At 42.3% G+C, this 71618-nt stretch overlaps 3 protein-coding genes and 1 long non-coding RNA gene across 6 annotated transcripts in view; 1 reads left to right on the top strand and 3 right to left on the bottom strand.

Annotated features, from left to right (window-relative positions):
- Window positions 1-20935: 20935 nt before the first annotated feature.
- On the bottom strand, window positions 20936-22347 carry LOC110005949 (uncharacterized). Its single transcript, XR_010666910.1, has 3 exons — window positions 22223-22347; window positions 22065-22114; window positions 20936-21633 (listed from the first exon to the last, which is right to left on the bottom strand). It is a non-coding gene; the product is annotated as an uncharacterized lncRNA (long non-coding RNA).
- Window positions 22348-29001: 6654 nt separating this feature from the next.
- Window positions 29002-36698, top strand: LOC109976572 (uncharacterized). Its single transcript, XM_065959071.1, has 6 exons — window positions 29002-29095; window positions 32807-33145; window positions 33235-33582; window positions 34384-34464; window positions 36249-36299; window positions 36571-36698. The coding sequence occupies exons 1-6, from the start codon at window positions 29053-29055 to the stop codon at window positions 36696-36698; spliced, it is 990 nt and encodes a 329-aa protein (XP_065815143.1). The 5' UTR covers window positions 29002-29052.
- Window positions 36699-37055: 357 nt separating this feature from the next.
- Window positions 37056-43127, bottom strand: LOC110004943 (uncharacterized). Its single transcript, XM_029275275.2, has 6 exons — window positions 42741-43127; window positions 42281-42610; window positions 41058-41420; window positions 39392-39535; window positions 39220-39266; window positions 37056-39138 (listed from the first exon to the last, which is right to left on the bottom strand). The coding sequence occupies exons 1-6, from the start codon at window positions 42799-42801 to the stop codon at window positions 39007-39009; spliced, it is 1077 nt and encodes a 358-aa protein (XP_029131108.2). The 5' UTR covers window positions 42802-43127; the 3' UTR covers window positions 37056-39006.
- A 17351-nt stretch (window positions 43128-60478) lies between these two features.
- The window catches only part of LOC110006028 (NLR family CARD domain-containing protein 3-like), an 11402-nt gene continuing 262 nt past the window's right edge, over window positions 60479-71618 (bottom strand). Inside the window, exons 1-11 of one of the 3 annotated variants that reach the window (XM_065958566.1) lie at window positions 71503-71618; window positions 69124-69231; window positions 68842-69009; window positions 68255-68321; window positions 67910-68105; window positions 65559-67359; window positions 64176-64349; window positions 63907-64080; window positions 63629-63799; window positions 63342-63388; window positions 60479-62500 (exon numbers count right to left, since the gene is read on the bottom strand). The exon at window positions 71503-71618 is cut by the window's right edge and continues 260 nt beyond it. In XM_065958566.1, the coding sequence (XP_065814638.1) occupies window positions 61902-62500; window positions 63342-63388; window positions 63629-63799; window positions 63907-64080; window positions 64176-64349; window positions 65559-67359; window positions 67910-68105; window positions 68255-68321; window positions 68842-69009; window positions 69124-69231; window positions 71503-71519 (3522 nt within the window). In that variant the 5' untranslated portion in view covers window positions 71520-71618 and the 3' untranslated portion in view covers window positions 60479-61901. Of the gene's footprint in view, window positions 62501-63341; window positions 63389-63628; window positions 63800-63906; window positions 64081-64175; window positions 64350-65558; window positions 67360-67909; window positions 68106-68254; window positions 68322-68841; window positions 69010-69123; window positions 69232-71502 lie in introns of those variants that run through there. The other 2 variants (XM_065958567.1, XM_065958568.1) reach the window with 2 other exon arrangements.

The raw sequence follows: 71618 nt of genomic DNA on the forward strand, positions 1-71618 counted from the left end.
TAGAATTAAGAGAAAAAAATCCTAGAAAGTATGAAAACATGTTTTTTCCTTATTCAGGGGACATTTGGTTGATTGCTGTCATAAATAGTGTTAGGTATTATTTTAAAGGAGTTGAAGTGCATTTTATTTACCTTTAATCTGCAGAAATGTTCCTTTTAAAACTGTCATTTTAATACTCTCTCGTTTCACACAAATGTAAAGTCCAGTGTCCCCGACTTTTACTCTATTAATAATCACTACAAATGTTCCAGGCTCTTTTCTTGCTGTGAATCGAGGCTTTTCTTCAACATCAACAAGGTCAGAATCAATGGAATTGGTTCCTCCCAAAACCTCAGGCAAATCTCCAGAAACGAGCCGGAACCAGAATAATTGTGTTGAAGATAAAGAAGTGTCACGAGGACACGTCAGAGTCACATCATCTCCAACACCAACAGTCTTTGTCTCAAAGTTCTCATAGATGGTGCATCCTGAAGAAAATAAATATGTTGTTGTTTAACAACAGAGAAAGATCATGTATGCTCTGTGCTAAAAATAAAACATATTAACCCTTAAAAGATCAGAATTAGACGAGAAGATTGGACATAAACTTACGAGCAAGTGTGAGCGTCAGTAGAAAAACAAGAACAGACTTCATTTTCTCCTTCGTCCACTTAATACAGCAGTAGAATGAACTCGTATGAGAAGCTGCTTCTCCTTCATAGAACCATATAAAGTAGGAGGGAACAATCACAGGGCAATCTGATTGGCCCTTCATTATGAGGGTATTACTTTACAACCACAGTGGAATTTTTTTTGACCGTCCTTCAAGCTAAAGCACATGAAACAATAGCAGCAGCAAGCTTCTGTTTCAAGTTTTCATTGTGGGTTTCTGTACCTGCTGCTGAGCGGAAACACACTAACTACAGTTTTCTTCATTTTTTTCCACTCTGTATAAAAGAAGTGTATGAACACTGAAGTCAACCAGTGAGCATCAATGTTGGCATTTTTGCAAATACTACAATGGTTCTTTGGAACCAGAAGTGACCATATCTGGACCTGGATGTGGATAAACATTAGTCCCTTACACACAGACACGCCTACTTATGTGTTTGTGGTTTATTGTCCCTTTTGGAGTATTCTGTGAGGGTGTGTGGTCTTTGATGTGTGTGTGTTTGGAAGTGCTGCGGTACGTTCTGTAGGTTGTGAGGTGTAAAGTATGTGTAAAGATGGCGGCCTGCTCAGACTCTGCGGCCTGGAGCTCTCCCATTAGATACCACCTGGATTTCCCAACAAAAGGAAATAAAACCTTTGACCATGTTTACTGCAACATAGCAGGGGTTTACAAAGCGTCCCTCTCCCCCACATTGGCCGGTCTGACCACATCAGCCTGCTTGTGACCCCCATATACAGACCTCTCATCGTAAGGATTAAACATCACGCTTTGTACCATCGGGGTCTGGCCTGAGGGAGCAATGCCCAGGCTACAGGACTGCTTCAATGAGACAGACTGGTACATCTTCAAACAAACTGCCACCAACAACAACCACACAGACTTAAATGGTAAATGGACTTCAGCTTATATAACGCTTTTCTAGTCTTCCAACTACTCAAAGCGCTTTTACACCACATGTCACACCTACGCATTCACACCCTTTACACACTGATGGTAGTGATGATCGTTATGTAGTATCATCCATCAGAAGTAACTAATCCCATTCAAACACCGCCAACGAAGCAGCGGGAGCAATTCGGGGTTAAGTGTCTTGCCCAAGGACACATCGGACATGTTGCCCAGCTGGGGATCGAACCCTCAACCTTCCGGTTGAGAGGCGACGACTCTACCAACTGATCCACAGCCGCCTTAAACACCTTTGCCTTACCTCTGCTGCACTCAGCACCTTCTGCATGGGCAATATAACCACAGAGATGAACATACATGCACTCCCCAACCACAAACTGTGGATGAATGCAGCTATGGTTAACCTGTTGAAGGCTTGTGAAACTGCTTTCCGCACAGGTGGCCTACAGTACAGCCGGGTCCAGACTGAGGAAAGGCATCAGGCAAGCGAAGGGCTGCTACAAAATGCGTATAGAGGAGCTCTGACTCCTGACGCATGTGGCATGGCATCAAGACCATAACAGGCTATGCAGGCAACAACAGCAGCCCAACACACACTGCCAACTCATCTCTCCCTGAGGACCTGAACCACGTCTTTGCCAGGTTTGATTGTAGAGACAATCTCAACAACCCATCATTGACACTGCAGGGAGACATGCCAGGTGGGCTGATGCTGAGCCCCTACTAGGTGAGACCGCCTCAGAACAACTTCATCCAAAACAAAGCCACTGATCGGGTTATAGGAAGGGCCCTGAAACACTGTGCAGGACAGCCAACAGCAGTGTTCACCAACCTATTTAACATCTCCCTGAAGCAGGCAACAGTCCCAACCTGCCTCAAGTTGGCCACAATTCCTCCAGTGCTAAAACAGACAGCAATCAGGTCACTGACTCATTGACCACTGGCGCTGACATCGGTTGTGATGAAGTTCTTTGAACGCCTTGTTCTGGTACACATCAAGAGCAACATGCCTCTCTCCTTGGACAAACACCCACAACACAACTGAGGACGCAGTGTCACTGGTCCTCCCCACTGCGCAGACACACTTTGATCAGCGGGATGCTGTTCATTCACTTCAGTTCAGCTCCGCTTTCAACCCCCCCCCCACAACCTGGCCACAAAACTGATCCCGCTGGGCATTAACACTCCTGTGCAGCTGGATCAATGTTTTCCTCACTGACAGGCCACAGACTGTACTGTGTCCATGGTAAAGCATGTCTCCACCTCCATCATACTGAACACAGGTGCACCGCAGAGTTGACCATCCTCGTTGGCTGAAACACCAACAACAATAAGTCAGCCTACAGAACAGAGGTTGAGAACTGGGAGCCGAGACAACAACCTGATCCTCAATGCGGTGAAGATGAAGGAGATTGTCCTCGACTTCAGGAGGCTGAAGCCCAACATTAACAGCAAGACAGTGGCGGTCGTGCACAGCTTCAAATACCTAAGTGCCCACGTCAGCCAGGACGCGACTTGGTCCATCAACACCTCAGCGATGGCCAAAAAAGCTCTTCAGAGTCTCCACTTCCTGACATGCCTGAAGAAGGTGTGACTTCCAAATCAGCTGCTGGTGAACTTCTACATGTCAGACATAAAGAAGATAAAAAAGATCCAAACGATAACACGGGGGCATTAGCTTTAAATTCAAAATAAACAATGGCAGGAAGTGGACACCTTGTGATGCGCTGGGCGGTTTTTACCACCCGCTGTGGCGCCTTACGGTCTGTGACAGAGCAGTTTCCGTACCAGACTGAGACACTGCTGGTCAGGATGCTCTCGATCACACAGCGGTAGAAGTTCATCAGTACAGCTGAAGACAGGTGGTGTCTCTTCAGTGTCCTCAGGAAAAAGACAATGGAGGTGGCTTTGAAGCATGCTGGCACAGCTGCTTGGGCGAGGGACAGGTTGAAGATGTCCGTAAAAACCCCAGTGAGCTGCTCCGCACATGCCCTAAGCACGCGCCCGGGGGTGCCGTCTGGACCAGCAGCCTTTCGAGCGTTGATCCGGCTCAGTGCAGCGTGGACGTCTGTGGAGGTGAGTGAGAGGGGCTGGTTGTCTGCAGGAGGTCTGGTCGTGGTCTGTGTCTCTCTGTTGTCTCTATCGAAACGAGCATAAAAGTGATTTAGCTCGTTCAGGAAGGAGACATCTGTGGTTATCGGGGTGGAGTTTCTGGGTTTATAGTCACTGATGGCCTGGATGCCCTGCCACATGCGTCTGGGGTCGGAGTTGGAGAAGTGTTCCTCAACCTTCAGCTTGTAGCAGTGCTTGGCCTTGATGATGCCCCTCCTCAGGTTTGCCCTGGATACGCTGTAGGCCATTGCATCATCTGATCTGAAGGCGGTGTTGCGGGCCTTCAGCAGGAGACGCACCTCCTTGTTCATCCATGGCTTCTGATTTGGGTACGTGGTGATCTGCTTCCATGTTGTAACACTGTCGATGGTGGTGTTGATATAATCCAGCACAGAAGAAGTGTAGGTGTCAATGTCTGTGTGAGAGCCCAAGGTAGCCTGAGAAGCAAACATACTCCAGTCTGTGTGATGGAACTTGTCCTGAAGTACAGAGTCTGTCCCCGCTGGCCACACTTTAATCGTTGTTACTGATGGCTTCACACGTTGGATGAGTGGGGAGTACTTGGGGATGAGGAACAAAGAAAGGTGGTCTGACTGTCCCAGGTGGGGGAGGGGGGTCGTGGTGTAGGCTCCTGCGATGTTTGTGTAAACATGGTCCAGAGTTTTGTTTCCTCTTGTATTGCAGGAAACATGCTGGTGAAATTTAGGGAGCACTGTCTTTAAGTTTGAGTGATTAAAATCACCTGCAACTATAAATGCAGCCTCCGGGTGAGCAGTCTGTTGTTTACTGATAGCGGTGAAAAGTTCCTTCATAGCAGCTTTAGCATCGGCATCAGGGGGGATGTAGGCTGCAGTTACAATAGTGGAGCTGAGCTCCCTTGGCTGATAGAAAGGTCTACATTTAACCATGAGAAACTCTATGTTAGCTGAGCAGTGTCTCCCAATAATGACAGAGTCTGTACACCAAGCTTTGTTAATATAGATGCACAGCCCTCCTCCTCTGGTCTTACCGGAGTCCTCTGCTGTTCTGTCTGCTCGGTGTGTGTGGCGACCGGCTAGCTTGATAGCATCGTCCGGTACTCCGTTGTTTAGCCATGTTTCCGTGAAGATCATGACATTACAGTCCATAATTCTCTTACTGTGGATGATGCGAAGTCGTAACTCGTCCATTTTGTTCACCAAAGACCGCACATTAGCGAGGAAAATGCTGGGTAACGGGAGACGGTGCGGTGTTAGCTTTAGCTTAGCCCTTATACCTCCGCACTTCCCCCGCCTTTGTTTACGGTCTCGACGCCGCCTGCGAGCACTTCCGCCAGGCCGGGTAGAGTGCGTAGCCTCGGGTGTTTTGGCGATCTCAGGGATGAGTCGAAGATTATTGATTAAATCGTCAGGGAGGTGTATTCCGATATCCAAAAGTTCCTGTCGGGTGTAGGATGTTAAGGCGAGGCTGTTCCGTGCAAACAGACCCGAAATTAACAATAAAATTACTGCAAAATTGCAAATCTGAGAGAGACGCTGGGCCTCGCGATGCGCTCGCGCCGCCATCTTGGTCATCTTGCAAGGTATCTGTGTTCCCCTTCTGTTGCTTCTTGGAGGTTTCTGAATCACTCTTTGTTTGGATCTCACCTGGGACCTATGTGCCTTAGGAGACCCTAACAGGGGGTAATGCCCCCCAACAACACAAATTCCAGGTTCACAGGGACATGCAAACCCCTTCACCACCATAAGGTGGCCATTCATTTGGGGCTCAGCAGGATTGTGGGCCGGACCGTCGTGGTGAAGAGGGAACTACGCTGGAAGATTAAACCTACGATTAACCAGTCGATCTTCGCTCCAACCCTCAGCTGTGGTCATGAACTTCAGGAAGGAGAAACTTTTCATCCAGTCAAAATGTGTTACAGTTTTACACTCTTCCTCCCCCTCTCATTCTCACCCTCCCTCTTCCTCTCTCTGCAACCTCTTCCCTTGTTGTTGTATAAAAAAAGGTGCTCACTTGTGGTCTTTTCATAGTGCTTACTTCCTGATCGAAGTGATAACAATTAACCATTGAGGTGTTTGGCTAATTAGCTCATGTCGTGTCATTTTGAATGGCAGTGTTCTGAAATTGCAAACGTGTGACTTTATGTCTGATTGTTGTGTCTTATGCAGAGAACCGTGTTCAGTGCATTTAAAAAGTCTCATTTTGAATTGCAAAATGTGTGTAAAGCAGAAAATGTGTTTAGACTTCTGGAGACTTGAGAAGAGGTTTTGCTCTGTGTGTCAGTTTACATAATTGTGCTATGCACGTCATTTTAGTGTGCTAGCAATTGGAAAAAACTGTAATAACTATATTCCCGTCCCCTGTTTTCTTGAGCTGCTGTAATGCACAAATTTCCCCCACGGGGGATCAATAAAGTTTATCTTTATCTTTATCTTTCTCTGCAAATATTTCTGTGCATGTGAATAATCTGAAGAATTTTCTACAATTCGAACTATTTTAGTATTATGGCAAAGCATACTAAAGATGAGAGTGCTTTTCATTATGCCCAACAGTGTGTAGATGGTTAGACAAAAATCTGGTAATATGAATGAAGTGTGGTGCCATTTGGTGCAAAAGTTTGATTTTGATAATGCTATATGTAGTTTTGGTTGCAGTGCTTCATTTTGCAGGATATATGAGGTATTTTGCAGTTTGGGTGTGTATTTTGATAAAACCAGCATAGTTTGCAAAATTGTTTTTTCGCAGTGGGAAAAAACTGTAAAGCAACACCTTTATTAAAAATGAAAGAAATAGTCAAGAATATTATAAAAACTCTGCAGTAGAAGAAGAAAAACAAGCCAGTCCTCGTGTCATACAGAGTTTATTAAAAACAAAAAAGCTTTAAAATAAGAAATGCAACATAAATCCTCAAACACATCTTTCCTTTAATACAATCATCTTTGCCTTTGAATCAACACAAAAATAAAAGTTAAAAGTTAACATCTTTAAAACGACACAGAAAAAAAGAGAAACAGCGGACCAGCTTCTCTCCCACACAAGTGTTCCTGCAACCGCTTCAGAGACCACTCCACTACCAAGCAGAGGTAAGCTGCTCCACTGTTTGTCCCCACTACAGTGCACCTTGTGTTACTGAACATTACCCGACACACAGTCAGCACTCCAGCTTCCGTCCACTTTTAGTGCACGACTGCAAATATTGTTTATCTTGCTAATACTCTACCTTTGGTGATACAACCAATCTAACAATGATTGAACACAGATGAGTCAAAACATGTAAAACCATACACAAAACATTACAAAGGTTATTCTCTTCTTATGGTCACATTGCTGTAAGATTTTACATTCCCCACAGTCTTATAATATACATATCAAATATTTAATACGTCTTAAATGAGCACATCTTTTTAGCCAGTCGGAGGAGTTCTGACCCCGGTGTAGATCGTCTCTTCTGTTGCTGCTTTGACTTTTCTCTTCTCTCTTTTGTCTCTCTTAGAAAAAGTCGGTGCAGAATAAACCAACAAGTCCTCAGCGCTCTGAGAAAATAACAAAAAATAGTTTGAAGTCAGTATGCTGTTGATAAAGCTGTGCAGAGTATGTATCATGAATTTAGTTTCAACAGCAACATGAGGGTGAAACTTTTGACCTGCGAGAAAGTTTGCATGAGCGCTATAAACGACCAACGGTATAAAGGACCGCATAAACGACCAACGGTTAACAGGTGGACAACTTTCTCGCCGTGAATCAGTCAAAGTCTGTCTAAGTAGTTCTGACAAATAATGTTAGCATGCGTTGCTAACTCATCAGGGGACAGTAAGGTTATTCATACAACATCAGGTCATTATATGGTAATGTCAGCTACCTGAGAAAAAAATAGGATGAGCCTGCAGATATTTCTATAAACTTATAAAAAGCAAAACAATATTCCAACAAATGATTCTCGTTGAATCATCTTGAAGTATCTCACCTGCTGGCGTCGTCGATCTGCTGCAGGATGTGTTTGCAGAACTTCAGCAGCTGTGATATCAATTAAAAACAAAGATGTAAGTGTTTAATTTACACAAAGATATAAAGTTAATATTTGCTTAATACTTTATTTTATTTATTGGAGATAATGTTCTGTTACCTTTGCTGGAATCACACGATTTAGTCTTGATGATATGAATCAGGAAAGCTATAATAATCAAGCTTATAGCCAAAGCAGCTGATAACAGAAACAGAGCTATTACGGCCGTCCGACTGTCGGCTCCTGAAAACATATAAAAACATATTGTGTTAAGATGTTTCACTAAAATCTTCCTGGTAGATTCAACTGTTTGAAATGAATGTTAAAAAATGATTCATATTGAATGCTGTGCAGTTACCTTTGATGTCAATCTTTGTCCCATTTCCAAACAATATCTCTCCACATGCGGCCACAGCACAGAAATAAGTCGAGGCGTCGGAGGAGTTGACGGTCTTTGAGAAGCTGTAGACACATTTCTGTGGAGAGTGAGCCTCTGGACTCTCCTCACATCCTCCAGATCTGTTTCCATGAGTGTAAATGACACTGGGATGATTTTCATCTGATCCGGCTCTGAACCAGAACACTCTGTGTTTCCCTGGACATGTGTTGTTTTCAGACTCAGAGAGAACAGAACACTGCAGAGTCATCAGGTCTCCTGGGTGGACTGGATCCTGTGAAATGTCTTGAACGACTGAGGTGATACTGGGCTCTGGTCCTGAATAAATTCAACACAAAGTAAATACGCTGGATTTGTTAAAAATATTCAAAGTAGCTGCAGTTTAGAATTAAGAGAAAAACATCCTAGAAAGTATACTCTATGTTTTTTGCTTATTCAGGGGACATTTGGTTGACTGCTCTCATAAATGGTGTTAGGTATTATTTTAAAGAAGTTGAAGTGCATTTTATTTACCTTTAATTTGCAGAAATGTTCCTTTTAAAACTGTCATTTTAATCCTCTCTTGTTTCACACAAATGTAAAGTCCAGTGTCACTGAGTTTTACTCCATTAATAATCACGACAAATGTTCCAGGCTCTTTTTTTGCTGTGAATCCAGGAGTTTCTTCAACAAGGTCAGAATCAATGGCATTGGTTCCTCCCAAAACCTCAGGCAAATCACCAGAAATGAGCCGGAGCCAGAATAATTGTATTAAATACTGAGAAGCGTTACGAGGACACGTCAGAGTCACATCATCTCCAACACCAACAGTCTTTGTCTCAAAGTTCTCATAGATGGTGCATCCTGAAGAAAATAAATATATGTCAGTGTTTAACAACAGAGAAAGATCATGTATGCTCTGTGCTAAAAATAAAACATATTAACCCTTAAAAGATCAGAATTAGACGAGAAGATTGGACATAAACTTACGAGCAAGTGTGAGCGTCAGTAGAAAAACAAGAACAGACTTCATTTTCTCCTTCGTCCACTTAATACAGCAGTAAAATTAACTCGTATGAGAAGCTGCTTCTCCTTCATAGAACCATATAAAGTAGGAGGGAACAATCACAGAGCAATCTGATTGGCCCTTCATTATGAGGGTATTACTTTAAAACCACAGTGGAAATTCAAGCCAAAGCAAATGAAACAATAGCAGCAGCAAGCTTCTGTTTCAAGTTTTCATGGTGGGTTTCTGTACCTGCTGCTGAGTGGAAACACACTAACGACAGTTTTCATTAGTATTTTCCACTCTGTATAAAAGAAGCATACGTATGAACACTGAAGTCAACCAGTTATTTGTGAAAGCATCAATTTTGAAGTCAAAAGACTTTGGATGAGTATGTCGACACACATTATCTGGTTGAGCTGCACGTGCCCAGGAAAATCTCAGAATCTATTTGTCTGGTCTGTTCTTGCTGTCCCCGAAAACACTTGAAGACAAATGTTGTATCAAGACGCTTTACAGAGAGCAGGTAAAGACGTTACTCATTGTTATGTTACAAAATAATATTAGGATAGACTACCTCCCATAATACATTTAGAGACTGTAGGTACCACGAGCAGACCTGATAACTGAAGGCTCTACCTCCCATAGTACATTTAGAGACTGTAGGTACCACGAGCAGGCCTGATAACTGAAGGCTCTACCTCCCATAGTACATTTAGAGACTGTAGGTACCACGAGCAGGCCTGATAACTGAAGGCTCTACCTCCCATAGTACATTTAGAGACTGTACCACAAGCAGGCCTGATAACTGAAGACTCTGCCTCCCATAGTACATTTAGAGACTGTACCACGAGCAGGCCTGATAACTGAAGGCTCTACCTCCCATAATACATTTAGAGACTGTAGGTACCACGTGCAAGCCTGATAACTGAAGACTCTACCTCCCATAGTACATTTAGAGACTGTACCACGAGCAGGCCTGATAACTGAAGGCTCTACCTCCCATAATACATTTAGAGACTGTAGGTACCACGTGCAGGCCTGATAACTGAAGGCTCTACCTCCCATAGTACATTTAGAGACCGTAGGTACCACGAGCAGGTCTGATAACTGAAGGCTCTACCTCCCATAGTACATTTAGAGACCGTAGGTACCACGAGCAGGCCTGATAACTGAAGGCTCTACCTCCCATAGTACATTTAGAGACCGTAGGTACCACGAGCAGGCCTGATAACTGAAGGCTCTACCTCCCATAGTACATTCAGAGTCCGTACTTAGGCTTGCATCCTGGGAGCGTAATGTTCCTGAAGGGTAATACAGCATTATCCTTAAGATAAGATTTTTCCTGATCAGAGCTTTGTAAGAGAGGAAAGGATTTTAAACTATATTCTAGATTTTATTGGGAGCCAGTGCAAAGAAGCCAATAAAAGAGAAATGTGATCCCTTTTCCTAGTTCTTGTCACTACAGCTGCAGCATTTTGTACTATTTGAAGAGTCTTCAGAGTGTTACCAAGGTAGCTGTCTAGTGTGCAGCCAGCCTTATTTTATGAAGCCATAAACTCCCACTACATATCTCTTGTTGAGGCCAAACAGAGCAGGTACAAACCAGTGAGAGATTAGCACCTCCCCTCTGGCTGGTGAAAAACACAATAAAAACACTTCACATTGCTGCCTTTTCCTAAACCTAAGTTGGTGTTGTGATACTATTTCTAATAAAAACAGTAGGTTTTGTTTATACCTTAAAGAAGGTAAAATAAAAGTTAAGTTGAACTTCCTGAGATTCAAACAGAGTGCAGCAACAGAAAAAAGCCTCTTTGTATTCACACCTCGATGTGAAGCCAAACCACAACGGCACTTGAGTTTCCATGCATGACTTGGTCTTCAGCTGTGACTGTGAATGTGTGTTCATCTGTTTGTTTGTGTGTGTGGGCAAAAAGTTGACCACAGGCAGAACACCTAAAAGTTTTAATGCACAGTGAACTAACCACTAGCATGCAAGAAATATCTCCTAAACTGTTTCTGCTTTATGCTTTCTCTCTCTCTCACTTAAAGTCAGTAACTTTATATGCACAGTTACGTCCAGCTACAGTTACAGCTCAAAAAGGCAATTTTTTTTCAACCTTTATTTACACTCGAGACATCACTGAGGGGCGGACTAGACTTTAGGGGTGGAGCATGCTTGAGCAAAGTACAGATTGCCTAGTGTGAGTGCGCCCTCAAACCTGACTGATATGGGCTCATGATTTTGGTTCTGGAAAGAAAATCTTTAAACTAGTCATTTATTAAGAATTCTATATTGTTTGGCCTGTAATTATTGAGATTACCCTTGTCACCTCCCTTATGTAGGAGCAGGTGAGGGGTTTGTGGAGCATGCTCAAAACGCCTAGTCTAGTTTGGGTCTGACTGAGGTAGGACGTAGGTCAAGCAGCAGTAAAATCAACTGCTGCTTGCCGGTTTCAGTCCTCATGGTTTCCTGTACACAAAAAAACAGGGAATGTGGCAGAACCCTAAACTTGCAATAAAATCACTCTGCCAACTAGCCTTTAAGAGGAGTATTGCAGCCCTAAGGAGCAAGCATGTTTCAACATTTAAAGGTAGAATATGCAATATTTTACACATAAATATAGCAGAAATCTAGTATGTCCTCTGAAAATAACTCTGAGTCATGACTGTCATGAGAGTCCCGTGGTATCTACACACTGTTTACATGGACGAGCCGGCTGGCCGGCTCATCCCCTTGCGTATAAAAGTTGTTTAGTTGAGGGACTAGAGAAAAGAAGAATAACATACTTTACTCACTGCTTATTTGAGTGTCACGTAAGTGTTTTTAGATCACGGTCATTTGGTGTAAATTCACATGCAATGTGAAGCTACCAGCAAACTAAAGAGCGCTGCAACGGGAGACGTGGAGCAGCAGTAAAAAACGGCGCACTAAAAAAGCAGACATATATTGTTAATTGACATGCGACATTTAAAAGGTTACCAATCCTGCCTTATGCTGTGATAGCCTATTTGGGTTGTACATAAAAGTAAGTTGTATTTAACTTCATCAAAAAAATTCAATATTTGTGTGTTTCTGAGCACAAACAATTACATTTGCACATGCTGTCTGACAGACGGCTGAGGTGCTTGGAGGGGGGTCTAGAATGTTGGTGGTCCTAGTGTTAATGGATCAAGCAAATGTGTAAAACTTAAAGTCTTGTATTTACTTAAAATGCTGCAGTGATGATGTCCTATTTGTGTTTTTGTGCAGAATCTTCAAGGCTCGATTGTAAAGGTGCTCTACAGATTTCTGACAGGTTGTTCTGGGACCAGGCAGCTAAACCAGAAGACAATATGGCACCCTATTATCTCAAAGAAAGATCTGTGGTTTCTGATTGAACATCCCTGAAGTCAACCAGTGGTGTGTAAAAGCATCAACATTTGCATTTTGACAAATACCCCGATGGTTCTTTAGAATCAGAAGAGACCATTTTTGGACCTGGATGTGGATACACAGTCATTTTAACGCACACATGCCCCCTTCTCTGTGTGTGGTTTAACATCCCTTTTGGAGAGTTCTGTGAGTGTGTTGAGTCGTCCGTGTGTGTATGTTTGCAAACCGTGCGTTGCATTCTATATCGTATAGGCTCCACCCTCTAAGGCTATTGCTATTGGATTTATCACTTGCGAACCTGCGCAGCACTAAAAGAGTTGTATGTTGCGGTCCACCCTCATCCACAAGGTGGGCCCCTCCCATGGCAACCTTTTTCTGGAGTGAGAGTCACCACCATGGTGGCGGGGCAGCGTCCTGCTCCCCCTCATCCAGGGACCTGCTGACGGCCCGTCTGGCAGACCAGTCCCACCAATGTGCCAATCAGGCGTCAGCAGCGACCAACAACCTGTCCAAGCCCATCCACGAGGAGGGCCCCGCCCCAGGTCTCCCCTGAGGTATAAAAGCGACTCAGACTGTGTCATCTGTTCCCTCTTTTCTTCGTGTTTGAACTTGTTTTTATGTGAATGTTTACATTTATATCAGACTCCAAAACAACACCCAGATTTCTTGCTTGATGTGTGGCTTCTGTGAAATTGATGGTAAATGAGCGCTGACTCATGATCCCTCCTGTTTGGGACCGAATACAGTTATTTTGTTTGAAAAAGGAGAAGGCCAAGAATAGACCCTTGGGGGACCCCACATGTAATCATTTCATGTTCAGAAACATTTTTACAACCTGAAATAAAGTATTTTCTGCCTTGAAGGTAAAGAATACAGCCGTGCAAGAGGAATGACACCACAGTGTTCTGTATTTATGACTTTATAAAATCATAGCAGCTTATATGAGTATTCATAGAGGCCAGTCTGACTTTGGGGCCTTGTAATACCCAGTTATGCCGTTCTTTCAAGCCAAACAGAGTCATAGCAGGTGGCGGGTCAACATGAGTCTGGTTCTGATCCAGGCTTCTGCCTGTTCAACATGAGTCTGGTTCTGATCCAGGCTTCTGCCTGTTCAACATGAGTCTGGTTCTGATCCAGGTTTCTCTTTGTAAAAAGCAATTTTTTTATCTTCCCATTGTTACTTTGCTAAATGTTTGTCTGCTGATGGATGAATTTTGTGTTTCTGTAAATATAATAAAGAGTAAAGTGCAGAGCGGCTGTTTTTGTAGAAAACATTTATTATGAATTGGTGCTGAACAAATAAAGATTGATTGACTGAATGATTGATTACCTCCAAATGATAACGAGACATTTGACAGAACCCTGAAAATGTAAAGCAGATTTAGAAACATGTATTTCTTATCCTCCCAACATGTGGTGTGATGTTTCCTCATAAACAAAGCGCTCATGGACTTACAGAAAGAACAACGCAGGAGACCCGGTAAGCCTGAATGTTACAGTCCTTTAATCCAAGGAGGTTTGACAAATACATTTTATTATGAATTATAGAATATCATTTGCATACACATACCAATACAGTCACAACCTGAGTGATAGAATATTCATAGCACCTCCTTAAGTTATCTAAGTGTAGATATTTGGAGGTAATCAGCATTTTCTTAAGCTTTAAACAAACTAAAATCAGCTAAATCAAATGTAGCCAAACAGACCTTTTCACTCACTAATTCAAACCAAAATCCTTCACAGCAGCACACATCCTTTTCCTCTGCGCTAATTTTGCATCCTTCACTGCACCACGGTCAGCTTTCCTCATGGTGAAGACCACAGCAGAGTAAACTTTAGTCTCCTCATCAATCTGGGCAAAGATAGACATGAACAGTTAAACGGACAAAAACATAAGGACAACATGAACATCTTTAAATGATTTACCTGTTGATTTTTCACCCTCTCGCTGTTTAATTGCAGGACGACAGCAGCTGGATAATGAAACAGAAAATACATGCAGAGTTAAAATGAAAGATGAAGAAGGTTTGATGATTTTTTGCTGCTTAGAGAACGAGTTCGTCTCATTACTTGAGCCAACAACCACAGCTGTTAGGAAGATTATAACCCGGCAGAAAAGTGTCTTCCTCCTTCTGAGAACACGTTGTTACATGAAATTGTATAATGCTTTTAGAACGGGTCATCGTCACTAACCTTTAGATTGTTCACTTTCTTCTCTCGGAGTTTGGAAGCAAATGAGAGAAACATTTCCAATCAGAGAAATCACCAAGCAGAGTATCGCTATGACCAGCCCGATCAATTCAAAACTTGCTGTTCGTTCTAGACAAGAATGAAAATAAAAAAGAATGATTTAATTATTAATATAATGTGATTACAGTTCAGGTTCAGGTGCGTTTATTTGTACCCTTAAGTAGGTTTGTTTGCAGCCAGCAAGATAACACACAGATTACAGAACAGATGTAACAATGAACAACACATTAGAGAAAGGGGAACTATATATAAACCGACTAAAACATCATAAAAACCCCAAATAATTATAAAAGTGCTCAATGTTCTCACAATAAGAAGCATAAGGGAGAGAGATATCTCAACCAATAATATCAAAAACAAAAATGATCTCTTCAGGCAGGGTAAAAATAAGTTTTTGACATGGAAAAAAAAAAAATGTTTTTGCAAATATGGCTACAGCTTGTTCACTTCTGTGATAGCAGCAGGAACAAAGCTGTTTTTGTACCGCTGTGTTCTGCACGTTGGGACTAAAATCCTCCGTCCAGGGAGAAGCTGAAAATCACTGAGCAAAGGACGAGAATCATCGTTTATAATCGAGGTAGCTATCCTCTGCAACTGTCTCAGAGACGCCAGGAAGAGCTGAGACTCACCAATCAGACTCACCCCACATACCTCAGAACGGAGGTACAGAGCACTGAGGTGCAGGTTTGACTGAAACCATGACACCAAAGAACAAGACAAGACTGATCCAATAACAGCATGATAAAACATCATCATTATGGTTCATGAAAGTACGACAGTTTCCTACAGACACAAACACTGTTTAGACTTTTTACAAACCGTTAGCTTCAAAGTTAAAATTCAAATCAATGATGGTCCCAAGGTTTTTATAAGATTGCACTTACTCAATATTCTGACCTTTGAATAGTGGCATCGTTCACTTGAGTTTTCTTTCTAAAATCAATAATCATATGTTGAGTTTGAGATATGTTCAGCTGGAGGTAAGACTCCTCACACCTGGTACAAACTGGTCATTTACCGGGCCGTGGCTCGTCTCATTCTCTTGAAGCAGACATACAACAACGGAGTCATCGGCATATTTTATAAAGGATGTGTTTTATGATAAATATATGTGTTGAGATCACACCAATCTGCAATGAGACCATCATTTCACACTTTAATCTGCAGATTCTTAGCATAAAAAACGTTTGACCTTCAACATCTACTTTTGTCACATCTCCAAATATGTGCAGTTACAGAAACAGAGCTATTACGGCCGTCTGATTGTCGGCTCCTGAAAACATATAAAAACATATTGTGTTAAGATGTTACACTAAAATCTTTCAGGTGGATTCAACTGTTTGAAAATGAATGTTAAAAAATGGTTCATATTGAATGCTGTGCAGTTACCTTTGATGTCAATCTTTGTCCCATTTCCAAACAATATCTCTCCACATGCGGCCACAGCACAGAAATAAGTCGAGGCGTCGGAGGAGTTGATGGTCTTTGAGAAGCTGTAGACACATTTCTGTGGAGAGTGAGCCTCTGGACTCTCCTCACATCCTCCAGGTCTGTTTCCATGAGTGTAAATGACACTGGGATGAGTTTCATCTGATCCGGCTCTGAACCAGAACACTCTGTGTTTCCCTGGACATGTGTTGTTTTCAGACTCAGAGAGAACAGAACACTGCAGAGTCATCAGGTCTCCTGGGTGGACTGGATCCTGTGAAATGTCTTGAACGACTGAGGTGATACTGGGCTCTGGTCCTGAATAAATTCAATACAAAGTAAATACGCTGGATTTGATAAAAATATTCAAAGTAGCTGCAGTTTAGAATTAAGAGAAAAACATCCTAGAAAGTATGCTCTATGTTTGTTCCTTATTCAGGGGACATTTGGTTGATTGCTGTCATAAATGGTGTTAGGTATTATTTTAAAGGAGTTGAAGTGCATTTTATTTACCTTTAATCTGCAGAAATGTTCCTTTTAAAACTGTCATTTTAATCCTCTCTTGTTTCACACAAAAGTAAAGTCCAGTGTCACTGAGTTTTACTCCATTAATAATCACCACAAATGTTCCAGGCTCTTTTTTTGCTGTGAATCCAGGAGTTTCTTCAACAAGGTCAGAATCAATGGCATTGGTTCCTCCCAAAACCTCAGGCAAATCACCAGAAACGAGCCGGAACCAGAATAATTGTGTTGAATACCAAGAAGCATCACGAGGACACGTCAGAGTCACTTCATCTCCAACACCAACAGTCTTTGTCTCAAAGTTCTCATAGATGGTGCATCCTGAAGAAAATAAATATATGTCAGTGTTTAACAACAGAGAAAGATCATGTATGCTCTGTGCTAAAAATAAAACATATTAACCCTTAAAAGATCAGAATTAGACGAGAAGATTGGACATAAACTTACGAGCAAGTGTGAGCGTCAGTAGAAAAACAAGAACAGACTTCATTTTCTCCTTCGTCCACTTAATACAGCAGTAGAATGAACTCGTATGAGAAGCTGCTTCTCCTTCATAGAACCATATAAAGTAGGAGGGAACAATCACAGGGCAATCTGATTGGCCCTTCATTATGAGGGTATTACTTTAAAACCACAGTGGAAATTTTTTTTGACCGTCTTTCAAGCTAAAGCACATGAAACAATAGCAGCAGCAAGCTTCTGTTTCAAGTTTTCATGGTGGGTTTCTGTACCTGCTGCTGAGCGGAAACACAATAACTACAGTTTTCTTCAGTATTTTCCACTCTGTATAAAAGAAGTGTATGAACACTGAAGCCAACCAGTGAGCATCAATGTTGGCATTTTTGCAAATACTACAATGGTTCTTTGGAACCAGAAGTGACCATATCTGGACCTGGATGTGGATACACATTAGTCCCTTACACACAGACACGCCCACTTCTGTGTTTGTGGTTTATTGTCCCTTTTGGAGTATTCTGTGAGGGTGTGTGGTCTTTGATGTGTGTGTGTTTGGAAGTGCTGCGGTACGTTCTGTAGGTTGTGAGGTGTAAGGTAGGTGTAAAGATGGTGGCCTGCTCAGACTCTGCGGCCTGGAGCTCTCCCATTAGATACCACCTGGATTTCCCAACAAAAGGAAATAAATCCTTTGACCATGTTTACTGCAACATAGCAGGGGTTTACAAAGCATCCCCCTCCCCCACATTGGCCGGTCTGACCACATCAGCCTGCTTGTGACCCCCATATACAGACCTCTCATCATAAGGATTAAACATCACACTTTGTACCATCGGGGTCTGGCCTGAGGGAGCAATGCCCAGGCTACAGGACTGCTTCGATGAGACAGACTGGTACATTTTCAAACAAACTGCCACCAACAACAACCACACAGACTTAAACACCTTTGCCTTACCTCTGCTGCACTCAGCACCTTCTGCATGGGCAATATAACCACAGAGATGAACATACATGCACTCCCCAACCACAAACTGTGGATGAATGCAGCTATGGTTAACCTGTTGAAGGCTTGTGAAACTGCTTTTCGCACAGGTGGCCTACAGTACAGCCGGGTCCAGACTGAGGAAAGGCATCAGACAAGCGAAGCGCTGCTACAAAATGCGTATAGAGGAGCTCTGACTCCTGACGCATGTGGCATGGCATCAAGACCATAACAGGCTATGCAGGCAACAACAGCAGCCCAACACACACTGCCAACTCATCTCTCCCTGAGGACCTGAACCACGTCTTTGCCAGGTTTGATTGTAGAGACAATCTCAACAACCCATCACTGACACTGCAGGGGGACATGCCAGGTGGGCTGATGCTGAGCCCCTACTAGGTGAGACCGCCTCGGAACAACTTCATCCAGAACAAAGCCACTGATCGGGTTACAGGAAGGGCCCTGAAACACTGTGCAGGACAGCCAACAGCAGTGTTCACCAACCTATTTAACATCTCCCTGAAGCAGGCAACAGTCCCAACCTGCCTCAAGTTGGCCACAATTCCTCCAGTGCTAAAACAGACAGCAATCAGGTCACTGACTCATTGACCACTGGCGCTGACACCGGTTGTGATGAAGTTATTTGAACGCCTTGTTCTGGTACACATCAAGAGCAACATGCCACTCTCCTTGGACAAACACCCACAACACAACTGAGGACGCAGTGTCACTGGTCCTCCCCACTGCGCAGACACACTTTGATCAGCGGGATGCTGTTCATTCACTTCAGTTCAGCTCCACTTTCAACCTAAACCACCCCCCCCCAGAACCTGTCCACAAAACTGATCCCGCTGGGCATTAACACTCCTGTGCAGCTGGATCAATGTTTTCCTCACTGACAGGCCACAGACTGTACTGTGTCCATGGTAAAGCATGTCTCCACCTCCATCATACTGAACACAGGTGCACCTCAGAATTGACCATCCTAGTTGGCTGAAACACCAACAACAATAAGTCAGCCTACAGAACAGAGGTTGAGAACTGGGAGCCGAGACAACAACCTGATGCTCAATGCGGTGAAGATGAAGGAGATTGTCCTCGACTTCAGGAGGCTGAAGCCCAACATTAACGGCAAGACAGTGGCGGTCGTGCACAGCTTCAAATACCTAAGTGCCCACGTCAGCCAGGACGCGACTTGGTCCATCAACACCTCAGCGATGGCCAAAAAAACTCTTCAGAGTCTCCACTTCCTGACATGCCTGAAGAAGGTGTGACTTCCAAATCAACTGCTGGTGAACTTCTACATGTCAGACATAAAGAAGATAAAAAAGATCCAAACGATAACACGGGGGCATTAGCTTTAAATTCAAAATAAACAATACCAGACCACGCTGATAGGAATCAGCTCGCCTAGGCCACTTCCTACGCCTGCTGTCCGGTCTACACAGCACCTGACCCCCATGCCAATCCCTGAAGGTGGTGCGCCCACAGGGTGGCAGCTCCATGTTGTTTCTTCGGGTTGAACCCGATTGGGCCCCATGTAGGAAAGCCTGGCCACTAGACGCTTGCCGTCAGGCCCCCCCCAGGTCTGGCTCCAGTGAGGTGGCCCAGTCTCTCACTTCCAAGGTATCTGTGTTCCCCTTCTGTTGCTTCTTGGAGGTTTCTGAATCACTCTTTGTTTGGATCTCACCTGGGACCTATGTGCCTTAGGAGACCCTAACAGGGGGTAATGCCCCCCAACAACACAAATTCCAGGTTCACAGGGACATGCAAACCCCTTCACCACCATAAGGTGGCCATTCATTTGGGGCTCAGCAGGATTGTGGGCCGGACCGTCGTGGTGAAGAGGGAACTACGCTGGAAGATTAAACCTACGATTAACCGGTCGATCTTCGCTCCAACCCTCAGCTGTGGTCATGAACTTCAGGAAGGAGAAACTTTTCATCCAGTCAAAATGTGTTACAGTTTTACACTCTTCCTCCCCCTCTCATTCTCACCCTCCCTCTTCCTCTCTCTGCAACCTCTTCCCTTGTTGTTGTAAAAAAAAAGGTGCTCACTTGTGGTCTTTTCATAGTGCTTACTTCCTGATCGAAGTGATAACAATTAACCATTGAGGTGTTTGGCTAATTAGCTCATGTCGTGTCATTTTGAATGGCAGTGTTCTGAAATTGCAAACATGTGACTTTATGTCAGATTGTTGTGTCTTATGCAGAGAACCGTGTTCAGTGCATTTAAAAAGTCTCATTTTGAATTGCAAAATGTGTGTAAAGCAGAAAATGTGTTTAGACTTCTGGAGACTTGAGAAGAGGTTTTGCTCTCTGTGTGTCAGTTTACATAATTGTGCTATGCACGTCATTTTAGTGTGTTAGCAATTGGAAAAAACTGTAATAACTATATTCCCGTCCCCTGTTTTCTTGAGCTGCTGTAATGCACAAATTTCCCCCACGGGGGATCAATAAAGTTTATCTTTATCTTTATCTTTCTCTGCAAATATTTCTGTGCATGTGAATAATCTGAAGAATTTTCTACAATTCGAACTATTTTAGTATTATGGCAAAGCATACTAAAGATGAGAGTGCTTTTCATTATGCCCAACAGTGTGTAGTTGGTTAGACAAAAATCTGGTAATATGAATGAAGTGTGGTGCCATTTGGTGCAAAAGTTTGATTTTGATAATGCTATATGTAGTTTTGGTTGCAGTGCTTCATTTTGCAGGATATATGAGGTATGTTGCAGTTTGGGTGTGTATTTTGATAAAACCAGCATAGTTTGCAAAATTGTTTTTTCGCAGTGGGAAAAAACTGTAAAGCAACACCTTTATTAAAAATGAAAGAAATAGTCAAGAATATTATAAAAACTCTGCAGTAGAAGAAGAAAAACAAGTCAGTCCTCGTGTCATACAGAGTTTATTAAAAACAAAAAAGCTTTAAAATAAGAAATGCAACATAAATCCTCAAACACATCTTTCCTTTAATACAATCATCTTTGCCTTTGAATCAACACAAAAATAAAAGTTAAAAGTTAACATCTTTAAAACGACACAGAAAAAAAGAGAAACAGTGGACCAGCTTCTCTCCCACACAAGTGTTCCTGCAACCGCTTCAGAGACCACTCCACTACCAAGCAGAGGTAAGCTGCTCCACTGTTTGTCCCCACTACAGTGCACCTTGTGTTACTGAACATTACCCGACACACAGTCAGCACTCCAGCTTCCGTCCAGTTTTAGTGCACGACTGCAAATATTGTTTATCTTGCTAATACTCTACCTTTGGTGATAAAACCAATCTAACAATGATTGAACACAGATGAGTCAAAACATGTAAAACCATACACAAAACATTACAAAGGTTATTCTCTTCTTATGGTCACATTGCTGTAAGATTTTACATTCCCCACAGTCTTATAATATACATATCAAATATTTAATACGTCTTAAATGAGCACATCTTTTTATCCAGTCGGAGGAGTTCTGACCCCGGTGTAGATCGTCTCTTCTGTTGCTGCTTTGACTTTTCTCTTCTCTCTTTTGTCCGTTCTAATCTTAGAAAAAGTCGGTGCAGAATAAACCAATGAGTCCTCAGCGCTCTGAGAAAATAACAAAAAATAGTTTGAAGTCAGTATGCTGTTGATAAAGCTGTGCAGAGTATGTATCATGAATTTAGTTTCAACAGCAACATGAGGGTGAAACTTTTGACCTGCGAGAAAGTTTGCATGAGCGCTATAAACGACCAACGGTATAAACGACCGCATAAACGACCAACGGTTAACGGGTGGACAACTTTCTCGCCGTGAATCAGTCAAAGTCTGCCTAAGTAGTTCTGACAAATAATGTTAGCATGCGTTGCTAACTCATCAGGGGACAGTAAGGTTATTCGTACAACATCAGGTCATTATATGGTAATGTCAGCTACCTGAGAAAAAATAGGATGAGCCTGCAGATATTTCTATAAACTTATAAAAAGGAAAACAATATTCCAACAAATGATTCTCGTTGAATCTTTTCTGAAGTATCTCACCTGCTGGCGTCGTCGATCGGCTGCAGGATGTGTTTGCAGAACTTCAGCAGCTGTGATATCAATTAAAAACAAAGATGTAAACGTTTAATTTACACAAAGATATAAAGTTAATATTTGCTCAATACTTTTTTTATTTATTGGAGATAATGTTCTGTTACCTTTGCTGGAATCACACGATTTAGTCTTGATGATATGAATCAGGAAAGCTATAATAATCAAGCTTATAGCCAAAGCAGCTGATAACAGAGACAGAGCTATTACGACCGTCTGATTGTCGGCTCCTGAAAACATATAAAAACATATTGTGTTAAGATACTGCTGTGCAGTTACCTTTGATGTCAATCTTTGTCCCATTTCCAAACAATATCTCTCCACATGCGGCCACAGCACAGAAATAAGTCGAGGCGTCGGAGGAGTTGACGGTCTTTGAGAAGCTGTAGACACATTTCTGTGGAGAGTGAGCCTCTGGACTCTCCTCACATCCTCCAGGTCTGTTTCCATGAGTGTAAATGACACTGGGATGATTTTCATCTGATCCGGCTCTGAACCAGAACACTCTGTGTTTCCCTGGACATGTGTTGTTTTCAGACTCAGAGAGAACAGAACACTGCAGAGTCATCAGGTCTCCTGGGTGGACTGGATCCTGTGAAATGTCTCCAACGACTGAGGTGATACTGGGCTCTGGTCCTGAATAAATTCAACACAAAGTAAATACGCTGGATTTGTTAAAAATATTCAAAGTAGCTGCAGTTTAGAGAGAAAAAAATCCTAGAAAGTATGCTGTATGTTTTTTCCTTATTTAGGGGACATTTGGTTGATTGCTGTCATAAATGGTGTTAGGTATTATTTTAAAGAAGTTGAAGTGCATTTTATTTACCTTTAATCTGCAGAAATGTTCCTTTTAAAACTGTCATTTTAATCCTCTCTCGTTTCACACAAATGTAAAGTCCAGTGTCACTGAGTTTTACTCCATTAATAATCACCACAAATGTTCCAGGCTCTTTTTTTGCTGTGAATCCAGGAGTTTCTTCAACAAGGTCAGAATCAATGGCATTGGTTCCTCCCAAAACCTCAGGCAAATCACCAGAAACGAGCCGGAACCAGAATAATTGTGTTGAAGATAAAGAAGCATCACGAGGACACGTCAGAGTCACATCATCTCCAACACCAACAGTCTTTGTCTCAAAGTTCTCATCGATGGTGCATCCTGAAGAAAATAAATATATGTCAGTGTTTAACAACAGAGAAAGATCATGTATGCTCTGTGCTAAAAATAAAACATATTAACCCTTAAAAGATCAGAATTAGACGAGAAGATTGGACATAAACTTACGAGCAAGTGTGAGCATCAGTAGAAAAACAAGAACAGACTTCATTTTCTCCTTCGTCCACTTAATACAGCAGTAGAATTAACTCGTATGAGAAGCTGCTTCTCCTTCATAGAACCATATAAAGTAGGAGGGAACAATCACAGGGCAATCTGATTGGCCCTTCATTATGAGGGTATTACTTTACAACCACAGTGGAAATTCAAGCCAAAGCACATGAAACAATAGCAGCAGCAAGCTTCTGTTTCAAGTTTTCATGGTGGGTTTCTGTACCTGCTGCTGAGTGGAAACACAATAACTACAGTTATCATTAGTATTTTCCACTCTGTATAAAAGAAGCATACGTATGAACACTGAAGTCAACCAGTTATTTGTGAAAGCATCAATTTTGAAGTCAAAAGACTTTGGATGAGTATGTCGACACACATTGTCTGGTTGAGCTGCACGTGCCCAGGAAAATCTCAGAATCTATTTGTCTGGTCTGTTCTTGCTGTCCCCCAAAACACTTGAAGACAAATGTTATATCAAGACGCTTTACAGAGAGCAGGTAAAGACGTTACTCATTGTTATGTTACAAAAAATTATTAGGATAGACTACCTCCCATAATACATTTAGAGACTGTAGGTACCACGAGCAGGCCTGATAACTGAAGGCTCTACCTCCCATAGTACATTTAGAGACTGTAGTTACCACGAGCAGACCTGATAACTGAAGGCTCTACCTCCCATAGTATATTTAGAGACTGTAGGTACCACGAGCAGGCCTGATAACTGAAGGCTCTACCTCCCATAGTATATTTAGAGACTGTACCACGAGCAGGCCTGATAACTGAAGGCTCTACCTCCCATAGTACATTTAGAGACTGTACCACGAGCAGGCCTGATAACTGAAGGCTCTACCTCCCATAGTATATTTAGAGACTGTACCACGAGCAGGCCTGATAACTGAAGGCTCTACCTCCCATAGTATATTTAGAGACTGTAGGTACCACGAGCAGGTCTGATAACTGAAGGCTCTACCTCCCATAGTACATTTAGAGACCGTAGGTACCACGAGCAGACCTGATAACTGAAGGCTCTACCTCCCATAGTACATTTAGAGACTGTACCACGAGCAGGCCTGATAACTGAAGGCTCTACCTCCCATGGTACATTTAGAGACTGTACCACGAGCAGGCCTGATAACTGAAGGCTCTACCTCCCATAGTATATTTAGAGACTGTACCACGAGCAGGCCTGATAACTGAAGGCTCTACCTCCCATAGTATATTTAGAGACTGTAGGTACAACGAGCAGGTCTGATAACTGAAGGCTCTACCTCCCATACTACATTTAGAGACTGTAGGTACCACGAGCAGGCCTGATAACTGAAGGCTCTACCTCCCATAGTACATTTAGAGACCGTAGGTACCACGAGCAGGCCTGATAACTGAAGGCTCTACCTCCCATAGTACATTTAGAGACTGTAGGTACCACGAGCAGGCCTGATAACTGAAGGCTCTACCTCCCATAGTACATTTAGAGACTGTAGGTACCACGAGCAGACCTGATAACTGAAGGCTCTACCTCCCATAGTACATTTAGAGACTGTAGGTACCACGAGCAGGCCTGATAACTGAAGGCTCTACCTCCCATTGTACATTTAGAGACTGTACCACGAGCAGGTCTGATAACATACATTTAGAGACTGTAGGTACCACGAGCAGGCCTGATAACATACATTTAGAGACTGTAGGTACCACGAGCAGGCCTGATAACTGAAGGCTCTACCTCCCATAGTACATTTAGAGACTGTACCACGAGCAGGTCTGATAACATACATTTAGAGACTGTAGGTACCACGAGCAGGCCTGATAACATACATTTAGAGACTGTAGGTACCACGAGCAGGCCTGATAACTGAAGGCTCTACCTCCCATAGTACATTTAGAGACCGTAGGTACCACGAGCAGACCTGATAACTGAAGGCTCTACCTCCCATAGTACATTTAGAGACTGTAGGTACCACGAGCAGGCCTGATAACTGAAGGCTCTACCTCCCATAGTACATTTAGAGTCCGTACTTAGACCTGCATTCTGGGAGTGTAATGTCCTTGAAGGGTAATACAGCATTATCAGCTCTTTAAGATAAGATTTTTCCTGATCAGAGCTTTGTAAGAGAGGAAAGGATTTTAAATTATATTCTAGATTTTATTGGGAGCCAGTGCAAAGAAGCCAATACAGGAGAAATGTGATCCCTTTTCCTAGTTCTTGTCACTACAGCTGCAGCATTTTGTACTATTTGAAGAGTCTTCAGAGTGTTACCAAAGTAGCTGTCTAGTGTGCAGCCAGCCTTATTTTATGAAGCCATAAACTCCCACTACATATCTCTTGTTGAGGCCAAACAGAGCAGGTACAAACCAGTGAGAGATTAGCACCTCCCCTCTGGCTGGTGAAAAACACAATAAAAACACTTCACATTGCTGCCTTTTCCTAAACCTGAGTTGGTGTTGTGATACTATTTCTAATAAAAACAGTATTATAGCTCTCTCACTTTAAAGAAGGTAAAATAAAAGTTAAGTTGAACTTCCTGAGATTCAAACAGAGTGCAGCAACAGAAAAAAGCCTCTTTGTATTCACACCTCGATGTGAAGCCTAACCACAACGGCACTCGAGTTTCCATGCATGACTTGGTCTTCAGCTGTGACTGTGAATGTGTGTTCATCTGTTTGTTTGTGTGTGTGGACAAAAAGTTGACCACAGGCAGAACACCTAAAAGTTTTAATGCACAGTGAACTAACCACTAGCATGCAAGAAATATCTCCTAAGCTGTTTCTGCTTCATGCTTTCTCTCTCTCTCACTTTCTCTCTCTCTTTCTCGCTCTCTCTTTCTCTCTCTCCCTTATAGTCATTTAATTGTAATCAGAGTTACATCAAGCTACAGTTGCAGCTCAATAAAACATTATTTTTTATTATTGAGGGGCAAACTGGACTAGGGGTGACGCATGCTTGAGCAAAGTACAGATTGCCTAGTGTGAGTGCGCCTTCAATAAGGTCAGCTCTCAGATGTTTTCTTCTTTCACTTCTGTACTCGCACCTCAAACCTCACAGCATATCCTGTTGAGGCTCAAAGTGTCTTCTGAGTAAAACGCTTCAGTGGTTGGTCAAAGACAAAGACATGGCCGACCACAGCTCGTGTCAGCGTAGCTCTTGCATGTGGCTGTTTTCGAACATGAACATTAGCCACTTGTAAAAAGTGCTGTGAAACTAACACACAAACTAGTTGTATGTGAGAAAACAATACAGCATCTATATGCATAAAAAGTACAGACGCTGATGTTTAGAACAGCAGTTTAGCCATTCCTGATGTTTTTGTTCAACTCTTATCTCGGTGCAAGATGCCAACATGGTGGTGGTGGTGACAGGAGAATGCAGGATGTGATGAGGAGTGGGTTTCTGAGGCTGTCTCTGAACACTGCTGAGCTGGAATGGAGGAGGGTCGCAGCGATCGCACTGAAATGACAGACTGACTGTGAAAGAGAGAGAAGAGGTTTTAAAATCTGACAGCAGCAGGATGATTGGTTGAAAGAGGTTGTGGCAGAGTCGGGTTGGTTGATTACTTACAGAGTAAACGCCCCAAATCAGCTGATCACCAAAGCAGGGAGACGGGGGGAGAGGAAGAGTGGGAGGGGCTACACTGAATGAAGAAAATCAAATGAATGTGAGAGAATATAACCAGTCTTCCTGCTTGAACTTACACTGGGCTCCTTTTAATTGCCAATCACTACTTAGCTGTAATTGGCGGACACATCAGGAATTTAAATTGAAGTTGAAGACAAGTATTTTTTATTTTTGTGGTGAGCAAGACGAGAGCAAAGAGATTATAATAGCCATAGAGCTCAACAGTAACCGAGTTTTTGAATTTCCCTCGGGATCAATAAAGTATCTATCTATCTATCTGTCTATCTATCTGTCTATCTATCTATCTATCTATCTATCTGTCTATCTGTCTATCTGTCTATCTATCTGTCTATCTGTCTATCTGTCTGTCTGTCTGTCTGTCTGTCTGTCTGTCTGTCTATCTGTCTATCTATCTATCTATCTGTCTATCTGTCTATCTATCTATCTATCTATCTATCTGTCTATCTGTCTATCTATCTATCTATCTGTCTGTCTGTCTGTCTGTCTGTCTGTCTGTCTATCTGTCTATCTATCTATCTATCTGTCTATCTGTCTATCTGTCTGTCTATCTATCTGTCTATCTATCTATCTGTCTGTCTGTCTGTCTGTCTGTCTATCTGTCTATCTATCTATCTATCTGTCTATCTGTCTATCTGTCTGTCTATCTATCTGTCTATCTATCTATCTGTCTGTCTGTCTGTCTGTCTGTCTGTCTGTCTGTCTGTCTGTCTGTCTGTCTGTCTGTCTGTCTGTCTGTCTATCTATCTGTCTGTCTGTCTATCTCTCTGTCTGTCTGTCTGTCTATCTATCTATCTGTCTATCTGTCTGTCTATCTGTCTGTCTGTCTGTCTGTCTGTCTGTCTGTCTGTCTGTCTGTCTGTCTGTCTGTCTGTCTGTCTGTCTGTCTGTCTATCTATCTGTCTGTCTGTCTGTCTGTCTATCTATCTATCTATCTGTCTGTCTATCTATCTATCTATCTATCTATCTATGAACTAAACATCCCATAATGCATTGAGAATGATTTATGCTTTACTATGCTTACTAAAGAGCATATGGGTGGGGGTCGGAGCAGGTCGTGCTTGAATGAGGACGACACAGTCCGGTGGTGGAGGCTGGGTATTCACAGGAGACACATGTAGCAAGATGTACAAGATAGATGTTGTCATGGTTTCGGTCAAACATCTTTAAAAGATAGAAATTCCTTAAATCAGATTTTTAAATGGTCAAGTTGTCTGATTGGTGAGTCACAGAGCGACGTCCCTGTATATGAGACAGTTGCAGTGGATAGCTACCTCGATTATAAACGATCCCCGTTCTTTGCTCAGTGATTTTCAGCTCCTTCTCTCTGGACGGAGGATTTTAGTCCCAAGGTGCAGAACCAACCGAAACAAAAGCAGCTTTGTTCCTGCCGCTATCACAGAAGTGAACAAGCTGTAGTTATATTAGCAAAAACACACAAAAAAACATATTTTTATCCTGGATTATTTGTGTTTTTTATGGACCTTATTGGTTTACACTTCTCTCTCTTCTACGCTCTGATTGGTGGAACCTCGCGCCCTCCTATAATTCTTCTGACTTCTGTAGGTTTTGATCTTGTTTTAGTCGGTTTAAATAGTTCTCCTTCTCTCTAATGTGTTGTTCATTGTTACATCTGTTCTGTCATCTGTGTCATGATGGATGTTGATCTCGCTTGCTGCAAACAAATCTACCTACAGGTACAAATAAAGTCACCTGGACCTGATAAGTAGAAGAACTAAAAAAACAAAAAAAAACTGCACAACCCATTTCCACTGCTTACTCATGAGCGCTTTGCCGACTTAAAAAAAAATCTAAATTTAACTGAAAACGGGACGTGATGATTGGTTTTGCACGACGTGAGTTCTTTTTTTGTCTAAGCCAATCACAACGACTTGTATTTTGTTGACCTTGATCATGTTGTGATGAAATCTTCCATTTGGGTCGGAGACTTCAGTTGTGCAAGACCGAGGTGATATACCACAATGATCGGAAGACTGGCTGCTGTGATTCTTCTCAGTACTTTGTGTGAGTATAAACTTTGTCTCCTTTAAGATGAGTATGTTTGTATCGATAGTTTCATAGAAAGAGAGGGGAAAAAGACTTCAGGTGACTTACATCAGTGGTGTCCAAATTTTTTTCCTTGCGGGCCAAAATTGTCGTGTTAGAATCGCTCGCGGGCCACAGGTTTTGTTTTTAAAAATATAATTGAAAAAATAGTTAGGCTTTGTAGATCAGAATCAAAAGGCTCGCTAAAGAAAACCTTTTCCAATCAAATATTTTGATTTCTTCGTTCTACTTTATTTGTTTTTTTCTCAGAATCAAGCCTGTAACGTGGTTCATTTTTTTGGAAAAGCTTTCTGCATTTAGCTCAGGTCATTAAATGTTAAAAAACAGTCCGCTTGTTTGCAAAAACTGTGCATGAGTTTTTTTTCATGGTTTACAAAAAAATTGGGAAAATAGTAAAAGCTGTAGATTTAAAAAAAACAACAACATACATGTTACTGAACATTTTCTATTTTAGGAATATTGTTCAGCCCTTGCTAACATGAAAAAGAAAAATAAGAAAATGTGCCGATCTTAATTGAGGCCTCGGGCCAAAATCTTCTGATTTTTTATTTGAAGTCACGGGCTGCAAAAAATCGGACCTGGAGGATACAATACCGCTGGTCACACCGCGAGTGGATACTCTGGAGACTGCACTGAGAAGAGCAACGGATCGTATTGAAAGCATGGAGAACCAAAGCCGACGGCAGAATGTGAGAATTGTTGGACTTAAGGAAGGCATGGAGGGAAAGGAGTCGGTGGGCTTCTTTGAAAAATGGATCCCAGAAGTTCTGGGCATATTAGGAGAGCGAATCCGGATCGAGAGAGCCCACCGCACCGGTCCTCCGCTGAGGCTTGGCGGCAAAGATGGTCCGAGAGCTGTTTTGGTGAGGCTACACAACTACACCGACAAGCAGAGAATCTTGTATGCGGCAAGGAACAAGGGCAGGATTAAAGTGGAAGGCCAGGACGTATCTTTCTTCCAGGACTTCTCCGCTGAGGTAGTGAAAAGGAGGAAGGAGTCAGCAAGCGCCCGGAGGAGGCTACGTGAGGCTGGTATAAGATACTCATTTGTGTATCCTGCCGTGATTAAAATAACCAACATCAATGGGAAGATGATGTCACTCTCCTGCATGGAAGAAATTAATGACTATATTAAAAAACTGCCAGCTCCATGATGAGCTCGGTAAGGGTACGTACATCATCGCATAGGAGTAGGTTGATAAGGTTATTCTAGCTGTGTTGACATTGACCGACCAGGGTTAGGTCTTACTATTTGGCTTCTACTGACAACTAGTGGACAAGTCTCCCTTAACATCAGTACACAATAATGAGTCAGTCGTGCCATGTTAAGTTTACGCTGTGAATGCAAATCCTTGAGGAAAACGTCTTTTTGTTAGATGTTATCATTATTGATACTTCTTGTTTTATTGTGGTGGCTTTGATTGCAGATTTACTGGCACCATATTACTACAATCCAGATGGGGAGGATAGTTTGGGTTACCTTTCCTCCTTGTCACCACCCCCCCCAGCTATACTTTTGCAATGCTTGAGTATGACAAGTTTAGACTTATGTTTGTTTTTTCTTTTGTTTTTTCCCAGTTCCCTTTTGGAACTGGACTGTTCAGGATTCTTAGCGTTAGGTTCAGTTTTTGCTTGGAACCATCTCTGTTCTCTTTTGAAGCTCGCACACGATTTAAAGTCATAGATTGGTTAGGATCATATGAAGCAGTTATTGTTGGAACACAACATACATATACGTTTACCAGTTATAAATGAGTATCAAGATATGTACATGGAATATCCGGGGCTCTAATAATGTTGTTAAGAGGAAATCTGTCCTGAATTCGCTTATAAAAGAAAAGATTCAGGTAACATTTCTACAGGAAACCCCTGGTGAGCGATAGGCGTGTTGAACCTGATTTTGTTAGACCATTTCGCTGGGCCCCTGATCGTTTCAGCTATCTGGGAATAAAAGACACGCCAAAACTCAATCGACTGTATAGTGAAAACATTTACCCGTTGACTAAGCACTTGAAAGAAAATATGATGAGATGGAGGAATCTGCCCATTTCCTTTCTTGGTAGGATCAATCTCATTAAGATGACTATTCTCCCTAAGATAATTTATCCTGTATCTATGCTTTTTGTAATTTTAAGGACAGAAGATATTAGAGATATTAATAAAGCAATATCAGACTTCATTTGGGGAGGAAGGAAACCCAAAATAAAATTAGAGAAGTTACAATTCACTAAAGAAAAAGGTGGGTGGGGTCTACCTAAAGTAGAAAATTATGTTATGTCAATACATGCCAGGATTATTTCTTCATGGGTGGTTGGAAACACTGGGTTGCCTTGGCTTGAAATAGAGGCCATAATGTGTAAACCTTTTTCCCCTATAAATTTATTAGACAAACGACTGAAGGAATTACCAATTCTAGTTAAGGACAACTTGTTAATAACCAATATCATAAGGATGTGGAGAAGCTTAAAGGCAATGTTTAAGGAAAACTGTTCCTTGAATGCACTTACAACATTGGTGGACAATCCAGATTTATCAGTGGAGGGGGCAGGGCCTAACTATAAACAGTGGCAGGAAGCAGGCTTAAAAGGAGTACATGATCTTTGCAGTAATGGGATCATCAAAACGTTTGACTCTCTGAGAGATCAGTACAATATACCTACCAAGGACTTTTACAAATATCTACAAGTCAGGCACTATGTATTGAAGAAGGCAAATACCCTCAATTTCTTTAGTGGTTCGCATATGCTGGAAAGATTTTTCTTGGATCATACAAAAAATGAACATTTTGTATCAAGGTTTTACTCTGAGCGACAGAATTTGGATGTGGATAAACTTGCTTCCTTAAGAACATCATGGTCGGCGCTGCTGAAGGTGGCTATAGATAAAGATACATGGGAAGAAATTCTGATGTTACCCTCCAAGATTTCAATCTGTAATAGATATAAGGAGATGCAATACAATATCTTGCATAATGTTTATATATCTCCATATGTTTATAATAAGTTCACAGCAGGAGCTTCCCCAATTTGTTCCAAATGCAAAGCTAATACTGGAACTAGAATGCATTGTCTTTGGGAGTGTGAAAAAATTAAATTATTTTGGAAAGCAGTATGTGGAGAAATAGGCACGGTGATAGGACAACAACTGCCTCCTGGCCCACTTCTATGCCTCCTAGGAAATCTACCGAACATTTTGAAGGAACATAAGGACGTAATCCAATTTCTTTTAATGTTGGCTAGGAAGGCTGTAATGACAAAATGGGTTGGGGATGAACCCCCTACTGTTCACTTGTGGAAATCGCTGATATCTGATGTTGTGATGTTAGAAAAGTTAAGATACTATATTAGTGGAAAGACTCATCTCTTTAAAAGGAAATGATAGAAGCTTTGAATCTTCTAAATGTTAAGTGCAACTTATCATAATGATCCCTGAATGATTATCTTGCTATTGTACAACCTCACTGTTAATCACATGTATACTATACTGGTGGATGCTGAATGTGACTACTGGACCAACTATGCAAATATTTTGCTAAAGTGCACTGAGCTGTTATTGTTTTGTATTTGAAAATCAATTAAAAAAAAAAAAAAAAAATCCCCTCAAGGGCCGCAAATGGCCCTCGGGCTGACACACATTTTGAAAGTCTCTGATGTTTCTCTCACTCTTCAGCTCAAACCATAAAGATGCCTCAACCGATCTCTGTGACTGTGGTTAAACCGGGTGACAGTGTGACTCTGGCATGTTTGTTTACCAAAGATGAAGCTGGATTGTTGAACTGGTACAAGATGAAGTTTGGATTCATGGTCCAAACAGTTGCAGCAGGAAGTTTTGACAAAGTTATCCTAGTAGAGCAATTTGACAACTCAAGATTTACCATCACCAAGGAGGGTTATCTGAACTTTCTCATCATCAGAAATGTAAGCAAAGAAGATGAAGCAACGTACTTCTGTCAAGTGGGAACTCCGTACACGTTGAAAATAACGAACGGTACAATAGTAGCGGTGAATGGTAAAGTATGCACATTACAGTTTTTTCTTTGTCTGCATCTGTGCCCCAAATATCATGAGCTAATTCCTGCTTCACTGTGACTCACACAGATCATAAAAACCACCAGAACCTGGTCTATGTGAAACAAAGACCGGAGGCGCAGTCGGTCCAGGCGGGCGGCTCAGTGAAGCTCCAGTGTTCACTTCTCTCCAAGTCCAAAGAAAACAGAGAGCAGTGTCCAGGTGAACACAGTGTGTACTGGTTCAGAGCTGCAGCAGGAGAAGCTCATCCAGCTGTTATTTACACTCAAAGCCACAGAAGTGAAGAAGAAGAGAAGAGAAGCTGTGTCTACAATCTGTCCAAAACCATACACAACTCGTCTGACGCCGGGACGTACTACTGCGCTGTGCTCACATGTGGACAAATCCTGTTTGGTGAAGGAACTACAGTGAAGACAAGTACGTGTTCACACTTCTTTAATATGACTCATTTAAAAAAAAAAAAAAAAAAATTCCAATCACTGCAGTTCTCTCATTTAAATCGATGTGGAGTCACTGCTAAGATTCTCTGAAAAGGAAAATGACAAATCAGGTTCTAACGAAACCCTAATTTGCTCAAACTTATATTTAAAGGAGCAGTATATAGCTCTGACACCTAGTTTTTAAAATAGGTACTGCAGTCTAAATTCTAAACATTATAGAGAGCTAGTTTGAGCACGTTTCTGCTCGTGGAGCTTATTAGAAACATGCAGAGGCTTTTTAGGTCGGGTACAATCACTTCTATCTGAACCACTTCTCTTGCCCGCTTCCATCGCTGCAACACCTGTTGACCTGATAACTGCTCTCATATCTGACAAACCGAGGGGTGTCCAAAACGGCTGTATAGGGGTGTCTTAAAAGCGCCTACCTTCTCTGGTCCAAACAAATCCAGAGCATTCAGGAGCAGAATCTAAAGTTAGAAGGAGGACATACTGGCTGCTGCATTGTTGTCAGAGAAGCCAACACTTCAACATAGCATGTTTCCTTAATGATCAGATAGTAAGGTCACTTTATCATCTCAGTCTCTACACAGCTCACTGATTGGACCTTAAAGAGAAAGGGTCATTTGTGTAATAAGGATTTATTAATTAAAGCATGAACTTTCTCTTTCCTCCATAAATGTGGGAGCATCTGTGATTAAATTGTACCCTTCTCAACATCATCTCATATAGCTTGTAAAGAAAACAGAAGGATTAAATGTCTGCTATCATGTTTTTCCAGAAATTCCTGAACAAGAGTGGGACCCTGTAGTCATTGTCCTTGCGACTCTGGGCCCTCGCACACCTGTGCATGTCAGGGTGTGTAGCTCATTACACCTATATCAAAAGTTTTACTTTCCCACTGGGATGATGTGTATGAATCTTTGTGCGTTCACGACCATATTAAACACCTAAAATAACTACTTCCTGTTTGATCGAACAACAACAGCTTTTGACGCATGTCTTTGAGCTTGGAGAGGTAGTATGGCCAAGGTCTTAGGATGGTCCACACCAATTTTGAGGGGAATACAGCCTGGTTCAAAAAACAAATAGGTCTGATTAGCTCATGTCTCGATCGGCACACACTTTGGGGGGGGGGGGGTTTGATGACTTATCAGTTTTGGATCGACCATTACCGTGTCATGTTCTAAATTGTTCAGAAGTTGTTTTATTGAACGTATGGCGGCACTAATCTTTTTTATCTTTATCTTTAGGATGGTTACCCAGAGGCACTGCTGGATTTCTCCCATTAATGGAAGTCAAATAGAAGAAGAAGAAACACTACGAAGACAACAGCAGCACGTTTGCAGCACCATGACAATGTCTCCGAGCGACTCAGAGAAATCTGTGAAGCCAAAGGAGCATCGTCCAACTTCGTGTTTGATAACGCTGAAATAATAGATAAAAGGTTTTATGTTCATGATTCACTGACTGCATTTTAAAACATTCCTTACATTGAAATTAAAAATGTGTTGGATGTGTCAGATCTTAGGCCGGCAGTAGCTTAGTCTGTAGGGACTTGGGTTGGGAATCTGAGGGTCGCCGGCTCAAGTCCCGGCACGGACCAAGTCCGGGTAGCTGGAGAGGTGCCAGTCCACTTCCTTAGCACTGCCGAGATGCCCTTGAGCAAGGCACCTAACCCCCCCCCACCAGCTCAGGAGCGCCCACTGTGGGCAGCCCCCTCACTCTGAGACCTCTCCATTAGTGCATGTCCATAGGATCCTGTTGGTGCATGTGTGTGTATTTCAGCCTATGTTTGTGTAGCATGTTTACTAGACAGAGTGTAAAAAACAAATTTCCCCTCACTGGATCAATAAAGTATAAATTATTATTAGAGAAAATTTAAAATGTCTGTGGCGCTGCAGCTAACAAATATTTGTTTGCAATATTTTTTGCAATTTGCCATAATCGTGCAACACAACGAATGAGTAATCAAATCACTTTTATCGATCGGTTGTTGCAGCGCTAGTCTTGTCTGCTTTGTACAAACTGAACATTCATGACTTAACCTTGTGTGAGCATCATACTTCATGTTTCATTAAACCTGTTTGTATCATTAAACTGTCTCTGCATGCACCTCTGTCTCATGAGCATCATTATAAGATTTAAGTTCATTAGGGTTTGATGAAACTTGATGTTGATACAAACTTTGAATTTGAATTTCCCTCTGGATCAATAAAGTATCTATCTATCTATCTAACTGTCTGACCTGTCAGTGCAAGAGTTTAGAAACTACCACATGTGGACATGTCTAACTTTAGGACCTTATGATCTGACTTCATCGCTCTGTGGTTAGCGGTTTCCTTTTTTTAGAAGCTGTTGATGAGAGAGGCAGAGTGCTACGCTGACATCTTTGGAAACCTTGATCACCTTTTGACTTAGTCTGACATCTGTGTGGGAGACTTCAGTTGTGCAACAAGGGTGCTGTAGCACAATGGTCGGAAGATTTGCTGCTTTGATTCTTCTCAGTGCTTTGTGTAAGTATAATGTGTAAGACTTTCTGAAACAAATGAGAACATGAAACATTTGAGATCAATGATCTAACCCTGACACGCTTTCTGCTGCTGTCTCATAACATCTGATGTGATTTTTCTCTCCTGTCTTCAGCTCAAACTGTGGACATGCAGCACCACATCTCTATGACTGTGGTTGAACCTGGTGAGGATTTTAACCTGACATGTTCAATCACCGGTCTGAAAGCCGGATTGTTTTCCGGGGGTTTAAGCTCAAGTTGGTGGTCATGGTCCAAACGTTTGCGGCAGGAAGTTTTGAAAATGTAAAACTTGGAGAACAATTAAAAAAAAAAAAAGGTCGTCATGATTACGGTCAACGCGGAGGTCGTTTTAATCGGGGGGGTTTTCATGGGGGAGTAGCAGAAATATCTCCCATGATTCCTAACCACTTGGCGGCCCTTTTTCCTTTCCTCCAGGTCTTGCAACATGTCTGTCTCCCTCCTCCAGGGATTTGGTTCAGTATCCCATCCTTCATCTGAGGCTTCCTCAGCTGACCCGGGGGCTGCAGTACGTACCTGCCTATCCTGAATTCCGGGTACCGTAACAATTAGTTTTGTCTGTTCGGCCAACCTGCTGCTTCTATGCAGTGTTTTCTTCTCCTCCTGCAGGGCCTTGCATTTGTCCTGCAAGGTCTTAAGTTTATCCTGCATTCATTTGAAGTCGTCCCGCAGGATCTGTTTTTCTTCTCGTACCTGGGCTAGCGGTGCCTGGTGTTCCTCATTCTGCAAACACGATTTGCGCTGATGGAGGAGAAGAAGTTGGCCTTGAACATCTGAAATTAAGCGCTGTGGTTCCCCAGTTAGATTGGTTATATGCTCAAACACCTCCTTTATTTAATCCCCAGTTTAAAATAAAATGTTGGAGAAAAGACGGAAATCGGACGACATAAGATGAGATGAGATGAGATGAGATTCAACTTTATTGTCATTACACATATACAAGTATAGAGTAACGAAATGAGGTTTGGCATCTCACCAGAAGTGCAAATAAGCAGAAAGTGCAAGAGTCTGTGCTATGTACAGTAATTGCAAAATTTACAGATGTAGACAAAAAAAGTGAATTATTAGGTAAATCTGGATGGCTGGATTAATGGGATGCAATAAATATAAATAAATGCTATAAATAAGTAATGCTACAAAATAAGTGTATTCTTAGGATTATAATATACAGATTAAGATGCAGTGAGCATGCTATACTAATAATATACAGATTAAGATGCAGTGAGCATGTTATACAAGTTTACAGATAATTTAAAGAATATGAACATACTATAATACAATAATACAGATGGATGAGAGATGTGTGTGTGTGACCAGGAGGAGTGGTGGGGAGATGATGGGTGTGAGGTGACATGCAGGGGAAAGGGGGGTCAGCAGGGTGCGGAGAGAGAGAGAGAGAGAGAGAGAGAGACAGAGTTCAGAGTTTGGGGGGTAGAGTTCAGTAGAGAAACAGCTCTGGGGAAAAAGCTGTTCCTCAGTCTGCTGGTTCTGGTCCGGAGGCTTCTGATAAATGACAATATTGAAATTCTTTAGAATGCAGAAGCTGTGAATGTTTAATCATGGTGTTTCCTGCTGTCATTTTAAACATATTAACATGTGTGGGGAATAATGCGATCTCTCAAAGGTGTTAAATTCAGACACCGTCACAATCATCCCCAGTTTTTGCCAGGCTTGTTCGCAATGCGTGTACTAACGAGATAAGGTGTAAAAACAGTGTGTGTGTGTGTGTGTGTGTGTGTCTGTGTGTGTGTGTGTGTGTGTGTGTGTGTGTGTGTGTGTGTGTGTGTGTGTGTGTGTGTGTGTGTGTGTGTGTGTGTGTGGAGGTCTATTAAAAAGCAGGTCTCTTTCAGTGTTTAATGTATAGATGTATTTAAAATAGTTTGAAACCTTCGTGGTCAAGTTATGGTGACGGCAGCGAGGAAGAAGTGGCACACACAAGCTGTTCACATCTTTGTTTTGTGATTGGCTTCCTGTCTCGTGGTCTCTGTTTCTAGATAAAGAAAGCGACACGTCTTTTATTCTTTCATTACAACCGCACTGCCATTTCTTGTTTCATGGGTTTCATCGCAGAGCATCTAAGCTCGGCTGCCTTTAACCACACACGATGAATACAAAGATAACAAAACCTGTGGGGAAGAAATAAATCATAGACGTTTTAAATACTCCTTTAAACCCACATAATACTTTGTTTCATTTATCACAGGGTTTCCAAATATCACCAATCAATCTTTATTTGTAATGCGACCCATCTAACCGAGACCAAGACATACCCGAGACCAGACCAAGACATTTAGGGATCAAGACTGACACAAGACCAACACCAAACATATCACTAAAACAAAGTGATGGAATATTCGATCAGGACTCTGCATATTTTGTTTTGTTTTGAAATTGACCAGACGCTCTTGTCTGACTTCCTGTCCTGGTCATTCGATTCTGTCCAGCTTGGAGACGGACCACGGCGCTCGCTGTGGAAACATGAGCTTTGACTACAGCGGTGCAGCACTGCTGGATTGTGGTGCACGGACTATGTGGAAGTTGGCAGTAAATGTTATATACAGCTTTATACATTCTTGCAAATATATGCTATAAGTAGGGGGGGTTAGGGGGGCAATAAAACTTCCTCTTTGGGCCCCACTTTGGCCAGGGGCGGCCCTGCTCGTAGCCGTGCTTACTGCTATCACAAAATGCATTCTTTACTTTCATATAGTCGCTCATGTACAGCACCTGCTTCAAGCCAAACATTTAAACAAACAAAAGAAAAAGAAAAAACCATCATTAACCTTCGGCTTTCAGGATAACATCAGCGATCACACACTGAGCTACATAAAGGCTAACGACCCGTCTAAAAAGCTAATCGAACCCCGGCGCCTTGACAGCGTAGATTCTCTCTCTGTCTTGTTTCACGTCCCTTCTTCCACCATTGCCAGTTTTCACCACGGTAAAGAGGACAGTCGAATAAATCCAGGTGTCTTCATCGTCTCTCTGCGGAAACATTTCATGAATTATGAAGGATTTACAAATATGAATCTCATTTGCTCTTTTTTTTAAAAAGGTTCATCTCACCTTTAACTTCCTGTTTGTAACATTTTCCTGCAGAGCAGCAGCAGCAGCTACAACATGATAGAAAACAAAGGATTTAAAATAAAGGTCAGGATGCAATGAGTTAATAATCACAGATAGGTTCTAACACTAAAGATAGAACTGCGCTACAGTGACCTAACTCCTCGATGATTACCTGCATCGTTGCAGTTATCACATCTGTGTTTCTTGATGCCGTAGATGAGGAGGGCCATGACGGTCACACTGATGACCAGGACAGCAGACAGCAGACACAGAATGATGGTGTCTTTCATTAACTCAAAGGACCACAAACTGCTGCCTGAAACATTCAAGGAAACACACAATGACAATTAGTCAAAGTTAGAGAAACTATAAATTCAATGAAAGAGGATTTTTTTTTAGCTCACATTTGATCTGTGTGGGTTGACAGAGATTAGCCTACAAACTTTTGCTATTAGGTGAAATGTCTCTCAAACTCACTCGCAAAACATTTCTACCTGACGGGGATGGTAGTCTTACGGACATAGACATGAGGGTTTAGGTTTTCAACAGTCTCAAGGGCCTTCCAGATGAGATGCAGTGTGGAGTAGGAGGAGGGAGCGCACACAAGCCAAAAGCAACAGCGTACGTTACGAGGTAAACAAACAATAGTTTGGAAAATATCTACTCTTTGGACGCACATTATGTTTTTATGTGTACATTCTTAAATAAAAAGTTCTGACCTTTCTCCTGCTGAGGAGGAGGAGACAAGCAGCGAAAAGAAGAGGGCGTGGCTTCATGAAATCATCAGGGCACAACAGGATGCTTCACGAATATGACACACATTTCTACAATTCTACTACAATTCTACAATTCACTTAGCAGACGCTTTTATCCAAAGCGACGTACATCAGAGAGTAAGAACAACACAAGCAAGGATCTAGAAAAAAGGGAACAATGTGAGTAAGAGCAAACGATCAGCTTTGAGTCTGATTGGACACACAGGTGCTGACAGGAAGTGACCAGAGGCAAAGCACAACATTGAGGGCAGTTCTTGAGAGCTCTAATCAGTATAGAAACCAACTTATAAGTCGTCGTTATCAAACAAAAACCATCGTCATTACCATCATCATCATCAATAATATGGAGACCATCATCATTAAGTTAGTAGGTATTCATGAAAGAGCTGGGTCTTTAGCTTTTTCTTAAAGGTGCAGAGGGACTCTGCAGATCACATGGAGTTTGGAAGTTCGTTCCACCACCGGGGGGCGACAGAGGAGAAGAGTCTAGTCAGCATTTCTGCTGCTGTTTTAAAACATCGCTGATCTGAATGTTTGAACTCTGAGTGACGTCACCAGTCTGTTCCTGCAGGGGGCGCTGGAGTCCCATCAATGGCGGTCTCCATGCTGGAAATGCTGTCTCAGTCTAACTTTCAGTCAACCTAACGACAGGCTGAGAGCTGGAGCTGAGGCGGGTTTTAAACCTCCTGACAAACCGTTACACCGCGCCCACCTGTCAATCAGGTCAGCTACACGCCTTATTGTGAATAACTCTTATCCTTCATCAAATCAAAACTGATGAGTCATCAAAACATTCACCCCCCGTACAGTGTGTGTCCATCCAGACATGAGCTAATCACACCTATTTGTTTTTTTGAACCAGGCTGTAAACATGTTCATCTCTGCTGTAAAAACAGGCTTTTTAGAATGGGTGTGTATGTGACTTCCTGTGCTTCTGCAGCCAGCCTCTAGTGGACACTCTGTCAATTTTGCAGAATAAGATGATTCAAACCTTAAAAGCATTTGAGTCGGCTATAAGAGTAGAATAGTTGACTAACAGAATAATAATATTTTTACCCTCACCTTCCAGTTTGGTTCTGTTGTCAGATAAAACCTCTCCACATGTAGCCATGGCGCAGTAAAACGTGCCATCGTCTGCGGAGCGGGCGTTCTTAGAGAAGTGGTAGATACAGGTCTTTGGAGTCGGATGCTCTTCAGATTTATTGTCACATTTATCACCTCTGTTTCCATCAGTGTACATGATGTTAGCACGTGATTCATCTGATCGCACTCCAATCAGGTGCACGCTGTGCTCACTTGGACAGGTCGTTTTCTGGGAGTCGGAGAGGACTGAACATCGCAGAGTTATCGAGTCTACTGCACGGACAGAGTGAGAAACTGTCGGCCACTGAGCCACAGTGATGGCTGTTATCCTCTCAGCGTTTCCTACAAACACAGAAGATTGTAAAGTGTCAAAGATTGTCCAGATCGTTAAGTTTGAGAAGCAGAGTTGGAACATAAAAATGACAAAAGGAGGTCATAACAATGTTGAAATTGTAAGCGGACAAAGTGTCCTGCTTCTAAAATCAGATCCAATCCAAGTGATTTTATGAAGTACATTTAGAATTAACAACAGGTGACAGAAGAGCTGCACACTCAAACGTAATCAAAACGTGTAAAACGCAGATGTAAAATCAGCAGGACATGAAAAGTTTAAAGGGTTAATAGAAAATAAGAAGGGATAAAAGCAAACGCTCGAGCAGATCAGGGGGAGCCAGACCGTTTAAGATTCATGAGTCAGTATTCAAATCTTAAAATCAGCCGGTGAAGTTAAACTGAAAATGAGTTGGGGGGCCGGTAGCCTAGTGGCACCCCATGTACGAAGGCTATAGTCCTCCAAGCATGCTGCCTGGGTTCAAATGTCATTCCCCACTCTCTCTCTCTCTCTCTCTCTCTCTCTCTCTCTGTCTCTCTCTCTCTCTCTCTGTCTCTCTCTCTGTCTCTCTCTCTCTCTCTCTCTCTCTCTCTCTCTCTCTGCCTCTCTTTCTCTCTCTCTCTCTCTGTCTCTCTCTCTCTCTCTCTCTCTCTCTCTGTCTCTCTCTCTCTCTGCCTCTCTCTCTCTCTCTCTCTCTCTCTGTCTCTCTCTCTCTCTGCCTCTCTCTCTCTCTCTCTCTCTCTCTCCACCAATTCTGACTCCATCCACTGTGTTGTCTCCAAAATAAATTGATAATAAAAAGTCTAAAATAAACCTTACTAAGAAAAAAAAGAACAATACATTGAGTATCAAAGAAACAGACATGCTTTACCTTTTATAGACAAATACGTCCCACTCCAATGATCCTTGTTCCAGGTAGAGATGGCACAGTGGTACACCGCCTCGTCCTCCGGCACCGTCTTCAGAATGGTCAGAGAGCACATGGTCGCAGTGAAGTTCACCTCAAATCGGGACGAAGGAAACGATTTTTCAAAATTGGAATTTGCAGCCCCTTTCATCAGAGAAGTGATCAGCACAAGCGTGTCACCGACGCTCTGCTTGTACCACTTCACTCGAGTGTTGCTGTACTCAAAATCAGGCAACGGACACGTCAAAGTGCCGGGTTCCCCGAGTCCAAACGATGTCACTGAGATCAGAGCATCTGGATGAAAAGACAAAGAGAAGCGATCGTTACAACAGGACTTCAGGTACATGTCATACACACGCTCAAGAGAAAGGTGGCAACAATTTTATACCTTTAAGAAATGATTCATATATGTTTTTACACTCACATCCTGGATGAAGAAGAAGAAGAAGAAGAAGAAGGAGAGGTAGAATCGCTGAAAAGCTCATCGTGATGTTTTCGTTGATTTCGATTGCTGAAGAGTGATGAGAGGATTTAAGGGGATGCTGGGCGTCTTAAGGTTCACTTCCTGTCTCGCTGTTCTGCAGAAATCTCACCGCAGAGGTTTTTGTGGTCAGTTGGAATAGAAGAGGGTCTTTTTTCTCTTGTTTGCATCCTCAGTAATCTGATTTTTTACACTAAAGTATCTCAATAAAATAATTTGTACGTTGAGTACTTACATCACCTGTAATATTTCCAACAGTCATCAAAGGAAGAGAAATCTTTTAATTTTAGAGCTGTAATAGGACGTGTGTTGCCATCACCGCTGCCATGACAGACATGACATGTTAACCGTTGCCGTGGAAACAGACCGCTGCATAATGAAGCGTGAGCTGCTACTGAAAGCTGTCGTACTGTCGCTGTTGGAGCTGCTGTGATAAAAACCTCATGTAGATTATACTCGGATACATCAGCTCGTCTGTAACCATGTTCTCTTCATCAGGTCGGTTTCACCTGGTCGTCATGACTACGGTCAACTCAGAGGTTGTTTTCATTGGAACAAATAGTTGTTCACCTGCAACTGTAGTGGAGACACAACTTGTAAAGTGATGGACCAGGCAGTGTTAAACCACGGTGTGTTGAAAGGAAGACGCTGCTCTTTAACCACTTCCACTAAGGAAATGGCCGTACGTATAAAGTAGGATGCACACACGAGAAACACACCTCTGTGTTTAGCAGCAATTTCCGAGAAATGAGGAGAAAACCAAAACTCGTGCTCGCATGGTCTATTGTTACCGTGGTTACCGGAAATGCCAAATGGAGGATTTTTGCAGAGGAGTTTGTAGTTCTTAAGAGGTTGTTGACACATTTCTGTGGAGAGGAGCTCAAAGAGTCTCCCGACATCCATCAGAACTGTTCTGACGAGCGTAAGGGTGGCTTCACACTCGGGCCCCCGACCCGGATCCGAGAACACTTGACCCCGACATCTGGTTAATTTGATCAGCGTGAACACAAACATACCGAACTCCGGTACTGTGCCCGAGTCCAGTTGAAGAGGTGGTCTCGGTCACGATTCATGTGTACTCGCGTACGGTCTGCAGGGAGCTGAGAACATGATGTGGATTCCCTTGTTGTTGATATGTTTGATGATGAAGAAATTCGCTGTTGACACTGACTTGCTTACATAATGATCATTTTATTGACAAACAAGTGACAGCATCGCCAGGCTCGCCATGGTTCGACCTGGGAGAGACACAGCCAAAAGTGATCTCCCCCGAACACACAGAAACTCTGGTACTTATGGACACACCCCACAGGAGAACAACATGGGGACATCTGTTTGTTTTCAGGACAACCCCTCTTCCTACAACTGTGGGGGTTTCTGTCTTAGATATATGTATGTCATAAACTCAAAGGACAACACAGGTCACAGATACAATCTCTTGTCCAGATGTCCCTGGGCAACTCTCTGGACACAGGGACCCCATTGTACACATTCCACTGAGAGGGCTCCTGTCTTAGATTTAGGATTTCCGGGTAACTCAAAGAACATTAGCGGTCTCAAATATAATTACCGTATTTTCCGCACTATAAGGCGCACCGGATTATAAGGCGCACCTTCAATGAATGGCCTATTTTAGAACTGTTTTCATATATAGGGCGCACCGGATTATAAGGCGCATAGAATAGAACGTGTTTACAACTGAACAAGGCTGGGAGATATTGTGAATATATAAATATAAATACGTATAAAACGTAACGTATAAAACTACAAAAACAAAAGTACATAAGACGATTTCCCCAAATAATAAATTATTTCTTTGACGTTTCTCTTAACTCTCAAAACGTAGTTTTATACGTAGTGCATTCACAATAACTCAACATTGTTCAAACGTTAATGTGCATATTCACAATATCTCCCAGCCTTGTTCAGTTGTAAACACGTAAAAGAAACACAGTCTGATACCGCTAATTCAAACGTTAGTGCAGGGGTGCCCAAACAGTCGATCGCGATCGACAGGTAGATCGCTGACTGATTCTCAGTCCATCGAGATGTTTAGTCAATATAAAATACAATTGTAAAATAGAAAAGTGATTTCAATTTCATCTCATTGCACTGTTTCCCACACACGATACCTGTGTTGGGAGCCCAAGTATACTTCCGACCTGTGTGTATTTAATTTTTCATTTATTCAAGAAATTGCTGCGTGCATGAGAGAGCGAGCGAGAAAGCGAGCGGGGGAGCGAGAGAGAGAGAGAGCGCGCTCAAGAGAGAGTGCAGGCATGCGCAATGACGTGCAGGTAAAACCGGGGGGCTAAATGTTTTACCAAAAAGTCATATATAGAAACTATGCTGCGAGTATTAAGCGCATTTGATGAAGCTGCAGCTACTTTTCTCTGCTCCTCTCTGCTGTCATGACTGTGAGCATCGCGGGGGACGAGACACACCAACATACAGCGCACACGCACACGCACACTCACACACACACACACACACACACACACACACACACACACACACACACACACACACACACACACACAGACACACACACACACACACACACTTGCACTGGAGCGCCAGCCACCACGCGAACCTTTTTACTTTTTACTTTTAGTGCTACAGCACACAGTTGATCCGTGATCCGTACGGACCGAGGTGGGAACACACGTGACCCGGTCAAACAGTCGGTTGGACTTTACTCCGTTCACTCTCACCGTGTCTGCAGCTAATTTAACAAAAGCAAAATCATCTCACAGCAGCCTGCTGTAGTCTGCATTATTTTTTACAGAACTCTCATTTATTATTTTCTGTTTGTTGTGTGAGTATTAAATGCGTTTGTAGGCTGTTGGTAAAGGCTATGGCTCACTATGTGGACTGGTAGATCTCAGCAGACTGGGAACTTTAAAAGTAGATCTTGGTTCAAAAAAGGTTGGGCACCCCTGCGTTAGTGCATAACTCAACATTGTTCAGTTACGTATAACACGTAAAGCTCACTTCTTCAGTTCATTCCCTGTCCACGAATCCCTCGAATTCTTCTTCTTCAGTGTCCGAATTGAACAGTTGGGCGAGTACGGCATCCAACATGCCCGGCTCCCTCTCGTCATTATCCGAGTCAGTGTCGCTGAGCGCCGTGTACAACCAGTATGGATCAACCAATTAACCAATTGATCCATATATAAGGCGCTCCGGATTATAAGGCGCACTGTCGTTTTTTGAGAAAATTAAAGGCTTTTAAGTGCGCCTTATAGTGCGGAAAATACGGTACTACAAACTGTCGTTTTGCACATTCTTAATAAGAAACAGCGCTGACCTAATTTCCAGATATGTCAGACACTTCAAACACAAGCGTGCTCAAACTAGGAAGTGGACCGCTTTATGACGTCATTCTAAATGACTCCTGTTGCTTTGAAAAAAGGTCGTATCCGTGCAGCACGGGCCCGTTTCATCCTCTGAGCTGCACGGTAGATGTTGAAGCAGGAAGAGGGTCATTTCTGAGGCGTCTCAGAAATAACAAAAACAGCCACAGTTAGCAGGATGGACTCAGCCCGTGAGTGGTTGCCATGGTTACTTCTTCTTTATTTTCTTTATTTTGATTTATTTTATTGCACTTAAAACACAAAACAAAAAATAAACATAATAGATCAATGAAAGAACAGACAGTACATAATGATTAGTTAATTAACAAAATATACATTTTGAAAGAAATGTGCTGGAGAAGCCAAATAAACCCAGAGGGGCTACACTATCGACACTAATGTGGTTTATGTTTGTGAGTATGCTAGTGTTTGAAGATGCTCGATAAGCAAAGAGATTTCTAACAAGAGTTCAAAAGATTTCCCCCCTTATTAGGATATTAAATGTAAAACAGCAAAGCATGCCCACACGGCTAGTTGTTTATACCTTATGTTTAAAGAGCACATATTATCCTCCTTTTCCACCTTTTCAAAGAGTCTAAATGAAACATCTGTGCTGTGCTTTGGTCAAAATATAACATGAATCAAGCACCAGAGGAGGTTTGTGACCCTGTAGAAACCAGCTCTCTCAGAACGCTCCGTTTTGGTGTGTGTGTCTCTTTAAATGTAATGACCCCCCCCCCCCCCGAGTTTTCCCCGTAGACATCACTCCTCTGTAGCGAGAGTAAAAATGGCGGATCTACTCAAAGGTTTTTCTCTGGGGGTGGAGTCTATGGGTGGAGATATCAGGGGAGGGGAGGAGAGGGGATTTTATTTAACCAGAATCCCACTGTGACATCACAAGGAGAGCACATTATAAACGGAGCATTTTTCTCTGTGTTGTAAGACTTATGCAGACCACAAACAAAGGACTAGATGGATTTATTTCACAGCTTTTGGATCTGTAGTCACTCAGGTTACCAAAATAAATGTTCATAAACACTGTAGAAGAGGATTTTTCATCATACGTCCCCTTTAACACGACTTCTGTTGTTGTAGGAGTGAAAGCAGGAGCTTTCAGAGAGCTGGACAAACAGAGAGACCACACAACATGTTTACAGCCTGGTTAAAAAAAGTTGGAAGTTCTGGGTAACTTTGTGCAGCTCTACCAAATGTGACTTAACTAAGTTCAGTTCACTGAGTAAACATCACAACAACACAAAAGGTCAAATCGTCTAAGAAGAGGGGGAATACATTTCACTGAAGCAACAATAAATAAAATGTGTGTTTCTGTTGCTTTAAATTAGGGCGGACCTTGTTTTTTGCTAACGTCCGTGTACCCTCCCCATGTGACAGGACCCCACAAAGCGTTCCCCTTTAACCCCTCTTATAGGTGACCTCGGCTCCGTTTGTTTAATAATTGCTTACATTTAAAAACGTAAATGTAAAGGAGTCACGTCCTGACATCAGCAGCAGCAGCTCTACACCTCGCCTAACCTCGCATCACTTTTAAAGCCCACAACGGTTTCTCCTGCAGGCTAGACGTCTGACCTATGAACTCCCCATGTACTGTCACGGGCCGGGAGCGCCCCATGAGAAGACCTCACACTGGGCCCCCTCCACCACCACCGCCCAAACTAAGCCCGGAGAATTTCTACAACCACGCCTCCATCACACAAATGATCCATAAAAAAAGGGGAGTCATTGCATTTAAAGAGACACACACACCAAAACGGAGCGTTCTGAGAGAGCTGGTTTCTACAGGGTCACAAACCTCCTCTGGTGTTTGATTCATGTTATATTTTGACCAAAGCACAGCACAGATGTTTCATTTAGACCACAGGGGACTGTTTGAAAAGGTGGAGGAGGAGGACTGTTTGAAAAGGTGGAGGAGGGGACTGTTTGAAAAGGTGGAGGAGGACTGTTTGAAAAGATGGAGGAGGGGACTGTTTGAAAAGGTGGAGGAGGAGGACTGTTTGAAAAGGTGGAGGAGGGGACTGTTTGAAAAGGAGGAGGAGGGGACTGTTTGAAAAGGTGGAGGAGGGGACTGTTTGAAAAGGTGGAGGAGGACTGTTTGAAAAGGTGGAGGAGTGTTTGAAAAGATGGAGGAGGACTGTTTGAAAAGGTGGAGGAGGACTGTTTGAAAAGATGGAGGAGGACTGTTTGAAAAGGTGGAGGAGGAGGACTGTTTTAAAAGGTGGAGGAGGGGGCCTGTTTGAAAAGGTGGAGGAGGGGACTGTTTGAAAAGGTGGAGGAGGGGACTGTTTGAAAAGGTGGAGGAGGACTGTTTGAAAAGGTGGAGGAGTGTTTGAAAAGATGGAGGAGGACTGTTTGAAAAGGTGGAGGAGGACTGTTTGAAAAGATGGAGGAGGACTGTTTGAAAAGGTGGAGGAGGAGGACTGTTTTAAAAGGTGGAGGAGGGGGACTGTTTGAAAAGGTGGAGGAGGGGGCCTGTTTGAAAAGGTGGAGGAGGGGACTGTTTGAAAAGGTGGAGGAGGAGGACTGTTTGAAAAGGTGGAGGAGGGGACTGTTTGAAAAGGTGGAGGAGGGGACTGTTTGAAAAGGTGGAGGAGGGGACTGTTTTAAAAGGTGGAGGAGGGGCCTGTTTGAAAAGGTGGAGGAGGGGACTGTTTGAAAAGGTGGAGGAGGAGGACTGTTTGAAAAGGTGGAGGAGGGGACTGTTTGAAAAGGTGGAGGAGGAGGACTGTTTGAAAAGGTGGAGGAGGGGACTGTTTGAAAAGGTGGAGGAGGGGGCCTGTTTGAAAAGGTGGAGGAGGGGACTGTTTGAAAAGGTGGAGGAAGGGACTGTTTGAAAAGGTGGAGGAGGACTGTTTGAAAAGATGGAGGAGGGGGACTCTTTGAAAAAGTGGAGGAGGAGTCTTTGAAAAGGTGGAGGAGGGGACTGTTTGAAAAGGTGGAGGAGGACTGTTTGAAAAGGTGGAGGAGGGGACTGTTTGAAAAGGTGGAGGAGGACTGTTTGAAAAGGTGGAGGAGGGGACTGAGGGGGATTAAATGAAATGAAAACTTTGTGTTTTGCATTGTCATTACCGTGTTGTAATCCTGCTCTATAATGACGTCTGAAATGTTGGAGACGTTTGGTGTTATGCTGCAGCACGTCTTCAACCTTACTTGAACATCCTTTTTTTAATGTCTTGGTTGTGAATAAAGCATGAATCATGTTAGATGTGGTGTGGTGTATTTCTCTTGGTTTAGACAATGCTTCCACCTTCTGGTCAAAAGCGGGTAGTGTCATTGTTTATCATGACATAGGATGATTTGGTTCAGTATATATTAACACACTCCAGTACACCACCACAACCACACGTGTTGCTAAGTCTGCTTATTATAATCGACTTTGGTTTTGTTTTCCTGTAAAGTCTTTTACAAATAGTTGGGCGTGTTTGTGCTCGCCTTGCTCCCTGCATGATCCCTTCCTGTTTCTCTACCAGCTCTCCAAGAAAACAAAAAACGATAGTTTGTCATGTTGCAGGATCAGTCCACAACCCTGTTCACCTGTTTACCCCATCTTTTCCCTTCCCCCCAAAGCCCCAGGCAAGGCCCACATTTTTCACCATTGTGTGTGCCAGTGTCTGTTTTCTTTCCTATAAACAGATAATTCCTCGATTCATTTAAGATGTAAGAGTTTAAAAAAAAAGTAGTGGTGAGTGGAAATATCATATCGTATAATCACTGTATTTCAGACCCAGCTGCCAACGCTGGGTGCTGGTTCGCTGCAGTCGAGGGAAGACCCCAAGATCCCAACCAGCACTCAAGCAATAAGGTGGGAATGACGCTTTAGTGTTTTGGAAGCAGTTGTAAATTGAATTTGTGTGTGAGCTTGATTTTCTTGTCTTACATTTTTGTTTTTATTAATTTAGAAGCCAGCTTGCCTTTTTTTTAAGAACATACTAAGTAAGGATATTTTGAACTGAGATGTCTGTGATTTATGAAGCCTAAACCAAACCATACGATGGATGATATAAAGGCAGAGAATGACTCTTCACACTCCAGTGTTAAGAGGATTTAGACATATAGCCTTTCTGTTTCAAGTTATATCCATGATCTTTTTATAAAGCTGTGTTTCTGTCATCCTAAAAAATGTTGTCATCTGTGGTGTATTTTTGATCCGAGCTGTCAAAAAAAATTAGAAATAAATCCAACTTGAACCAGATGTGCTTTCTTCTAAGGGAGCATGCGTTTCTGTGCTTTGGCTTCTGAGCTTTATGGGCTGAAAATAAAAGAACATATATTTCTGACAGACCTGGAACAGATCATTCCTTCCACAGCCAGCATGCAGAGCATGCTCTCAGTCTGCATCTTTACCATATCAATCATTTCATTGATGCTTAAGTAAAAGAAAAAACACAGCCCACAGATACAACACCAGTGTATCTAATATAAATGAAGCTGCAGGGAAAGTAAAACTCCCTAAACCTGTCTGATTTTGTTCTTGTTTTTGTTTCCCAGGGAGTTCAACACCTCGGCCCGGCCACAGACTTCTATAAGAAACTTGCACTGGACCGCTCAGGTCAACAGATCGGGGTCGGATCTCTTCCTGCTCAGCTCTCAGTACACTGACTTTGCCTCAACATGTAACTAACTCTCAGTTTTACATCTCTCCTTTAGACATACTTGAATTGAATGGCTTTTCATTTTCATTAGATTTTTATTCATTGTTCTGATGTTGGTGACTCTGTGATTTTACAAGTTTTATTGATCTCTCCAGTTTCATGTGCCTCGTTGTTTATGATTGATTTTCCGTTGGCTTGATTAATGGCCTCATGTGCCTCCTTGTATTTGTGTGGAGCACTTTCTAATGTTTGTAAAAAGTCTTCTATAAATTCTGGGTCTCAATCCGTTACCGGGAGATTCATCTGAAAAATGTAAAGCTTTCTCATAAAAATAGGATGACAGTCTGCCACAGCCTACATGCAACATTATTTAGATTTTCTAGACAGTCAGATTTATTTTGTGGCGGCTCGGTTCAGATGGCGTCATTTGTGCCACTTCCCATTTTGCTGGTTGAACTTCTGGCCATCAGTGCTGCCTTGTGGTTTGCTTTATCTAAAACGCAGCACTGTGATATTTCAAGGTGAATATGATTTAGACTTTAATAGTTTGTGTGCCAAATAGAGAAGCTCTATCTCTTACTGATGTCTCCTGATGTCTTCCATTCGATCTGCAGAGTCCCTCTGCACCTTTAAGAAAAAGCTAAAGACCCAGCTCTTTCATGAATACCTACTAACTTAATGATGATGGTCTCCATATTATTGAGGATGATGATGGTAATGATGATGGTTTTTGTTTGATAACGACGACTTATAAGATGGTTTCTATACTGATTAGAGCTCTCAAGAACTGCCCTCAATGTTGTGCTTTGCCTCTGGTCACTTCCTGTCAGCACCTGTGTGTCCAATCAGACTCAAAGCTGATCGTTTGCTCTTACTCACATTGTTCCCTTTTTTCTAGATCCTTGCTTGTGTTGTTCTTCCTCTCTGATGTACGTCGCTTTGGATGATAATTGAATTGTAGAATGTCTCTCTGATCAGAAGGTTCATGGACGTAAGGAGTGCAGAGCGATGCTGGAGATAGTTTATCAATCTGAAATGGTCAACTTGTACAGATAGAAAAAAAGAATGCATAAACAGGGCGGCTACAAGTATACCAGGATGACCTGCCCAGGTGTAGTCTATGTGTTGGAAACATATGGACTTATTTTGCTCATTCCTGTCGTACTTTAAACTCTCATGAACTCTTTTGAAGCCTACAGAAAGTGAGTATTGAGTATTGATTTAAATCTAGTGAGATTATTGATTAATTTGGGCTTTTCTGCGAGCATGATAGAAGAAATTAAGAAAAACCTCTAGAGAAGTCTTTGTTACCGTAGAAACAGTGTTAATGAACACTCTCCTTCTCTCCTCATTCAGCGCGTATCTCCAAGTATTCGGCCGGCAGCATCTTTTCCATTCAGAGCCCCTCGACTTTGGAACAACCTGCCCGAGGAGATAAGGTGGGCAGAGTCAGTGGCATCTTTTAAATCACTTCTTAAAACTCACTTTTTATCTTTCTCTTCTTTAAATGTTTTAGCCTTTCAATGTATCCCTTCCTGTATTCATTTTACTGCTCTTAGTCTTTTTAAACTTCCTACTCCTTTTATCGTTTAACTCTTCATCTCTCTGTTGTTTATTCATTTAACCGATGTCCTGTTTATCCCTTCTTTTTATCTTCATTCTGTGTTTACAGCCTGTGATGTCCTCCCACTCTCCCTCTATTTTCATTTTGTTCTCTTCTGGTTGATTTTAAACTAATTTTCCTTCATTGTATTGAACTGCCTCTTCATACCTGCCTGTTGAATCTTATTCCTGTTATTTACATTTTTATAATTTTGCCCTCTCTGTTGATCTCTGTTCTGTTGTTGTGTTGCTGTATTTGCTTTGTCTGTCACAGCACTTTGTAAACATTTGTTTTTAAAGGTGCTATATAAATAAAGCTATCATTATTATTATTATTATTTTATTACCCCTCCTTCCATTTCATCCACAACCCGGCTCAATGAGAGAAGTTCCAGAGAGATCCGGATCGATACCTCTCCAGGAAGATCGGATTTGAGGCAGTCATGACGATACGATGCACTGAAGGTCAAAGGGTCACTGAAGTTGGACGAACAAAGATGCCCCGTGTCCAAAGCGGAAACACATTCTCATAGCTTTTCTTCCATTTTTCAAACATTGATTTTGTCCCTCAGGTTTATCCATCCTTGCTGACATAGATCATGGGGAGAGCGTCCTTGTGGATCAGTGAACAGAGGACACTGCTCACTGTTAGAGACACACCAGATTTACTTTTGAGTCAGATACTTCAAATGAAAATAAAAGGAGGAGTTGTGGTTTTATTGGCTTCTTTTTAGGGGTGTTTCTTTGAAGCAGTATGTTCCTGAAAGTATAAACTCCTTAGCCAAATTTCTCACAAGAGTTTTTTATAGTAGTATAATAATATGACTGTCTTTGGAACAGATTTTAAGAGCATAAACAGAATATAATAGAATAGATGTTTATTGCCATTTGCACAGGTACAGGACAGTACAGGTACATTGGAATTTTTGTGCGTTTCTCCCTGAGTCAGCTTCTACAAAAAAAAAAAAATTATATATAAAATAGAAAAGCATTATAAGAAAAAAAAGAAAATTACAAATAAAATAAAAAAAACAAGTTGTAGTAACAGCTAAGTAAATTAAAATAAACTGTACAGAAATTATAAACTGTATTAAAGCAAAGACATAATACAAAAAAAATAACTAAGGGGAACACTGTACAATGAGATGAAAATATAAATATGTTTTCTTGTCTCTACTTGTCTCAGTGTCAGCTGATCAAAATGTCTTCAGACATTTTTTTACAGACCGGCCTTCATGTATGACTCTTTTTTCTAAAACATTTTCAATGATACAACCTTTTGTTGTGACTAAGGGATGTTCCTAGTGACTCATTTTCCCTGGTGATTAAACAGAAATTTAAGCTCAGACTTGACTTGTCTGAAGGGAAGAAAACAAAAAGGAGCACAAGTTGTGTCCTATGGTTTGCAGAGTGTGGTTAATGTTAGCAATGCTAGCACCTTGCAGGTTAATGTCCTGAATGCTGTTGTTCATTTTTCCAGTCGAGAGGTCGTATGTCAGTTTACCCGTGCTGCTCCAACAACAAGCCATCAGTCCACTGTGCTGGTTCACATCCATTCAGTAGAGCGGGGAGAGAAGGCCCGCTAACCAGGCCCGCCCCAGTGGCGGTGTTTGTTTTTTCAGCTAGACACAACATTAAGCCAGCATGGGGGTGCTGATGGTCTAGGGGAGACAGGTCATTCCTCATGTATGGAGGCTATAGTCCTTCAAGGGGACGGCTCTCAGTGAGGGAGGGCCAACCAACTTTGTTATGAAGAATGCAGCGATGAGTCATGTAGCTATCACTGGTAATGAATCTAAGCACAGAATGGTAAACAGCATCTAAGGGCTTTAGCATAGTGGAAGAGGCTTGCCTATAGACCACACTGAAAAAAATTATACTTTGAACCAACCTAAAAATTTAATTAAGTTTAATTTGTTTAAATCAAAAATAATTACATTCACGCAAAGTAAAAATATTGTTTATTATAGAGACCATAAATCATTTTTTTTACTTTAGTAAAACTTACATTTGTACATTGGAAAAACCTACTTTTTTCATAAAATCCAAGTATAATTTTTACTTTGAACTAAAGTAATTAAAATGCTGTAATTTGTTACAGGCAATTTTATTACTTTTACTCAAGTTAAATTTATGATTCAGTACAAACTATGTTTTTAAGTTATACCATATCAATACATTTTCTTTGGTCACAATACTAAACTTAACTTAATGTAGGTCATTAAGTCTAACAGTCTTAAAACTTACCATCCTTGGGACAAAATGACCAAGATGTATGAATGTCACATTATTTTGAATCATTACAAATGTAATATCAACATTTCCGTACCAATGACCACATTAATATGGTATGAAAAGCTTAAAGTGGTATAAAATAGCAAATAAGAAGTGTACAAATAGTGTTTAACTGTCATAAAACTTGGCTTTCCTTCGACAAAATGACCAGGATGTATGTAAACCTCCCCATCGGAAATTGAGAGAACAAAAAGTTTTTTTTCAACTAAGGGGTACCCCCAGTTTAATTGCTGTGGATGCAATCCATAAACAAAAGGTTGGTCTTAAGTGCATATTCAGTTTAAGAAAAAAAACATTACCATTAATATTGCTGCAATTATGAACTCTGCATTATTCAAATGTTCGGTGTTGATATCAGTGCCACAATATTTATACCACAGAAACTGTTCCGTAAACACAGAAAATCAGAATTGAAGGCCAGTTTTTAATTAAAGTCTGTTTCTCTTATTAACATTTAACAGTGGTCCTTCCTGTATCATAGAATATATTTGAATACAAGCAATAACACAAAATAAAACACATCCTGTATCCAATGTCTCTTTGATGAATCCAATATTTAGAGCTTGACACTCTTTTTTTTGACACAATTTTCTTGGGTTCTATCTCCATGAATAGTTTCTGCAATGCATCAAAGGTGTTTTTGAGCTCACTTGGATAGCTGAAGTTAAGAGCATAGATGAGGCCAAACAACATGGCACAGGCATGTGGGACTGATGGCAACTCAACTGAGGACCTGCACACCTTCAATAACAATCCCAATGTCATGTGGTGGCTGGAGAGGATCCTCCTCTTCCTTGAGGACATACACGGCCATTGTACATCTCTCAAGCGCCGTTTCAGCTTCCTCCTTCTGAACAACCTGATAAAAGAAAGAGACAAGACATTTATTACAAAGTTATTTTGATGAAATCCGTGTCTGGTGTGCCTATATGTGCACAAAAGATTCTAAACTAAAAACAAGACAAATTGGAGGTCTAGTGATAAGAAAAAGTAATGACTTGCAAAAGTCCAGGAGATACTAAATGTTGACCCTTCAAAATATTTTTCTCATAGCAACTTGACTAGACTTTATCATAACTAAAACATTGGTACAAGTATTATATTACATCTATCTTCAAAAAGTAACATGCTGTGAGAAAAATATGGTATATAATAATAAGGTATATAAAGTAGTAATTGTATCACTTCAACCAAAGATACAACTGCCTTGTGTACTCATATTTTCATTAATTTCAGAAAAATAGCCACAGACTGACACTTTACACAATGCAAAATTTGGATAAGATTGCCATTTTAATGACCAGTCTTACACACTGCTCCATCTGTACTGCTGCTGCACTGAATGACACATATTTCAGAATGAAATTAAGATACAATATACAGTGTTTTATCGTATCGGTATCGTCTTTGTGTGGGAAACACTGGAGACTAAATATTCTCAAACAGGTTGTTGATATAAAGTTGTCATTTTTATTGTGCTGCACTTTTTTTTTGATTTGGGTAAATGTCAGTGTTGTGTGGAGTTTAATTGCCAATTCTAGCTCTAGCCCTTAGTAAGCCTATAGTGTGGCTGCCAACAGTCAATAATAAATAACCTCCTGCATAAAATGTGTGTAGAAATAGGCCTACAGTGTATTTTAACGTCTACCATAATGGTGGTACTTGGAGAGCCAAATATTTTCGGAGGTGGTACGCAGTCTAAAAAGTTTGAGAACCACTGATCTAAGTAACTTTAGCACTCAGTTACTTTCAGACAAACGCCTCTTGGGGGTCAAACAGTTAATGCTCTTTGATATCGAGGCCAAAACACCGAGGTTTAATATCAAATTACATGAACACCTCTTTTTTTCTGACCACACGCCGACTGAGATCATGATCATCTCGATGAATTATCTCGTGTTCTGAGAGAAGGCGGTAAACGTTCCCGCTGAGAGCGAAACTAAATCTCGATCTCAAAGACAAAGTGAACACGAGAACTTAAAGGGCAACCTGCAGGTCAGATTATTTACTGTATTTATTAAACCAAGGGGGGACATGAGGCCGGGGCGGTCCAGTCCTGAGTACCTCTTACAGATTCAGTGGCGGTACGCAGGACTGGAAAGAGGAGGGAGCCGCTTCCTGCCGAAACCAACTTTCAAGGTCGCACTTTCATCAAGAGAACACATCTGCTAACATGATGTCATCTCAAACACTTTAGACGTTTGCTCCCCTGAAAATATCTAGAACATTTCAGGAGGACTGACCTGACCTGGTTGTTCACACATGCTCCTCACAGCGAGAGGTGATGAACGCAAACATTCAAAAGTGATTCCAGAAGTCTCTGCGGAGAACTAATTCATGTATTTTCTTGAACTTTATGTTCACTGGAGGCTTCGACCTGCAAGTTGCCCTGTAAGCACCATCTTCCAAAACATGCTGCACGCTCATTTCAGTGCTTTTCAGTGCTTTTGTTCAAACAAGTTGTTTGTCCCACGTCGATTCCAGTCTTTTTTTTTTTTTTACATTAATTACCAATGTTTGGCCATTCAGGCTTAAGACAGGCAAACAATGGACTTGGGCCTGCATCTCTGTGAGAAGCCTCATTTAAGTTATTCAATGGGATCACAAAGAGACCTAAAGGACTCTTAATCCCAGAATCCCCTGCAATACATCACACCTACGTGTGAAGAAAAGGAGGGACAAGGACAAGGCAAAACTTAAGTATAAAAATCTAATTGAGGATCAGTTCAGTGGTGGTGACCTCAGAGCAGCCTGGAAAGGAATAAAATCCATGGCATCAATTAACCAGTCCACCTGTGGGACTAAGCCTCCTATCTGTTTAGATGGTGTGGATGATGCTGACTTGGCAGATGTTTTTAATTCATTTTTTTCTCGCTGGGAAAGGTCTGATTTCTTGGATGATATTTCAATAGTAAGAGAATCTCTTGTTCTTCAGAATGACTTTGTGATCTCTCAGGGAACTGTCACAACTCTACTGAAGGGAGTTAATACAAAAAAAGCTGCTGGCCCTGAGGCCATCCGTGGGCGCACATTGCTTCACTGTGCTGACCAACTCAGCGACGTATTCACAAAACTTTTTCAGATGTGCGCTGAGTGTAGCCGGATACCCCCCATCTGGAAAACATCCACAATTATCCCTGTGCCTAAGGCAGCTAAACCTAAGGATTTGAATGATTTTAGACCAGTCGCTCTTACTTCACTTGTTATGAAAACATTTGATAAAATCCTAAAAGCAGAAGTTGTCTCATTAATAAATGGTCAACTTGATCCACTTTAGTTTGCTTATCAAGCTGGCAAAGGTGTGGATGACGCCAAGGTTTTCATTTTAGCCACTGTGTACAAACACCTGAAAAAACCTAAATCCCATGCCAGACTTTTATTCGCTGACTTTTCCTCAGCTTTTAATAAAATGCAGCCTCATATTCTAATTGAGAGACTATCCTCTCACTTTAAACTTCCTGGTCAGATTTTAATGTTGCTCTTAAACTTTTTAACAGACAGAGTTCAGCAGGTTTTCGTGAATGGTCAAATGTCAAAAATAATTATGTCAAACACTGGTTCCCCTCAGGGCTGTGTCCTGTCCCCCCTGCTTTTTATCATGTACACAGATAGCTGCAGAACATCACAAGTGAGCAGTTATCTGGTAAAGTTTTCAGATGACACTGTTCTGCTGTCCCTCCTTCAGGGCTCAGAATCAGGCCATGGCGGTGCTCTACCAACTTTTGTTAAGTGGTGCGATGACAACTTCCTGGATCTTAATGTCCTGAAAACCAAGGAATTGGTCATAGATTTTTAAGAACTGTTGTCACCCTGAATCTAGCATTATCCATGGTGGAGAGGTTGAAATAGTGGACTCATATAAATACCTTGGGACAGTGTTCGACTCTGAATTTAAGTTCTCTGAAAACACAGAGTCAATCGTGAAAAGAGGCCAACAGAGAATTCATTTGATGCAGAGGCTGAACTCTTTTAGTGTTTCACGAAGCATTTTATGTAGCTTTTATCATTCTTTTATAGAAAGTCTTTTAACATTTTCTTTTATCTGTTGGTTCAATGGGTTGTCTGTGAAGGACAAGAACAGTTTGAACCACATCGTAAAAGTCTGCTCTAAGATTTTTGGAGTCCAGCTGAAAGACTTGAGCTCCCTGTGGAAGGAGCGTGTGGTCCAGAAGCCAAAGGGATCATAAACCAACCTGAACATGTTGTCTCATCCGAGTTTTCTTTAATGCCCTCTGGACGGCGCTATTTTGCCCCTCCAAGGAGGACAAATAGATACTCCAACTCTTTAATCCCTTCAGCTATCAGGCTGTTGAATGCTGAACAAGTCTGTCATTGTATTAGGAAATTGTAGATTGATAGCGCTGGCTTTCCCACTTGACGACCTATTCGTCTGTTGAATTGTTGTTACTGACATGTGAATGTAACTGCTTGAATGCTATGGTGATGTGTTTGTTTCCTTTTATGTTGTCTTTGCGTTTTTCAATGGCTTGGTAGGTTGTGAAACGGAATTGCCCTTCTGGGATAAATAAAGTTTTCTGAATCTGAATCTTATTCCGTCCTGCAACAAAAGGACATCAACGGGCATCTTTCCACTCGACGGAGAACATATCGAAGCCGCTCTTGCCATCAAACGCCTCTGCACCAGGACGGACAGGAGATCTGTTCCAATGCCGGACTCTTTTCCTTCACCAATCACGGGCAAAGCGATTCACAAGTGAGGCTTAATTAGGTCTGGGCAGAATTAGCTTTAGAGAGTGTTTTTAACAATTGTTTGATTGATGTGAAAACTGTAATTTTTCTCTTTGTTGGAGCGCCGCGTCCTGAGTTTTACCTGTTTAAAACTCTTGTTGTTCCTGTTTCGGACCGCTGCGTCCTGTATGTGTTTATCGTAACAGCTTTATAACCGGGTATTACTCTTCTGATCAGAAAGGCCAGTGTAAGCCGTATTAACTTGAATTCGGCCATTGGTTTGTTTCTGTGAATGAAGGGAATTACTCCGAGTTGTGGCGCGGGATTCGAACTGTGATCCGGCCTCTTCAGGCACGCATCTAACACACGCACACACGCACGCACGCACGCACGCACGCACGCACGCACGCACGCACGCACACACACACACACACACACACACATATTCCTGTGTAGACGCACATCTGGAGACTAACTCCACCACCACGCCAGTACACACGTAGGCTGCAGACTCACACATAGATTTCTGTACACTCGCAGTCATCCAGACGTCTCAGAGACACAGATCGTGCAGGGCCGAACTCGGCCTCTTTAGACAATAGACCACGCCAGGTCTTTGTTAGGTGTGCGCCATCGGAAGAGCGACCACGTAGAACGAAGCAATCTCCCCCCTCTCTCGCCCCCCCTCTCTCTCTCTCATCCACACACACACACACACAACTCCATTCTTACTCCTCTTCCACAAGCCTTCCTTGATAATGTTTGTTTGCTTAGATTAGTTTATAAGTTATTTGTTTGATTAAATTTTGGATTGATGTTGCTTTGTTTAAATAAATTCTGTTATAATTTAAGAGAGCAGTTGTTTGTGATTACTGGTGTATTTGCATTGTGATATAAGCTGGGTGCGAGGGCTTTGTGTACGGATTTCACGCCTTCAATTTATTAAATATAGTTATTAATTATTAATAATATTAGTAATTAAGTAACTAATTTGAGACTGATTTGAGTGATATTTTGGTTATATTTCCCTGATTCCAGGGTGGTGCCCCAAGAGTTGATTAAACATAGTTTAATGATATTGTTATTTATGTTATTAATAATTAAATCTAATTATTAAAAAATATAACCACAGTTGACTTGATAAAACCCCAACACCAACATAGCATTTTATTCAAAATACACCATTAATTTATCTTCATTCAAAATATAACATTCATTTAATATTAAATGTGATTGTCAAAATAGAAACAAAACCTAGAAAAATTCAAACCTTAAATTCAAAACCTTTAACCCTAATTTACATGGTATGAGTTCAATATTATTATCAATAACAACCTGAGAGGCCTGGCTAATAGGTTTAACAGCATGTCGAAAAATGGCTTTAATTATAGTTATCAGACATACTACTAAAAATAGAATCGCCATTAAGGTAACCACAAGAGTGGTTAGAAATACCAGCACCCCAGGAACCCAACATTCCTTTAAAATCCCCAAATTGAACCCATGGTTTTCATGCAGTTCTCTTATCCCTTGTGCAGTGTCGTGTACCATATTCATAACATCAGTAGTAGCATCAGAAATATAGGAACAACATTCAGTACCAATAACTTTGCAGGTTCCCCTTTTTGCAGCTAGGAAGAGATCAAGAGCCATTCTGTTCTGCATTACCACGTTTTTAACCTCCTGAAGCTCTTTGTGTTCAGCTAACATAGCTCTACTAGAGGCGTTAAGATGATTCTCCAATACTTTAGATAATGCTTTAATTTCCTGCTGAGACACATAAACACCATATGATGGCAAAAGGATGCTTGCTGCTTCCTGAAACCCAAATATTTATCTTTTCTGTCTATCCATTGGTGGATGCAGGGCAGCAATTTCTTTAGATTCTACTTCTCTAATCATAGGAACTAAGTAGGCCAAATAACAGGTCCCTTTTAAATGTTTGTATGGCATGCAGCTATAAGCTCTATTACCACAGATCAAATACACCCTCTCAGGGAGAGGCTGCTGTTTTATACTAACATTTATAACCAACTTACAAGAACTCCGACCCAAACCTGGTTCGTTGCTGTCTTCTATACCTTGGAAACATAGGGGAACATCTTGCAATTCATGCGTAAAAACTAGAAGAATGTACTAAGAGCAATCACATGGCGGTGAAGAGGAGAGTTGCTTCTTTTTTTTTTAGGGATTTCTTGAAGGTGGAGAGTGAGGGAGGGGGTCTCTGGTTTTTGGGAGTTAATTCCAGAGGGTGGGAGCAGCAATGGAGAAGGCCATGTCCCCCAGGAACGATGGGTAGTCCTGCGGGGGGAATTCTAAATCGGTGAGTTTGGAGACAGGATTCTAAAGTCGAGATAAAGTCTGTGTCATGGGGGGTTGGTGGTAGAAAGTTCCAGAGACGGCGGGTCCATGATGGAGGCTAAGCGGGCAGGAGGAACAGAGAGCGGCGTGGAGGAGGAAGACCGGAGAGTAGGGTCAGTGTGTCGGTATGAAGGAGATCAGAGAGGTACAGAGGTGACGGAGGTTATGGAGAGCCTTGAATGGGGTGATACTGATCAGCAGTGAACAGAAGGAGACTCTCCCTCTACAGACGACACAGAGACACAGGAACCTTCATATCCGAGCCAGAACCCAAACCCAAACCAAGTATAGAGAGGTTCAGTGAAGGTGGTGTTGAAGGTGTGGAGGTGGATCAGTGTGTCGGAGGAGACGCTGTAGAAGGACAGAGAGCCAGCAGTGTGGTCCAAATACACCGCTGCTCTGTGCGTGGTTGAGGGGGGTGAGGAGAAATAGAGCTGGGAGGAGGAGCGGGTAATAGGCGTCTCTACGTTATTGTGAAGGACAGAGTATTCAACTTCATCTTCATTATCACGGCAGCTCAGACTCCAGGACTGATCGTTTCTTCCAGACTCATTGTTTTCTTTCCTGCTGATTCCTCTGTAACTCACTGATATAAACACTCCTCCTGTCCACTCAATCTCCCAGTAACAGCGCCCAGTCAGACCTTCTCTACACAGCAGCGCAGTGGGGTCAAATCTGTCTGGATGATCAGGATATAACACAGAGCCCTCCACAAGTGTCCCCTTCCTGTTGTTGTCAGACAGTTGGATTCTGTGGTTTACCGTGTTGGTGTCGATTGTGAGTTCACAGGAATCTGAAGAAGAGAACGAGACACGATAAAGATGGCGTTATGAAATGATCATCGATGATTACTGACGGACTCAATCAATGGATTTTCATTAACGTAGCCACAAACCATAACAGAAGCAATTTCAAGACACATTTCAAAAGAGCGACAGTCGGTGTTAGAAAGCAGGATTAGTGTAGACCCAGAGTCTGTTCCCCCTGACGTGAAGGAAGCTCTGCGTTTCCTGCTCCAGAAAGGGAGGTCACTCAAACCCGAGATAGAGGCGTAAAGGCCGGCGTATACTGTATGACTGAATCGTTACGACGCACGACCACAGCTCACGCTTTCTGTGCTCACAAATCAGGGCGGAGCGTTCACAACTTTTAATAGAAAACCTGCCACAGAGGTGGATTTCAGTTGTCTCGTATTATTTGAGGTGAGTTCTAATTGATAACTCCTCCGTGTGAATGTGAGTGGATCGGGGTTGGAGGTGTGTCTCATTTTTGAAACGGGCCCCGGTTTTAGACCGTACAAACATCAATCCATCAAGAGCGAGCGCTCTGCAGCGTTGTAAGGAAACACGTTCTTCTCAACCGGCAGAAACGTCGAGCCGAACTGAGCTCATTGGTGAACAAGCAGCTGACGTGACCGGATGAACCGAGAAAGTGGGATAGACGAGAGATGGGTTGAGACAGAGCAACAACAACACAGCAGATAATACCAAGCTATGGCTCCAGTGTCAATGATTATAGTATAAGTGTGATGTAATCAGGAAGTTTATTAACAATCATTTAATATTCAAACAGCTGTAGTGACTCATTTGAAATACGCTGTGAATATGTGACAAATATTAAAAAAAAACACTCACACTTCATCAAACCTGGTGTCAACCACTGGACTCCAGCAGGCTCCAACCTGAAAAAGAGCGGGGGGGGGGCAGATTAACACATCCTCTGTGACCACAGAACATTGACATTACCTCACTCATAAAATATATTCAACTAGCCCGTGTTTGTGCTCATGCATGAACTGTACCTTTCTAATAATCATAATAATGTTTGTTTATATTTTTACTCATAACTTCTAAAACTAAACGCTCATAGTTCAGTGTTTTACGCTCGTGTGTGACCCAGACAGACAAAGATCTCATCATACCTGAGAGTGTCCAGCTTTGATTGTGAATCCTGTAGACCGGTCAACAGCGTTAATCCTGTGATTCCAGGATGATTGTAGCTCAGGTCCAGCTCCTTCAGATGGGAGGGGTTTGAGGTCAGAGCTGAGGCCAGAGATCTGCAGCCTTTCTCTGTGATCAGACAGCCTGACAGTCTGCAGACACAAAAACATCACATGTGCGAGGTCATCCATAGAAAAGATTATCCTGACTCTATAACTACTGCAAGTGCCATCAATGAAATGGGACCATGAATGTTGACCTGAGAGTTTCCAGTCTGCAGTGTGGACTCTGTAGTGTTGTAGACAACAGCTGCACTCCTGAATCCTGCAGGTTGTTGTTGCTCAGGTCCAGCTCTCTCAGACTGCAGGACTGTGTGCGGAGGATTGAGGACAGAGCTCCACAGCTCTTCTTTGACAGACCACAGTGACTCAGCCTGAAGGGAGACATCCACAGGTAGATTCTAATTAATACAATGTGAAATCATAAAAAGATGTCAGATTGAGCATTTTCAAACAGCTAGAACCCGACCTAAGAGTTTCCAGTCTGCCATGTGAGCTTTCCAGTCCATCAGAAAGCAGCTGCACTCCTGAATCCTGCAGGTTGTTGTTGTTCAGGTCCAGCTCTCTCAGACTGCAGGACTTGGAGCTGAGGACTGAGGACAGAGCTTCACAGCTTCTCTCTGTCAGGTTACAGCTACTCAGCCTGGGGGAGAAAACAGTATGAAAACAAGTTATAAATATATATGTTATAAATCTCAAGCCTGAAGCTTCCCTGAGCGAGAAGTAGGTGGAATCACTCAGTGTCATGACCAAATATAAGAAACAGGTGATCCTTACATGTGGGCATGTCACCCGCTGTCACTCTGCAACCATGTTTCCACTGCTCTGCAAATTCAGTTTGTTCATGGCTGTAAGTTCTGATTTAGCCTGATCCTGTGAAGCTTAGATTCCCTGTTGCCTTCCTGGATGCTTAGGTAATGTACTCTGCTTTATTTATCTTTCTTTAAGTCTACATGAAATCCATACATCCACTTTTTGCTTGTACTCAAGAAATGAATCCACGGCTCTTGGATCCGTGTGTTTGAATGTTCACACCAGCTAGAGGTTCAATGGTCGAGCATTTTAAAGTCAGTCACTTATACTAATTAGAGCCCGATATTAGGAAGGGAAAAAATCAGATACGGATATATCAGCTGATATCTTTCTCAGATCTGTTCGATCTGTAGATATAGATACACACATTTAATGTGTTGATCCCTCAGTTATCAAACACTTTAAAAAGATTTATAATGAAGACAAGAAGGTCACTCAGGTGGAAAGTAACTGAGCATCACCGCTCGACACTGGATGATGATGCTTTTTGAAATCCATATAGTGCCCTCTGCTGGTGACAGAGAACTGCTAGTGTAATACAATGAAACTCAAATGAAATGCTATTTGAATGGTGAAGAAATCGAGTAATATCGGTGCATATCGGAGATAAAATTAGCCGATACTGATAGTCACTGGACATGCTAATATTGGCCGATATTATCGACTGACCGATAAATCGGGCAGGCTGTGTGATGTCATAAGGTCAGTGTGTGATGTCATAAGGTGGATATTACTTTGGACTCGTCAGCTGAGCTGTCTGAGAGTTTGTTAAAGTGAAATGAAACATTCAAAGATGCAGCAGTGTCCTTCTTTTACATCACTGAGACTACAGGGAGACACTGAGGACCACTATCTACGGAGAGCCTGAAGGGACAAAATAACTTGAGGTTAAATGTGATTTACTTAAATTGATGCTTTCAATTCTGACCGTGATCGCATCGGGATTAACGCGTTAATGCTGAGAGAGTTTTTTCACAAGTGGTAGACTAGTTTGTTTTCTGTTGAAAATAGTAGATCATTTATAGATGAATAAACTTACAGAACTTTCTGGGAGACTTTGATCACAGGCAGCAGCCTCAGAAGAGCCTCCTCTGAAGCAGAGTATTTCTTCAGGTCAAACACGGTCAGATCTTTTTCTGATGACAGTAAGATGAAGACCAGAGCTGACCACTGAGCAGGAGACAGTTTATCTGTGGAGAGACGTCCTGATCTCAGGGACTGTTGGATCTCCTCCACTAGAGAACGATCATTCAGTTCATTCAGACAGTGGAACAGATTGATGCTTTTCTCTGCAGACAGATTCTTACTGATTTTCCTCTTGATGTACTCGACTGTTTCCTGATTGGTCTGTGAACCTCCTGTCGATGTCAGAAGGCCTCGCAAGAGAGTCTGACTGGTTGACACTGAAAGGCCCAGGAGGAAGCGGAGGAACAAGTCCAGGTGTCCATTCGGACTCTGTAAGGACTTGTCAACAGCACTCTGGTAGAAGTGTGTCATTGAAGTTTCTCCATTTCCTGTGTCACACTCCTGGGAGGTCAAAAACTCTTCTGACATCAGATTGACTCCAGAGTTGATGAAGGTCAGATGGACATGAAGAGCAGCCAGAAACTCCTGAACACTCAGATGGATGAAGCAGAACACCTTGTCCTGGTACAGTCCTCTCTCCTCTTTAAAGATCTGTGTGAACACTCCTGAGTACACTGAGGCTGCTCTGATATCGATGCCACACTCTGTCAGGTCTGAGTCATAGAAGATCAGGTTTCCTTTCTGCAGCTGCTCAAAAGCCAGTTTTCCCAGAGACTCAATCATCTTCCTGCTCTCTGGACTCCAGTGTGGATCTGTCTCAGCTCCTCCATCATACTTGATGTTCTTCAGTTTGGACTGAACCACCAGGAAGTGGATGTACATCTCAGTCAGGGTCTTGGGCAGCCCTCCTCCCTCTCTGGTCTTTAGCACATCCTCCAGAACTGTAGCAGTGATCCAGCAGAAGACTGGGATGTGGCACATGATGTGGAGGCTTCGGGATGTCTTGATGTGGGAGATGATTCTGTTGGCCTGATCCTCATCTCTGAATCTCTTCCTGAAGTACTCCTCCTTCTGTGTGTCAGTGAACCCTCTGACCTCTGTCACCATGTCAACACACCCTGAAGGGATCTGATTGGCTGCTGCAGGTCGTGTGGTTATCCAGAAGCGAGCAGAGGGAAGCAGGTTCCCCCTGATGACGTTTGTCAGCAGCACATCCACTGACGTGGACTTGGTAACGTCAGTCAGGATTTTTGTGTTGTGGAAGTCCAGAGGAAGTCGACACTCATCCAGACCGTCAAAGATGAACACAACCTGGAACTCTTCAAACCTGCAGATTCCTGCTTCTTTGGTTTCAGGAAAGAAGTGATGAACAAGTTCCACCAAGCTGAACTTTTTCTCTTTCAGCACATTCAGCTCTCTGAAAGTGAATGGAAATGTGAACTGTATGTCCTGGTTGGCTTTGTCTTCAGCCCAGTCCAGAGTGAACTTCTGTGTTAAGACTGTTTTCCCGATGCCAGCCACTCCCTTTGTCATCACTCTTCTGATTGGTTCATCTCTTCCAGGTGAGGCTTTAAAGATGTCTTCTTGTCTGATGGTTTTTTCTGGTCTGTCTGGTTTCCTGGATGCTGTTTCAATCTGTCTGACCTCGTGTTCATCATTGACCTCTCCAGTCCCTCCCTCTGTGATGTAGAGCTCTGTGTAGATCTGCTTCAGAAGGGTTGGGTTTCCTGCTTTAGCAATCCCCTCAAACACACACTGGAACTTCTCCTTCAGGTTAGATTTGAGTTTCTGTTTGCAAACTGAAGAAGGGCTACCTGAATGAAGAAACAACAAATAAGACCAATAAGTTATTCATAAAGAATATGACAGTTAGACTCCTCAGAAGAAAGCGAACATCAACCCTGTTCAGATCGCCATTTCAAGACCGATGTTTACGTCCTTGTGACACTTCACCTTCAATCTGAATGTTGCGGAAGTGACCCCCCCTCTGTACCGTCTTCACAGGTACTAACAGTGGTGTGAATGTGAAATCACAGTTCAAAGACTGGGCCACCAATATCACGCCGTCACAGAATCAATATGAACACACAAAGACGGGATGACAGTTGAGCTAAGTTACGGCTCTTTGGTGGAAACCCAATCTGAAAATGGCATGTGACACGTTTCATACCAGCGTTTCCCGCGGCACTTTACAGTCGAGGTGGACGCCTTACCAACATGCACCCTCAGCCTTAACTACAGTTTCAGAAACAAAAAACAAATTGATTGAAATCCTCCTGGTGAATTTCCTGCAGGAAACACTTCTCCCTATACCTCTAAACATCATTAATCCAGCATGTAAAATCTTTTCAGAAATCCTCTTACTCCTCTGCAGCAGGTCGGCCAGCACATCCTCATTCATTCTCCTCAGGAAGTCCACTGTGATCTCTCGAAATGCCTCTCTGTTGATCCCTTCATCCTCGACACCCCTCGGACTCTCAAACATTTCTGGGTGACGCAGATCCTCCTGAAACTTATTGAGCTCCTCCTCCACAAAGTTGATGATGTCCTGCCGGAGAACCTGGAACAGATAATTAAATCAAACTAAATCTTAAAACCAAATATCAGATCCATGTTTGACACATGGTGAATTTCATTGGTCTGAAAGTGCAGCATGGTAATTGTTGTGAACAGATCAGATGTGAAAACAACTGTTGCACATGTACAGACCTGAAACACTTTGTTGAGCTGCTGGACATACTGGTTACTGGAAATGTTGGAGCTCTCTTGGTTTGGTCTGTGGAGGGATCATGTAGAATAGCAAAGCTCCAAGCAGTGAAGAACACAACGTAAATGTGCTGTAAAATGGCTAAATTACAATTTGCTGTTAAGATTCAAGTCAGAACTCTGATAAGTGCTTCTAATAAACAAGTGTTTTTGCAAAGAGTGTTTCTTTAGGCCCTCTTTAACTGACCCCTAGTGTTTAAAATGGGTACTGCAGTCTAAATTCTAAACATTGTAGAGAGCCCTAAAACGGCCGTGTGGGGGTCGCCTTAAAAGCGCCTACCTTCTCTGGTCCAAATAAATCTAGAGCATTCAGGACCAGAATCTAAAGTTAGAAGGAGGACATACTGGCTGCTGCATTGTAGTAATATGTAATCTTACATATCGCTCCTTTAAGGTGGCCATGTGATTCAGAGACTTGTAGTTTCAGAATAAATGTAGGAAGTAAAGAAACAAGCAGGATATAAATATACTCTCCATGAAAATTAATTCATAATCTTTGAGTTTTATATATTATGTCATAAACAGCTTACCCATGTGGAAGAGAAGCTGGTTGTGCTTTAAAATCAATTAAGCGCCCAGCTGACATGTCGCTCATTGCAGACTGACAGCTGGGTCCAGGTCCAGGTCCAGGTCCGGGTCCAGGTCCAGGTCTAGGTCCAGGTCCAGGTCCAGGTCCAACAGCTGGTTGTCTATTCATGCTGTTAAACACAGAGGAAAATGTCTCAGGAAAAAGGAGCAGAGATGAAAACACCAAAGTTTAATGATCTGGTTATTTTACATTTAGTGGAATTTAGATCAAATGAATATCTCACCTCAGTGAATTTGAGAACTGTTGTCCTAAAACTTCAACACGGCCATCCGTCGACCCGTCACCTTTAATGGACTTAATGCCTGGTGCAGGCACAGATCCATGTCCAGTCCTAAACAAGGTTAGAGGGAAAGGGGGGGCGTTGCTTTGGGCTTCAACATAAAACAAACAGCTTGAAGTGATGTTAGTGTTTAGGCGTATAGGGCTGTCAGCGTTAACGACCTCTTTAATCTCTTCAATCAATCAATCAATCTTTATTTGTAGAGCGCCAATTCATCTGTGTTATCTGGAGACGCTTTACTAAAGATCATATGTGATAATATGCAGGAAGGATTTCTCCTTTGTATTCCTCTCGTTCCTGTTGTCCACACTTCCTCCCCGCTGAGGTGGAGGTCGGAGCAGGCCGTAAAACTCCTTCCAGGGTGAAGATGGTCATTGTGCAACACTGTCACTTAAGTTTACATGAGATTAGTGCGATGGCAGACGTCACCAAACTAGTGGAAAGCTATATGAGCCTGTGCTAATACTTTTAGAGTGGCAGCTTTGCTTTTGATGCATCTACTGTCGCACATGTGCAAGGCTACTCAGGTAGACTACTTCCTGTTTCTATTGGCTTTCCCACAGGGCAGGTAGGTAGATTGCAGGCAACATTTTTTTCCCCTGGCAACCAATTCGACTATAAAGTCACGTCGCCCGCCTCTTCTGGTCACCTCTTTTATTTAAAGTTTACTTTTTGGGGGGCTTTTATAGACCATTATTGTAGAGACAGGATAGTGGATTGTTACGAGCTAGCACCGGCTACACAAAACTAGCCCTAACCTGAAGTGTGACAGAGAAGTCAAGAGATGACAAGTACGGAAAGGACTGATTCTCACACAGGGAAAACATAAGGTTAGGTCAGCTCACCTATACGCAGGCCTGCCGGGGCACCGACGAGAGAGAGAGAGAGAGAGAGAGAGAACGAGACAGAGAGAGAGAGAGAGAGAGAGAGAGAGAGAGAACAAGACAGAGAGAGAGAGAGAGAGAGACAGAGAGAGAGACAGAGAGAGAGAGAGAGAGAGAGAGCGAGAGAACGAGACAGAGAGAGAGAGAGAGAGAGAGAGAGGGAGAGAGAACGAGAGAGAGAGAGGGAGAGAGAATGAGAGAGAGAGAGAGAGAGAGGGAGAGAGAGAGAGGGAGAGAGAGAGAGAGAGAGGGAGAGAGAGGAGAGATATCAAACCTGGGAAGCCAGGTGGCTGTAGTAGTCAAGGACTACAGCCTCTGTACACGGGGCACGACCTCTAACCACTAGGCCACCAGCGCCCCAAATTCACCTGTTGTCCAGAATCTGGTTTATTTTTGTCAAACAGTAAAATGAGGATTATAAGAGGAAGCGGTCAAACTGTCTTGCTTCAGTTCCAGCCTCTGTTTTACTGGACTTTTAAAAACCTGTCACTTTTTATTTGATTTCAGATGGTCACATGTTCCTCTGACTGAGAAAGATGACTGACCAAATGTAGTCCTGAGTTTTGGTGCTCTACAGTTTCCCCCTGAGGTCGCCCTCCCTCTCATTTCACTGCTCGGTTAGTTTACCAAAACTGTAAAAACTCAGTATCTTGTGTTTCTTTAGAAGGAGGCGATGGTGCCATCTGAATTCTTTCTGATCCGGTATTTCCAGTGCCTGTTTAATGAACGGGTGTGTGGCTGGCCTCGCCCAAAACAGGAGGCCTTGTCCCGGCAGCAGAAGCCAGGCTCTCGAGTAGACAGAGCTCCCCCAACCTACAACAAGGTGATCCGGCTCTACCACCACCCGACGTCCCTGACGCCCAGCCTCCACCATCGGACCGTGTCGTCCCCTAAACCACCTCCGTCCTCCTTCATACACTACCTGCTCCGACCTCCACCTCAGCGGGGAGGAAGTCTGGACAACAGGAAGGAGAGGAATACAAAGAAGAAATCCTTCCTGCATATTATCCCTATGCTCTTTAGTAAACAGTCTCCAGATAACACTTGTTGTGAATTGGTGCTCTACAAATAAAGATTGACTGATGACATACATAATCTGCTGTTCTGCTTTTAGACCTTTATTTATGTCGTCTTATTTAATGAGAAAAGTTCAACTTTGTTCAGACAGTTTTGCACGACTTATCAAGTTTGTCAAATTTCAAGTGAGAATCTAAAACAACCTGAACTCATGTCCCGCTTTTATCTCTTTCTCATGTATCTCTATTCTAAAATGATCCTTTAATTCTCTTTATTTGTTCTCTTCTCTGTTTTGTCTGACTGTTGCTGCTCTGTCATATTCCTGACTTCCTGCCTTTGTCTTCAAAACACTTGAAAACATGTGTTTTTAAATGTGATAGGCCTAAATAAATAATGTCATGATTATTGTAAAGGATCTCACCGGATGTTCGGCTCCATGCTGTTTGACCGTCGACACGCTGATAGGCTTCTGTCAGACTTGTTGGCCCATGGTGACTAAAGTTCAAAACAAATGTAAACTTTCAAAACGACCGAACT

This window comes from Labrus bergylta, chromosome 9, assembly GCF_963930695.1.
Source record: "Labrus bergylta chromosome 9, fLabBer1.1, whole genome shotgun sequence".
In the NCBI taxonomy this organism is placed as follows: Eukaryota; Metazoa; Chordata; class Actinopteri; order Labriformes; family Labridae; genus Labrus; species Labrus bergylta.

Coding starts and splice junctions, on each gene's coding strand:
- LOC109976572 (XM_065959071.1), top strand. CDS start 29,053: ATGATCGGAAGACTGGCTGCTGTGATTCTTCTCAGTACTTTGT. Junction 29,096..32,806: donor GATTCTTCTCAGTACTTTGT/GTGAGTATAAAC, acceptor CTCACTCTTCAG/CTCAAACCATAAAGATGCCT. Junction 33,583..34,383: donor AGGAACTACAGTGAAGACAA/GTACGTGTTCAC, acceptor ATGTTTTTCCAG/AAATTCCTGAACAAGAGTGG.
- LOC110004943 (XM_029275275.2), bottom strand. CDS start 42,801: ATGAGCTTTTCAGCGATTCTACCTCTCCTTCTTCTTCTTCTTCTTCTT. Junction 42,611..42,740: donor TCTTCTTCTTCATCCAGGAT/GTGAGTGTAAAA, acceptor CTTTTCATCCAG/ATGCTCTGATCTCAGTGACA. Junction 39,139..39,219: donor TTACAAACAGGAAGTTAAAG/GTGAGATGAACC, acceptor ATGTTTCCGCAG/AGAGACGATGAAGACACCTG.